This window comes from Halichoeres trimaculatus, unplaced genomic scaffold (assembly GCF_033239565.1).
Source record: "Halichoeres trimaculatus isolate MK-OKI-2021-1 unplaced genomic scaffold, fHalTri1.1 fHalTri1_scaffold_11, whole genome shotgun sequence".
Lineage (NCBI taxonomy): Eukaryota > Metazoa > Chordata > Actinopteri > Labriformes > Labridae > Halichoeres > Halichoeres trimaculatus.
The window spans coordinates 27,033,497-27,100,154 of NW_027437189.1; the positions used below are offsets into that span (position 1 = coordinate 27,033,497).

The 66,658-nt window shown below is 40.3% G+C and overlaps 1 long non-coding RNA gene across 2 annotated transcripts; it reads right to left on the reverse strand.

Annotated features, from left to right (window-relative positions):
• Positions 1-597: 597 nt before the first annotated feature.
• On the reverse strand, positions 598-21,181 carry LOC141799864 (uncharacterized). 2 transcript variants are annotated; one of them, XR_012599269.1, is made up of 5 exons: positions 21,024-21,181; positions 20,620-20,692; positions 6,060-6,186; positions 2,113-2,228; positions 598-709 (listed from the first exon to the last, which is right to left on the reverse strand). It is a non-coding gene; the product is annotated as an uncharacterized LOC141799864 (long non-coding RNA). The 2 variants fall into 2 exon arrangements; XR_012599268.1 differs by lacking the exon at positions 598-709 and adding an exon at positions 1,630-1,668.
• Positions 21,182-66,658: the final 45,477 nt, after the last annotated feature.

Here is a 66,658-nt window from a genome sequence, read left to right on the forward strand (position 1 = left end):
TATTTTCTATTGAGTTCTTTGAGGCTTATCACCCCTTGTGTGAGCGGGTTTTGTGTTGGAATATTAATTACTCAACGTGAAAGTTGTACATTCAATAAATTCATGTTTCTGCAGTTATGTCATGTGTGACCGTTATTATTGACCTCATTATTTCAGATGAGCTCGACTGTAATGCATAACATCTGCAACGTGAGGCTTCATCAGTAATAAATTTAGCCCAGTCCGTCTGATGAAAATCTGTATCTTTGGAACAGGATGTCATCACAAACAACAAAACAACTGCATTTATCCCTAAAAAGCCTTTCTCTCTGAAGCTGACAGGATCTCCTAAAAATGGACATACTGTTAACCAAGAGAGCTAGGGTTAGTCAGGAGGTGGTGCTTTTACACTAGTTGACCTTTTACCCAGAACTTAACCAGCAACGGAGCAGGTTAGCTGTTCTGGATAGGTTACCATGGTGATTAATCCCGGTAAGAAGTGAAGCAGAATGGAAAATCCAGGGTTAAGGCTGAAGTTACCTCGCTAAGAGAAAACCCAGCTTCTTACCACAGGCCTCAGGAGAGAACAAACTGATCAACTCTGCTAATTACCTCAGGAGAGGCAGTAGAGCAGCAGTCCGCAAAACGAATGCCTCCCCCTGGTGCAAGCAGCGTGGGCTTTTAAGGCCTGATGACCAGGTGAAACTCAAAATGCAATCAGTGGCCTCACCTGAGAACAAATGGCGGGGAAAAGACTGACACACAGAAATGCACAGCAGTAATAGTGCCACATTTGTAAGGAACATGAATTTGTTGGATGAGCAGAAGAGAAAAGTATGTGGGCTGTGCCCGTGAAAAAAATGTCAGTTCTTCTCTGCTAATGCCAAACATCTGCCTCTGCCAAAAACATGTTCTGCCTGTGTGTAAACAGACTTTATAACTGTACAAGATTTATTACCCAGGATTAGGGTGACGAGACAATTTGCAAAAAGCCACAACATGAATGCAAAAAGTGACAACACAAATGCAAATGCCACAAAACAACGGAAGTACAGCCACAACAGAAGTTAAAAAGGTTGGTTATCTCAATGGACACAGAAAAGTTGCAAAAGGAAGTAAATGATTTTCTTTTTCAACTCCATCTATGATAAATAAAGCTCCGTATGGGTCTTACCTTGTAATATCCTTCATGGTGCTTAATTTTTTTATTTTCTGAAAAATACATCATCTTATATTTAGCTTTATGAATCAATAACATTAGCATAGCTGAAGGTTAAAAAAAAAAAAAAAAAAAAAAAAAAAAAACAGAAAACAAAAATTGTGTCCATTAGGATAACTGTCCTCTTAACTTCTGTTGTGGCTGCACTATTGTTGTGTTGTGGCTTTTGCATTCCTGTTGCAGCTGTTGCATTTGTGTTGTTGTGTTTGCATTCACGTCATTGATTATGCAAACCCGCTGACCCCTACCAGGTTTGTTACAGCAAAGAAATAATCTACCAAACATTAATTTCTGGACTTTTTATTTTAAATTTCTATTGTAATTTTTAATGCCTAAAACACCGTCAGATCAAATAAAAGACAGCAGGCTGCAGAAACAGATTCTCTTTAGAGTTTAACAGCAGAAGTCAAGTTGACTCATAGAGTGGCTGACCGTCATCCTGCAGGGTGGAGGACATGCATGTGGTGTATCTGCAAATAGTGCAAAAACAGATGGGGTCTCCAGAAGGCAAAGTGAAGCACTGAAAATGTTCTAAATGTAGTGTTCATTTCCTCTAAAGTTCATGTTTTGGTCAGAGTATTTTTTTATATTTAGCTAAACAACGTGATAACGCTGACCTCTTCTGCAGAATTTGATAGTCTAGCTTCTGTTGATCATCCAGCCTGGTTTTAACACAGGTGCTGAGCTGACCAGGATCCTCTGTGAAGCACACTTACTGATGACAAGTACCTCATCCAATCCCTCTTCAAAAAAATCAACTATCCCTTCAACAAACACACGACAAAGAAACACAAGACCCTTTGTTCCCTCTGAATATGCAGTCACATCATGATATGCCTACTCTGCCATCACATCTGCTAGTTAACACTCGTTTACGGTACATGGTTGGCACAAGTGTATGTGTGTTTATGTACCTCGAGTGGGAGGAAGGTCAGAGGTTCAGGTCAACAACATGCAGAGGCTTTAATTCCGATGGTTTTCAGTCTTGCTCAAGGGGAAATCAACCGGAAGGAAGGCAGTGGTGTTCAGACTAAAGATAGAAAAAAAACTGAGTACATATTTTATCATTCAAACGTCCACTAGCTACCTTTACATATTCTCCTTTCCTGTTTTTCCCGTACATTAGCCGTCACATGAGCAGTGTTTTGATGGAACAGGTGGAGAATTTGTTACAGTTAATTTGCAACATTTTTCATAGCAGTTGGTGACACAAAAAGCAATTTGCAGACCCCCTAGAAGTATTAGCATTAGCATAAAGATACGCAGGCATACACAGATCTCCAATCCTTTCCAGCCAGCGCCTGTTCACATGCTTTGCTTACATGCTGGAGCGGAGCATATGGTGCCTCAAAGCATCTGCTCAGACGGACCTTTCTTCTGCTAAATATTGAAACAGTGGTTGAATGCTGCTTCTGCTGTCCATAATGTGCTTTATAAAGTGATGTTTTTGTTTTGCATGCCAGGAAATCTGAGTGAGGGTTTTCACACAGGGAGCAAACTCTCACTCTGTTTTTAAAAAAATAATGATAACTGAAAAGTTTTTGCACTCATTCCCTGAAGAGCAGAAACATCTAAACCCACTCCCACAGCACTTTTTTTTTTTTTTTTTTTTTTTTTGAACAAGGTCAAATTGCTATTTTCCACCAGAACATTATTCTTCTCTCAACCTGTGAGTGCTGAATGTGAATGTGTGACAAAATGTTCAGTTACTCTGCTTACACTTCATGCAAATTGCAATAATGTATTTCTATGTATTACATATTTCAACAAAAGTACAATTAATGTTCTGACAGTTTGAGAATGAAACTGTATTTAATTTTTTGGGATAACACTGGCTCTCTATTGAAATCTCATCTGGAGCCATGAAACAACACTTTAAGGGACAAGTGTCCTGACACCAGTATAAATAATACCTGAAGGTGCAGCCTGGCAGGAGGAAACCCCAACCCCTGCTTTAAAACATTTGACTGCTGGCTTTTCAGTGCTGGTTAAGTCTAAACAGGGATTGTACTGACTGTGTTTATGGAAGTCTGACAGTGGGTTGGAGCTCAGTTCATCCTCTGACTGAACCCTAGCTCCACAAAACCTCTAGTTCTCTCTGCTCTTTTCCTTTAGTCTCTTTCCTTTCAACTCTGGACTCTGGTTGTGTTTGGTTCAGCTGCACAAATGTACAAACATTTCAGATTTTGAGCTGATAGATCTTCCTAGAAGGTCACCTCTGGGTGAAGTCTGATCTTTCCTCTCTATTGATTTTTTTTTCCTTCTTGGCAGTTTCAAAGGTTTGCACATGTTAAAATTAGGCACATACTTAAAGCTGCATGAACCTGAACAAAATACTAAATTGATGCCAAAAAGAAAAAAAAAATCACACAAAAAGATTAGAGAATTTAGAGGCGTCAGGTGAAGAGAAGTATAAAACTACTAAGAACTGGTAACCACTCCTCTGCGGCTCATTTGAGCTTCCTTAAGGTATAGATCTTCAGCACTCTTAAAATTTCACCATTAATGCTCCCACATGTCCATTGGGGTTAAACTATAAACAATGCATCCACTAGGGGGCACCAGTGCAGAATTATAATTTACACCGGAGAAGAAGCGTGTCTTTCAGTAAGAGGGACATTGGGGAAGGAGATAATGATTATGTGTCCGTTAAGAAAGAGATTACAGGACACCACGCTCATTGTGTTTAACCCAATCATTCAATCTTCCTCAAACAACAGGCAGAAGACTGTGCTGTTATCAGTTTGCTTTTAAAGACCAAACAACAACCTCCAGTCTCGAGAAATGAAGAGGATGTGGAAGAGCTAAGAACTGCAGTTCCTTGAGAGTCCACTTGAGGCTGGCGGCTGAACTACTGTAAACCAAATACACACCCATTCAAAGAGAGCCATTTTTACTAGAAAAATAAAGCCATTTACAGCCTAGTTCAAAACACGATTTGAGTCTGAATAGCTTATTTCTCTAACAGCATTTACATAATTAAAGGCAGAGATGACCTGAATGACTGGTGCAAAGCTAAAGCTGTCAGCAATGTGGATCAAAGCCCTGTTTTCACCAAGCAGTCTGGTTTAGATTAGTACGGTTTGGTACAGGTTGGCTCGATTAAGCCTGTTCCTGTTTGCGTTTCTACAGCCAGCCTTCCCCCCTTGTGGTCAGTGGCATGTAAGCCGGATGCCGATAGCCATATTACTTAAATCATGGTGTGACGCCATAGCAGCACAACACAGTATGGGGCGCCGATTGTGAAGTTGCACACACTGCCAATAACATCAACATTTCTCCACATTTAGCTCTAAAACATCACTTTTTCTGCAGATTTAGAGAAATATTTGTGAAACATATTTGTTGGTTATTATATATCAATGATGAATATTTTATCTAAATAGAATAGAATAGAATAGAATAGAAAATACTTTATTTATCCCCGAGGGGAAATTCAGGAGTCACAGCAGCATTTAAGAAAACAAAAGTAAGAAAGAGTATAGAAAGTGCAAAAAAGTCCATAAGAAATTAGATGACGACATCCCGTCCGCCACTCGTCCATCACTCTCCAGCCCAGCCAGTCTCCACCTCCACAGGGTCCAGGACTGAGCCTCCCCAGCAGTCTGTTCAGTCTCTGTCTCCTGGATCCTGTCTGCTCACAGCAGGCGAAGCTCCTCCGATGTGTCGCCGGCGTCCGATGTCAGCTCCGTCGGCCACGTCCGTGAACAGCACGATGCCGCTGGGTTAGCACAGCTAGCTCGTCCATCCCCCGGAGCTGGATCCCACGTTCCCAACAACAATGGATGGAAGGACAGGTCCACGTCGTCACCTCCAAGCTCACATCCGAGAACCAGCACGTCGTCCTCACCTCCTTCTCCTCAGCTCGAGGGAAATCATCAAGCCCTACACTAGTTAGCATTGACATGCTACAGGCTGCTAACAGCTAATTTTGCATGTAAACAATGCAGCCATGGTTACATGTGGGATCTCCAGACAAACACAGGAGAAAAGTAGTCAAAAATATCGCCGAAGCCACAAAAATTTTGGTGTCCGTGACCGACAATGAACCATACAAAGTGATGATCCACTCCAAATACAAAGATTACGAAAAAGAGACAAAAAAATTACAAGAAACGGACAAAGACGAGAGAGCTGCTGCAACAGGCAGCTACTTGGGTAGCGCCTAGCAACGGAAAAAATGTTGAATGTTGCTTATAAATGCTTAAAATGAATGTCCTGATTCTAAATATTAAGTTACCTTTGTAAACATTTAGTTTTCTTCTTAAATTTAGTTAAGACTAAATATTTATCAACGGTTCAGTTCAGAAACGAGTGACTGACGTTACAGATTTACGCCTTTGTACCAAACACTACAGCTCTATGGTACAGACCTGTCTACAGACTGCATCATTATAAATATGTGCACACATTTTGCCAGTCTAAGGAGTGTTTTGCCGCATTTAGCAAGACAAGAGTACAAACTTTGAATGATGAATTAAAAGTGTTAACAGCAGCAAAATGTCTAGCTGTTGCTTATATTAAACTGCACCCTTGGACTCAAGTCCTACAGAGTTCTGACAGGATCAACAACTCAAAAGATGGGTCTGATCAGTGAAGTATGCTCATTGATTAAGTATTAATGAAACTGATGAAAAAGTAAAGGGTTTTAGAGAGATGCTTTGGATTAAAAATCAGCAGGGTCAGTGTTTCAGGTGAAGCACCAGCAGACAAAGAGAACTTAATATGACGAGGCAAGTGTGAAGTGAATGTTCAGATTCCCTTTAACTGAGACAGAATTCACGTACACATAAAACTGAACTGCTAAACAAATAATGAGGCTGGCTTGGTATCTTTTTCTCAACATTCAGGGCACCTTTACCTTTTCTGGTTTTATTTCACTCATCTGTAGACGATACGTGAAGAACTTCCATCTTAGTCACTCCTCCTCTTTCTGTTCCCTCTCAGACTCCTCTTGTGGTGTCTTTGCCTCTGCTTTTATGTCCATACTGAGAACACAGAGTTAAGACTGGTAAAGAGACGTGTCTGCCTGCAGGGCGTTCTACTAGAAAGCTGTGCTGTACTTTCCCCAGGATCTTCCCACTTGCTTAACAGAGATTACACAGTGCAGGAACATGTATTCAGAGTAAGGAGAGGGAATTTAAAAAGAACCATTCCCTCTTCTTCAAGTCAATAAACGGAAATGAGTCTGAACCTGCTACTTTAAGGTAAAGTAGTGTTGCTTTAGGTCAGTAGGACTAATACCAGTGTAATGGCTGTCTCCTTTTGAAGTGCTCATTCAGCAGCTCCAGCAGATAGATTCAGGGCTTCTATATTTCAAATGATAGAAATTTGCAAATCAGGTGAGCCTTTGGTGCCCTGGTGGTATTATACAAGCTTGACCTACTGCAGCAGTCAGCTCTGTCTTCTGAAATAACTCTCCCTGTTCCACATGGATTTCTGCTAGGATTTTACAAGCATAACTCCCTTCTTGCTCTTTTCGTGCGGACACTGTGAGCGGCATGCCAGTCAGACGGGACACGGACTGGACCCCTTTTTCTGCTCCGCTGGATAGAGAGTCATGTTGACAAGCTGCTGCAGAAAGGCAAAGCAACGTCTGTCCTTTTGAGGCGCAGCGGACCTTGAAAGAACAACACAAACAAATTCAAGTGCAACAGCGAGGTCCCTCACGTAATTACTGAAGATGCAACGTGCTCCTCATAATGATCCAGAGTAAAGAGTTTTCCTTCTTTACAGATTATTCCTATGGATCATCGCAGTGAAGCAGTGATCTCCTGCAGCTTTCACAGACAGTTCTGACTGCACACTCCAAATGAGATGATCACAAGGTTAATTAAAAAGGGTATTTTCCACACAAACATATTCTTTTTTTTCTGATCTGATATGCTGGTACATGTAGCATTGATTTAGCGTAGCAGTTTGTGAGGGCGTTTACATTTCCTGTTCCAATCACCCTAGGCCAATAATCCTTTCAGCACACCATAAAAGCCTAATAGGTCTCCAAAGATTTGCATATAACAACATTTGCATGCATTAACATATTTATTGTAGTAATGTGGGAATAGGAATAATACACTCATCAATTAAACATTCTCATGTGATAAATTAATCAGATAGGACGGTTAACAACAACATAAACTCATGTCACAGCTGTTCAGCAGCTTTGCATTTACATTTCTTCCACATGAACAAAAACAAGGCAATAATGTAACTGCTATGACATCAAATAACCCATCATTTAAACAGAAGTAGTTTCACTTTGCAGTTAAAGAGAGGTCTGTATCTTAGTTTTAAAGTCACTGAAGAAGGGAAACAGTTTGTTTTTTTAATCTTGAAAGAATGAGCCGATAAAATACAAAACTAGAAAAGCACTCAGAGAGCACAGATCTCCACTTTAGTCTTACTTTAATGTTATACTCCCTTTCAGCAGACTGTCTGCTACAATTTGCAGGTTTAGTTGCAGGTTTGTATGATAATTTGTTTCCTGACAGTGTTGAAAATAATGATGACCCAGTACATATTTCAGATTCTGGATCTTAGTATCCAGAATATTGCCAGGATCTGGATCCTACTTTTACATCTGTTAGAAATTATGGTGACCTTGTCTTGTATTGTTTTGCAAAGCAATCTGACCATTTATCTTGGAGTTATATACATATATGGTGGAAACGGCCCTATGTCGGTGATCCAGATCACCTCCAAAATTTAATCACTTCTTCCTTATCCCATTTTGAACATTTCCTGAAAATTTCATCAAGATCTGTTTGTTACTTTTTGAGTAATGTTGTTCACAGACAGACAAAAACATAACCTCCTTGGCTGAGGTAACAATGGTTGATGGATGTAATCAATGAACAACAGGAGAACACCTGTGAACAGTTGTGAAATGGGAACAGTCTCCGGTCAGTGCAAAGCCACGGGGTTTGATTTTGGGCAAGACTACCCTTTAGGATTAAGTCTACTTACAGAAGTACACAATTTGATACACAGTCAAGACGTTGAGCAAACATGTTGAATGTATTGTGACGCCAAACAATCTCCTTCTCTCAGATCAAACCAGAAAATGTGTTTGGACTGATGCACTATGCTCTTAAACAGAAAAGGCCAAAGCTTTAATGTACTTTTATAGATGTACTGCAAAATATATTTAAAAAAAATTAGAATATGCCACCTCTAATTTTCTTTTTCTTAAATTCAGAGCATTATTTATATTCTTTTACATAAGCCAAAATTGTTTACAAAACCCCCACCAAAGAATACCTATATCTTTCTTTTTGTTTTGCCAAAATTTGGAGGCATTTTTCTTATTTTTACTCAAGAAAGACAAATTTTCAATGAATTCTGGATCTTAGTATCCAGAATATTGCCAGGATCTGGATCGTACTTTAACATCTGTCAGAAATTATGGTGACCTTGTCTTGTATTATTTTGCAAAGCAATCCGACTGTTTATCGTGGAGTTATATACATATATGGTGGAAACAGCCCTTCCATTTGTAATAATTCCTGAAAATTTCATCAAGATCTATTAGCTATTTTTTGAGTTATTTTGTTCACAGACAGACAGGCAAACTCTCCTAAAAACATAACCTCCTTAGTGGAGGTAATAAAGAGCATGCCTTGGTTTGAACAATCCCTGACCAGTGTTGTTGAAGATTCTCAACTTCAACCTTTTTAACAAGATTAGAATTACCGAGGAATCTCGTTAAGATGTCAGTGTTTCAATCCCTTGTGAAGATACCATGATTGTAGTTTGTGAAGTAATAGTTCCAGGGCAAATCACCAACCCAACTCTGGGATGGAAACATTTTCACTGAGATCTTGATACGACTGGATTAATGTTATCGGTCATAAGGAGTAATTTTCAGAAGATTTCTGAAGCTTTTTCTGCGTCAGTCTCAGACCACAATAATAAAGTCTGTACTGGACATTGTACATACTGTTTGACAGCAGTTTGTGAACAAATTCTGAATTTGCGTTATTCTACATGAGGACTGCTTTGCAGACAGAGCAAACAGAAATGTATGCAATGATTCAGCTGTGAAGGGTGATTGGATGGATGACATGCTTTGCAGCATGCAGTAAGACCATTTCCTTTCCAACAGGTTAAATGCCTCTTGGCTGTCTTTTCATTCCTTTGCTAACATTTTGTGTGCATAAAGCAATGCTGTCGGAAAAATGTAAAGTGCTTGTCGTCGTTTTGTTAAGAACTTAAAAAGAGAGCAGTATTTATCGTTGCTTGGTAACCACTAAATCACCCACGCAGACACCTTCGAATGAATATATCTGACCATTGAAAACTGAGGAAGATAAGGCTCAATACAAACTGCTTCACTGCATGGACGCTTTAAATGTTATGTGATATTAAAGGGGACATATCATGCTGATCACTGATTTAATACTTACATATAATATAATACATTTGAAAACAAGACCTTTCACCCCCTGAATTTTCAAAAAAAGAGATATTGTATTTTTTCTGATATCCTAGAACGACATCTGATGCCTCTGAAAATAGGTCATTGACATTTGGCCGCGAGATTTCGACCTTCATGACGACACGAGGATCCTCTCTTTTTATTGGAGTAATCTGATAAAGCAGCTCCTCCTCTGTGATGTCAGTTAGTCACACAACCGCCACTAAGGGATACACCCACCAAGAGCCGACTGACTGAGTGCTGGATGCAGGGACTCTGCTCTGCTGGGCAGCTCAGCTTTACATGTTGAATTAGCAGTTAAAACACTGTAGTTTTAGCAGACGTCGTAATACTTGTGAGACTGTGATATTTGCATGCTTGTTCTGACATGCACTGTGCACGTGGACCACAATAGTGCTGCGGTAATAACATAGTGACGAACTGACGGTAGAGGCGATCTTTAGACTACACTTTCAGCATGATGGATAAAACAGACAGAGAAAAGTGAAGGAGCAGGATAGAGCCCTGTTATAGAAATAGTCTATTTGTGAAGTCTGCCTATATTTCCACGTATAAACTATACATGTTACAGTACCGGTTCGACTCACCACACTGAAGCGTCCTGAGATGATCTGTGTCCAGGTGGATTTTCTTCCTCCTGAGCTGCAGAACCGTCTGGGTCTGACTCGGGGTCCAATACAAAAGGACGTATCCTACACTCTACCATTTTATTAGTGCTATCAATGCCTTACGGTGAAGTTTTGGCAAACAGCAAACTCGCTCGATCTGCTCCATTCAATGTGGCGATTTTGTAAATACTGCCATGCTGCAAAAAACGCCCCCTGGCTCTACCCCCTCCGCCCCTCTGACAGAACTGACCAATCAGGGCACAAAGGGCTGTGACGTTGTGAGGTTACTGGAGGTCATTCTCCAAACGGAGCGTTTCAACAAGATCTTCAGAATGGCCTAAACTGAGGATGTTGAGAACGCTATTGTGGGGCATTGAAGGAACTAAATGACTTGTACTGAGGGCAGAAATGCTTTACAGGCATCCTAGTCCGGCATAGTGAAAAGGAAAAACAAGCATATGTCCACTTTAAGTTATAAACTTGTATAGTGTGCCCTTGAGTTTTCTAATGCACAATTCTTATGGAAGTTTTACCAAATGACTTATTTTTTCAATTTTCAGCCTGATCTTGATACGACCCCCAGCTGTCAACTCACAATGTATTGATTATGACGCTGAAATGAATCATGTTCTAAATTATGTATACGTTTATATTCTCAGTTAAAGACACAAACTTAACGCAAGTTTATTTCACAACATCTCTCTGAACTACATTTCATCTGTGCATGAGCTGCCTGTATGAAGCCAAAGCTCTGAACATTCTGCAGAAACTCAACAGCTCATGTCTTTGAATTAATGTATTCATGATGATGATGAAAAAAATCTGCCTCATGAACATCCAGAGCTCAAAAAAATTCATTAAAGAACACAAGACTAGATTAAAACTGTGAAATGGTGCAGATCAATCAATTCACACGTTTTGTTCAGAATGTAGAAAAGTGTTTTGGGTCTAAAAATAGTTTTAAACATCATGAAGAAGATTCATGATTAAATACTGATCCTGCCAAAAAAATATTATGACATATTTCCTCTATATCCCCCCCTAATGGAGCACATTTTCCTTGGTCAGAAGCAGAGTTCCCTGATGTTTATGCAGCACGTAACACTGCAGAAAACTGACCACTTATCATCTGGTATCACAAGACGATTGAGGGAGAGGTGAGGTTTGATTTTACAAGTCTGATGATGGTACAAAAATGTTTGACCAAACTTTGTGACCGATTTTAATATATATTGCCCTTGATCATTTATCATGGAGGGTGATATTGCCCTAAGAGACTAGGAATGTGCAGTTCAGCATCTCAGAAATGTCTGTAAAGTCAAGCGTTCTCATGACTTTGGAGGATAATCCACAAACCACCAAAAGTCCTCAGCTAATTCAAATTCAATGTGAACAGTCATTCACTTACTAATTGGAATTACTGCAACACCTCCACTGTATGTAATCATTAACAGTGTGTCTGCTGTAGGTACTCCTAACATTCAGTGAGGCTATCATACAAAGATTGGGGAAAGTATAAAGCCCTCTTTAAACACGCACAGTGATGATCATTTAGGGCTGAGCTTCCTGTCTTGGAAATACCAGCAGTACTTTTCCCTCCTCGAGGTAAAGGAGACTAGAGTCTGAATTGTAGTCTATGTGCCAACACCACCATCAGCCATTCAGTCTCATGAAGCACCTAATCAAATGACATGCTTCTACTTAGAGAGCCAAGAACACCAGTGACCCTGGAGGAGCTCGCATTAGCGCTGACGAATGAAGAGGAGCCTCCCCATCCAAACAGCAGAGGCTTGTTTTGAAACCATCGGCACCTCTGCAATCTGTAAGCCAGGGAGGACTAACAGAAGGATTGTTAGGCGTGATGATGAAGACATGGTTTTCCATATCAATTGTTGAGTCTGCTGCTTTCAGAGAGCTAATTAGCTGGTGAGATGAGAGACAGGGTGCATTAATGAGAGTACTGAACTGACAAGAAGTAAAGCTATAGCTACTTTTATGATGCAGGGACTCATTACCTTAGCCCTGTTTCCTACTGGTGTAGCCACTTCTAGTCAGTGTGGTGTTTGGACTATCAGGCAGAACCCAAAGGGAAAATAGCAAAGATGACAATGAAGTGAAAGCAAGAAACCATCTTGAAAAAGCAAATCCTGAAGGATTCAGAGTATTGAGACAATTCCCATTCGACCGATTTTGCGTATAGGTGCTACTTGAATCTGTATCAAAGTTACTTTTTATTTTATTTGAATCATTTCAGTTTGATATTCTCCAAAATATCAGGCTGAGAAGTTTTGAGAAGAATAGCTGGTTGAAACATCTTTCAGAGACGACTTTTTACTTTAAACTGCCAGCATTTTTCAGAGCCAGTACTTTTCACTTTTCCTCAGTAAAGAAGTTCAGTCAGAACTTTTACTTACACCAGAGTCTGCTCTTTACTTCAGAGCCTATACAGCTGCTCAGTGAAGAATTTATGAACTTTTGCTACCTGTCTATTGGACTGACACAGGAACATTCAGATATTAAAATCAGGAGAATTAAGACTGGAGCACGCACAGTTAATCCCACAGTTAACTGGACATAAACAGGGCTCTTTCAGGGGCCACGCAGGGCCGGGTTTGTCAAATAGTATTGACTCTCTGACTTCATGAGTTGTAGTGATGCAGAAATCAGATCAATCCTGGCAGGTCAATACAAGGGCAGTGATTCCCAACACCACTCTGTGCTCACCATTAGTGATTTACTGACCTGTTTGCATGTGGAATGGAGCCTCTGAGAACGTTTCAATTACACTGTTTTTCTTGTCCGTCCCCTCACAGCTGTTTGGATCAAAACACTAACTTGGGAAATTCAATATTGTGCCATGCCCCGAGAAATTCAGCCTATTTTCTGGCCTGTCAAATCCTGAACTGTTGGCACGGATAGCCCGATATGCCTGATAAAAAAACACAAACAGCAGCCCTGCAGACAAGAAGAGACACTGAGGTTTTTTTTTTTCTTTGGCTTCTGACAAACACGCTTCAGTTGTTGTTGCGTCTCATTGTTCTGCAGGAACCATGGCTTTGGAGTGTTTGTTTTTGATTAGGAATGTTTAATGGTCTCCACACATTCAATTATCAGCAGCCTGCTCCGCCAGTCGATAGTCATCCTCACATTAATGGCCCAGAACTGATTACCAAAGACAGAGAGAGAAATGGCTGAAATGTTATTCATTCAAAGCGCTAATTAAATCCTCCTAGGTGGGACTTTCAATCCCACTGCAAACTTTCCTAGCTTCAAAAAAGTATGACTTCTAATGATAGCGTGTCTAAAAATATCTCCATCTGAGACATCAGACTGAATGGCCTGGCAGTTTGGGTGTAAAACCTGTGTGCAGAGGTTATGGTCCTAGTGTTGGCAGCTGCTGGTGTTATTGGATTCAGTCTTCATCTAATAATTCCTGTAAGATGTTTTATATCACAGTCTCAAAGATACACTAGGTGTCGACTTACTCTGTACTTTCTTTATGACATTTTATTTCAATCTTTGTCTGAAATACGTTTGTCAAGTTGTGTGATCTTTCTCATGAGAAAAAAAAACATTGTCTAATACAAGAGGACGGTTAGATTTTTCAGTATCCCTCCACTCTCTGTTCCCTTCATCTCCAGTCTTTCTACAGCTGCCAATCAACTAAGGCAACATTTTCCAAATCATAGCTTAGCTTAAAAAAAACTGTATCAGGAAAAAAAAAAAACTCTCACACACTCTTTTTTTAGATACTCCCAGAATTAAATTAAGATATTGATTATCAGTATTATAACCACTGCACAGTGGTGTCACACTGTTCCCTTACAGCAGGAAGGTTCCCAGTTCAATCCCCCAGCTGGACAGGAGCCCCCCTCTGTGTGGAGTTTACATGTCCTTCATGTGCACGAGTGGGTGCTCTCCAGGTACTCCAGCTTCCTCCCACAGTCCAAAAATATGCTCCACAGGCTGATTATTCACTGTAAACAGCTGATTTGGAGAATAGTTCTCCGTCTCTAGATGTTAAAAAATAAATGTTAACCCTATGAAAGTGTGGGCATGCAGGACGTACCTGGTGTTGTGCTCAAAAAAACATTTGGGATAGGCTCCAGGTCCTCTCCATAACCCCAAAAGGGAAAAGTGGTAAAGATAACAGATGGATAGTAAATTTTAACCAAGAACTTTTACTTAGTTTGAGCGACCGATAGTGAACTAAGAATACAGGTGAAGATTTAACGACACCAGAAAAAACACAAGAGCATTATATTGGGGTGAGTGAATTTTACAGTGTGACAGTTTAGTCAGGAGTCTCTACCAGAAACCTTGGCTTAAACGCAGAGCCTGTAGGTATAATGCATACAATAAATGCCTAATTTTGACACACTTCCTCAATCTTATGAGAATATTCTATACATGCAGAACACGCCTGCAGTCAGAATCATTCATGTAATATTCCTTCACTTATCTGTTTGATAAGGATGAGGACGCACGTTTGTGAAGTTAAAAACCTATCACAACTTAACGAAACATCATGAAACCATCGTTTGAGTAACTTTAGAGGCTATAGTTGTCCAGCAGCCAGTTAATGACAGCACTATCAACAGTCAAAGTAACATTAGCATTGCAATCTACTCACTCCTCTAGGTATGTCTGTCAAAGGTACATGTTGTCCCCGTCTTCTTCTCAGTGCTTTTTTTTTTTCTTTTTACATAGCCAACATGTTGCTCCGCATTTGCCAGCATTAGCAGTAAAATCTTTGGCACCTTCTTCGAGATCTTGCCTCAAACTGTTGATGAATGATACAGCAAGTAAATACACAGGTAAACAAACACAGGTGCCAGCCTGAAATCTGGTCTGTTACTGGGAACTTAAACCAGAAGAAATAAAACTTTAGACTAACAAAGCATTCATGGATAAATAAGTCTGAGTTTTCTGAGTCCTAATGCACCCAGAGCTCAAGTCAGAGTCTAAGTCCTGGTCTAAGTCCTACATCCTTGTAAGGGAGTGAAAGAGTGGGCAATTTTCCATGCTGAACATGAACACAGCATTGCAAGGTTATATATTGAAGAATAAATTTATATATATATATATATATATATATATATATATATATATATATATATATATATATATATATATATATATATATATATATATATATATATATATATATATATATATATATATATATATATATATATATTAATAATAATGATAATAATAATAATAAATTTTATTTGTAGAGCACTTTTCATCAAAGCGATCTCAAAGTGCGAATTTATACACACACACACACATATATATATATATATACATAAGGTACCCATCCCTACCCTGGACTCAAGAACTACAACAATGCATGCAGGATATGAAAGCAGTCAGACAACCTGTGCACATTGTTTACACAGATCAAGCCTGGATTTGTATGGCCTGCAGCTCATCTGCACTGCAGTGGTACATGTAACCAAACAATAATGAAAAGCCCTCAAGCTCTTACATAACTATGACATAGACTGACAGGGATGTAAACAGTAGGAAAGGACAACTGGCTTGCTCTTGACTAGATCAGGAATTGAATCATGTCAATATTTCAGTTCAATGAGGCTCAAAACTAGTTTTAGGACAGTCAACAGAAACTAAACTAACAATGTACTAAACTGAGATTTAATTCTGTTATTTTTTTTTTTACTTTTGTATGAAGAAAAGGCTTTATAAAATCTGCTTTGCAGGTGGGTCACCAGTATTTTTTTGTTGAACTGTACACCTCTTTTCTTTCTCATAAACCAGACTTATTATTCAGTGTTCTCATTAAATTGTAGTAAAGTGAGTAAAACTCAGGGAGCAGTCTCTGATGGATATTGATGTCATGTCAAAACCTTTGTGAGTCTCTTTAAGCACAGCATGGAGTACAAAAACTGCCAGGAAGAAAAAAATAATGTTTTCTTCAATTTTTAGCAGTCAAGGGCGTATAACTCCTTCCTCTTTCTCTTCACACTAAGTGGAAATAATGAACTCACTTGTTAACAAACTGAAGGACTCCCTCTTGATGGAACTCTCCTCTCTATAGCCAGGATCAAATGATAGCCTTCACATACTCACAGAGGGTATTGTCAGTGCTGAGAGGAACTGTTCAGTTTAACATTTTGAAAGGCTGGGAACACTGCCAACCATCTATTGTTCCTGTACTGGGCCTCTCGGTTCCAGCTCTGCGTCCAGCACTGGGAGGAGAGCGTTCACACGAGTACATGTGCAAAGTTTTGTGTCAGAATTAATTCAACAGGAAATGTCAGCGACGAGCAGGGATTTTTCTTCTACGTCCAGTGGCTCCCACCTTCAATTTGCTTTGGTGCCATGACACTCCAGCAGCATCAACTATGGCAGGCAATAAAAGGATTTTTTTCCCCTGGTTCATTTCCCCTCCCCCTTGGACCGCCTTCTCATTTTCTGTGCTCATTCGTTTCAACTCCTTCATTTCCTGTAGTCAAAGCTCCTGTATCCATTAGGGTGGAGGAGTAAGGGATGCTTTGTGGGTTTAATTGAATTAACCAGACATAATTCTTCTCAGTAACCTGGTACGGTGCAGTCTTTTGTTAAATGGTCACTTGAATAATTAATCTTCAACCACACTAACTAGATGAGGAAAGCATTGACGAAAGGGAAAAGCAATAAATGGAAACCTTGAAACAGAGCCAGGGTGCATACAACTTTGCCAGAACTATATTCTGTAAATTGAAATGAAAAATTGAAAAAGACTCAACAACCTTCCAACAATGCTGATGGAAAAATAAATCACAAGTCTAATCAGGTTTAATAAAGAAGAGGAATTCAGGATGTAGGTATATAATGAAGGCACGCTCAGCTTCTATCAATACTGCAAGAGAAAAATAAAAACACTCTCAGTATAATGCCTACATCTGTTTTCTTGATTAAATATAAAATTACAATGGGCACATGTTCAAAATGAAATGTCCTGAACTGCACTTCTACACCAGCCCTTCACTCTGCCTGTGGTGACTGCTTGAGAGACATTTATTCAGTCAATTGTCATCATTATTGGTGATTTAAAGATGATTAAATGTACAAAACTTCTGATGAAATACACTCTAACAGACCTTTGTTGAAGTCTTATTCCTGTGATTTCATTTAGACAACATGTTTGAGTTAACATCAGCAGAAAAAAAGCAAATATTAAGCAAATGTAGGGATCAGATTGAAGTTTGGTTAAATTCTGACTCTGTCATTAAAACTCATAAATTCATCAGAAACAAAAGATAAGATGCATACAGGCGGTGAGAATTTTACCCCTGGGACACTTGTTGCAGAGAAGTGACAAAACTAACACGGCCTCACTCAACCAGCCACTGATTTGCAGCTTTTATATTTTGCCAGACAGATTGGATGCACAGCTGGAGAAATATCTAGAATTTAAAGAGCCAACAGCCCCGCCAACAATGTATTATACCTGTCATGTCGAGTTACCACAAACAAATGCATGTGTCAGAGATTTTATTATCTGTGATGCAATTTAAGCTCATCAGAGTCGTATATTCAAATATTAACAAAGAGGGAGACAAACACCTGGAATCACAACTTTCTACGGTGACCATATATCTTTTTTTTCCCTGGACATGTCCTCCTTTGTGGTCATAAACTTATGTCCAGAGGGATTTTCTAACATTTCCTAAAGTGTCTGGGTTTTGCTCATCTCAACCTTTTTTTCATTCTTTGATATTCTTTGGCTTTTAACCTTAGCGAGACTTAGTTTCTCTGCCAGATCTTATTCCCTTTTATTTTCTTTTATGTGTCTGTTTTTATCTTTTTATCTACCTGTACAGCATTTTGTTTACAACTGTGGTTGTTTTTAAAAGTGCTTTATAAATAAAGATGGAATGGGTATGGTGTGGTATTTTGCTCTACTGCACTAGATCACTGGCATTATTCTAATGTCCCTACCTGTCAAGGGCTGTGTCCCAAATCACATAATTCTGCACTTACACCTTCTATTTTGAGTGCATTAGTGCATTCACACTGGTAGCATTAAAAAACGCTGTGCACTCTGATTTCTCAGCTGGTGCACTGAAAACAGTCAAATTATGAGTGTTGAATGCCGGACACTTCTCACGTTCAATAATCACTGTATTAGCCACAAAGAGGTAGAAGCAGGAACAGATCAAACAATAGAGTCCTTGGCCTGAGCTGAGGACACCTTCTAGCTCTTGCTAGAGGGTGTCCTCAGCTCAGGCCTCGGACCCTAACTAGAAAAGCACAGAGAGCGCAGACCTCCACCAAGCATAGTGTGATTGTCACCAACACTTTAGTCCTACTTTAAAGTTATACTCCCTTTTAGCAGACTGTCTGCGACAATTTAGTGTTAGTTGCAGGTTTGTTTGATAATTTGATACCTGAAAGTGTTGAAAACTATGATGACCCAGTACATATTTCATATTCTGGATCTTAGTATCCAGAAAATTGCCAGGATCTGGATCGTACTTTAAATCTGTCAGAAATTATGGTGACCTTGTCATGTATTGTTTTGCAAAGCAATCTGACCATTTATCATAGAGTTATATACACATACAGTGAAAACAGCCCTATCTCACAATGATAAAGAATCCTATAAAAAAAATCCTGGACCCAGACGGTGATCCTGATCACCTCCAAAATTTAATCACTTCTTCCTTATCCCATTTTGAACATTTCCTGAAAATTTCATCAAGATCTGTTTATTACTTTTTGAGTTATGATGTTCACAGACAAACTCCCAAAAACATGACCTTCTTGGTGGAGGTAATCAATAGTTAATGGATGTAATCAATGAACAACAGGTGAAAACCTGGGAACGGTTGTGAAATGGGAACGCAGTTTCCGGTCAGTGCAAAGCCACGGGGTTTGATTTTGGGCAAGACTACCCTTTAAGATCAAGTGTACTTACAGAAGTACACAATTTGATACACAGTCAAGATGTTGAGCAAACATGCAGATTATATTGTGAGGCTAAAGACCCTCCTTCTCTCAGATCAAACCGGAAAATTTGCTCGGACTGCTGCACTACACTCTTAGACAGAAAAGACCAAAAAAGGCTTACTCTAATTTTCTTTTTCTTTAATTTAGAGCCATTATTTATATTTTTTACACAAGCCAAAATTGTTTACAAAAACCCTACCCAAGAACACCTCTACCTTCCTTTTTTTTAGTCAAAATTTGGAGGCATTTTTCTTATTTTGCACATGATAAACAAATTATGAAAAGAAGAGCTACCTCTCTTTTTCTTTTCACTTAAGCATTTGGTGGGGCATGCTGTTTATGCTATTGTTATAGAAAATTTCCACTTCAAACAGAAAAGGAATGGTTTAAACTGATTTATGACTTATAAAGCTACTGTCTCATTTTTGAGTACCTTTGAGTTTTCATGCAGCATCTCCAAGAGACGGGGTAGGGTGTCCTCATATCTCAGATACAGTCACCCTGTGTTTGCAACATTAACAGTCCTGCAGATGCGAAGACATTATGCATTAAGGGCTTGAAACAATTCACCACAGGACCCTAACTTTTCTCAGCATATAAGCATTGAAGGTATATTCTGATGTGCAGACTCATCACATTTGAGGTAATCACGAGAGGGAACTGTGCTGACCTGCTGAACCACACATCAAAGCCTGTGAGTTCATCAAGGGGACACTGGAACTGGACCTATACGTCTGGACTCACAGACTTAACAGGCATGTGTGAGGGAAATCCTAAAGCACTGAGAGACGTTTAAATCCATCATTCATAAAGTCAGCGAGGTCCCACCTCAGCTAAGATGGAAACCCTCACATGAACTGCCTGCTGACATTTTAGGAGACTTAAAGTCAACAAACCACGGTAATTTAACTTTCTACTGTTGAATAAAAAACATGCATCAATATCTGAATCAATGATAACGACTTTCTTTCTTCAACAAGTCAATTTGAAGTTCATGAACTTCTTCAGCATGAAAACGACAATACCCAAAAGAAACATCCAAGAAATACTTCAAGCTGGTGAAAACCTCTGCACAGAGCACTTGTTTGCCTTGAAGTGGATTTTGCAAATCGCGTCTTCTAACAGCTCAGCATCCAGACAGATCTGGATTCATCTGCAATAATTTAAAAGGTCTATGGAAATATTATGAATATCTCACTCATCTTTATCTGAGATCTCTCCTGACTATTACACACTAATAAGTTTGGCCTGTTTGAAAATTTTGTTAACTTTTGTATTAAATTAAAAGTAGAAATCTACCATTCACAAACGTATCAAGGAAGTCTGATACAGGAAAAAAAGAGCCCCATTTGTGACATTTAAAAAAAACATTTATAAAAGCTGTGCAGGTGCTAAAGCTTTCTTATTTAACTCACCTGTTTTGTCTTTGTAGCCTAAAATTTTACGGTGCAGAAATTTTGTAGCAACATAAGGATCCTTCATCTGTCTCTGAAACAACACATGAGATTAGTCTACATGTAATCTCTAAGATGTGTTTGCATGGATGTTTTAACACTAGGGTAGCAACAGGTATATCATATTCACCAAACTTGGCTCATTAGCTCATTTAGTGCCATAAATACAGTGATAAATTAGTTAGCCAGAGCTTTTCCCAGTATATATAAGAGCAGGAAGTGATTATCAATGTAAAGACAACATCCTGTTATCAGTTTCAGTGGAGTGAAAAGTGCCACCTTTAGATAAAGAATTTCTACTGATGGGAAACGATAGAATTTTAGCTCATTACTGGTTACTGAATACGCCTTGGTAGTTGACTTACATGCTTCAGGCAGAAATATCCAAAACATCAGGCAGAAATCTGAGCCAATTAAACCATCACTGGTCAGAATACACACTTTGAAAAACCTCACACAAAGGAGGCAGGAGCGCTGTCACAGGAATAAGACAAAGTGGCACAAAAGGGAGGAAAGACTGTGTTTGAATACACACAGGGAGTGGAGATAACAAGACACAGGTGAGACACATTAATCTGATCAGAAAGGCAGGAAGTCAGGGCACCTGAAGCAAGGGAAAAGAGTACATTTCAAAATAAAACAGGAAACATAAAACATAAAACATGAGTGAAAGTAAATAACAGCTTATCAAACCAGCAGAGACCAGAGTCTATGGTTGATACTGGCTGCGTTGAGATAATCAGACCCTGCTCAGATAAAACCTTATCTCTGTTTTCAAGATCAAAACGCTGCCAAACCAAACCTGCTGTCTGTGACTGAATCTGGATGATAGCAGTAAAGCATTGTGGTATTATGGAAGTGCAGGGTGCTAGAGTTTAAGACACAATACACAATAAGAAAAGGAGCGTAAATACAAGATAAAAACACTACATTTGATGAGAAAATATCTTAAAAGCAGCAAAATTATCCTCCCACAAAACAAGTTAATTTGACTTGGCAAGAAATCCAGAAATAGCAGAGCCTTGAGAAATATTCCTGAGTGTTAAAAGGTGAAGCAGATGCAAATTAATAAATCAAAAAACTGCCTGAAGAACAATATTAAGTGTAATACGCTGAATTTAAGCAAAAAAAAAAAAAATACAACATTCTTTTCATCTCCATCTTAATTCCAGATGATTAATACCCAGGGACAAGAAAACTGCCGGTAATTTAGATTTTAAAAAATCTGTAACAGAAAAGGAATAGTTAGGATGTTTGTCTCTGTTTGAGGTTGTGCTTTTGCCAAAAAAAAAAATCGTTTTTTTTAAATATTGCACACACAAATGTGCCTTAGGATGTGAAATCATTTCAGGAGTGGTAGTTTCAGTCATATGGTGTCTCACCCACATTTTTTAAACACTACTGAGCAATTCAATAGCTTAAGATCTCCTGTTACTTATTAATGTTTTACATGTTGTTCTTAAAATCAAGCAACTTGATGATGTTGCTGATTTTGAAACAGGGTTAAATTTAATGAAATGTTTGCGGAGAATACCAGTTTGATTTGTTTAAACAGTGTTTTTATTTAACTGAGTTTTGAGACCCCCGACTTATTAAAACAAATAAAGGAATGTTCATGCTTAATTCAAAATTTCACGTTAGTCTCATAATCAAGTGAAAAGAAGTAATACATGTTGAGAAATGAAAAATACCTTAAAGACAAGGTGAAATATCCAACATGTCTGAATGTAAAAATTTTAATCCAAGCAAGTGCTTAATAATTTGTAGGGTCTCCATTCGCTGGTGCCGACCAGCATTGATGATAAAGTTTAATCAGCTATACATGAACATCCTGACTGAACGCTTTTAATGTTAGGGGACACACTCAAATAGCCATATGCAATCAACATGTACATATTTTTAATTAGCATCAATAAACTTAACAACACCATCATGTTTGAAAGCTTCAGTTTACAGGCAGGACATGAGCAGCACTGTCTGGAAAGAAAGCATTTCTATGTTCAGTTTGAACTGTGTAGTTGAAACATTTTTCAGTGATATTTTACATTAAAAAAAATAAGTACATTAGTTTGACTTTTCTAAGGGGTGGTCTAGGTTGCGTTCCATGAGGTTCTTCCTTGAGTTGGTGTCCCAGGTTTGAATCCGCCCTGTGGCCTGTTTCCCATGTCATTCCCCACTCTACCGCTGTTTCTGACCCTATTCACTGTCCTCTCCTATTTAATCATGAAAAAGCCCCAAAAATTATTTTAAAAATTAAAACAAAATGAAATGAAATGAAATAAATAAAAAATGGGCACAACCGGTAGCGCTGCAGCCTCACAGCAAGAAGGTCACCAGTTCAGTTCCCAGCTTGGCTGGTGAGCCTTTCTGTGTGGAGTTTCTCACCGGGTCTGGCTTCCTCCCTTTGTCCAGAAACATGCTCATCAGGTTAACTGAATGGTTGTCTGTCTCTCTGTGTCAGCCCTGTGATTGACATGTATTTGACTGGCGACCAGTCCAGGGTGTACCCCGCCTCTCGCCCAATGACAGCTGGTTCAGGCTCCAGCCACCCGCGACCCTGAACAGGATAAGCGGTTCAGAAAATGAATGAATGAATGAATGAATGAAATATATGATATCTCTGTTTTTTGTTGTTGAATGTCCTCTAAGACAATGTGTTCAGTCATTTATGGTGCTATGATGGGATTACAAAACTTGTATCCAAAAAAAGTGTCTTCTGCTTATTGTATGGTTGCATAACTATCCCAGCAGCAAGAGAGGAAGAGTGGAAGAGGAAAATGAGATGAGTGGTTTAAGTATATGAGTTGTTGATAACACTTCTCTGTGTTATCACAGGTTAAAAGGTGAAATGTGGTGTGTATGAGTACAGTATAATTGTGAATGTTTGGTTTCTTGCAGAATGATTTATTGTTATCCCAATAAAGGAAAAGTTTCGTGTGTGTGTGTGTGTGTGTGTGTGTGTGTGTGTGTGTGTGTGTGTGTGTGTGTGTGTGTGTGTGTGTGTGTATGTGTGTATGTGTGTGTGTGTGTGTGTGTGTGTGTGTGTGTGTGTGTATGTTTGCAGTATTGGAAACACTTTGCTACATCAGTCTGCTGTATCATTTCTATTTCTCTGTTTACAGCGGATCATGTCCCTACACAACTTAACTTTAGAAATCGGTCAGGGTGAGTCATGGTATGACTATTAAAAATACTCAGATTGTTTATTCGGTACATGTTAAACGCTGTGTCAAAACAGCAGAAGTGAAGAGGAGTCACAACACCACAACATCAGGCAGGGAACTTACTCATTAGAGTTAGTTTCACATATGCAGCAACCCCGGGTGGTGAAAATGAAGCCAACATGGGAGTACCCAGAAACTACGGCTGGGCGATTATGGTAAAAATAAGAATCCCGATTATTTTAAGTGATATTGAAATCACAATTAATATATACAATTATTCATTTATTCAAAAACTTTAGTACTGATTTAAACACAACTTATAAGAACCAGCAAGTGGCACATACAGTATTATTGATACACACAAGTCACACACACTGGCTGTGGCTGCACATGGAACACAGAAGAGCTATGAAGCACAGGAACTTGCATACATCTACACTGTGTGGCATATTAATTGATTTCTTAGATTATATTGTTTTTATGATTGTCAGATGGCAAAATTGAAATCACGATTAAAATCCAATTAATTGTCCAGCCCTACCAGAAACCGCAGTTCATGGAACCACCATTGGAGGCAGACTCCGAAAGCCAAAATGTTCACAATAGACCACGCTTGAGAGTCATAAGACGTCATTATTAACAGTCTGTAGAACCGTATAGGAGAAAGAGACCACATTAGGAAGAGCACGGTGTTTTAGTCCGCTCAGTGGGTGCTGTTTTCTGGTCGCCTGAGCATTCTGGGAGATCTGTTGTGACAGCAAGCAGTAGCTGCTACTGTAAATGCCCCACGATCACTCACACTCAATCCTGGAACATTCACTGCCTCATGTCTACAAGGCGTCCGTGAATGCATCCTTTGCCCATCTCTACCCCAAAGAGACATGCCGCTTTGGATTTCCATCAAGGCAGCTTTTAATGGGTGCTGTTGTAATCACTGCCTGTAGGCCGCGGGGCGTCTCTGGTTTAATCTGGGTTCCAAACTCCCCCGGCTGCGGGCTCTCTAATGTGTCAGCCCTGTTTTCATCACACAAGGAAGACTAAACATGGAGGAATACCTTCAAACAATGAAATATGTATAGGTATACCCTGAAACTGACAGAAAATGTGCAGTTTGTGCTTGCTGAGTGGGTGACTTGGGTGCATGTATTTCAACACAACGCCACAGCAGCTACACACTGTTTTCTGCTTTGGTCCTCACCTCCAACAGACAGGAAAGAGACGTGTGACAGGGCTTACTGTCACCGCTGAGAAAAGCAACAGGGACAATCAAGGGTGCAACAGTAGAGTAACAAAGTATCTCAGGCTTGGTTTTTTTCTCCTTCTCTCACAGTTTCTGTCTATCTTTCAGCTCCTTTGATGCGTTTCCATGAGAACAGCGAGACAGAGCAGGTAGGTGTTGTTGCCCCTGGTGTAGGAACAACCAAACTGAGAAGAGACGCAGCAGTGCTGGAAGATTATTGTTATCTATGTTTCTCCAGCTCAAGCACTGCGAGGCAGTTCACGACATGGCTTGATTTGTGCACACATGTGGCCTCGAACATGAGCAAACAGATGAGTCCAGCACACACCCACCATCACACACATACACACTTTATGAAAACAGGCTATGGACAGAAACCATGCAGAAAATGTTCTCTTATTATCACACCCATTGCCAACTGATTTTTTAAAGTAATGAAAGTGAATTGAGCATGGCATGTACTGAACAAATCCGGCTTTAAACAGCCTGTATTCTAAGCAAGCAACAGTACCCACAGGAGGTTTTAAATCTCCTGGGAATGTTTGTATCAGACAACTTTAAAGATTCAGGCTGTTCCGTGCATACAAGGTTACCCACGGCTGCAGAGATCCCATTTGTAAGAGCCTGAGAGTCTCTCAATGCCATTTAGAGCCTTCTTGGACACCATGACAAAGTGGAGTGGTGCAGCACTATTCATCTTCCAGCTGTGGCCAGGAGCCTCTGACACCCCAGCAGACAGAGGGAAATGAAAAGAGGGTGCAGCAGCCAATAGCGCTGTACTTTATCTGCCGAGAGACTTGGCTTATCCTCCAGCTGTGTGGGCACTGCCTTTGAATGCAAACAATATGGCTGCAGAATGTAGGGCAGGAGAGAAAAGAGGCTTGCATGGTTAAGTTTCAGCAGAAAGAGCTATGGACCAACTTTCTCCATAGAGGATTTAAAAGTTGGGTTGTCTTTTTAAGGGAGGTATTTGCACAACTGTTAACTTATTCACTGTCAGGATAAATCAAATTTATTGCAACTTGGGTCTTACTTTTTCCCCTCACGGGTAATTAGACAAACCAAATTAAATGCTAAGATCCAGAAACAGGGTGACATACAACAAAGTTCAATAGTGCAAAGAACAAAAAGCTGGATAATTGAAGAGAGATGGTTAAAAAGGAGATTATCTAAATCACAGCGCTTTGGAATGAGTGCTTCCTATTGTGAGACAAAGGATTAGTGCAGCAGCGTGCCTTGTTAAGTTTTACAAGCTACAAACTTCAGTTTAGCCAAAGGACTGTAAGGATGGCTGCACACTCGTAGTAGTAATGAATGATGAAAATGTGTAAATGTGTGAAGCGTTTTTGGTGACAAGAATCACAGTAACAGTTGGGGATACTCTGAAACAACTTTTTTCTTGATTTGAAAATAAATAATTAATTGGGATAAAAAAAAAATAATAATGGAGGGGCAGGGGGTGTTTTGTAAACAGTTACAGCTGCTTGCCCATTTTGGCAACAGAGGTAAAGCGGAGTACAATGGTTTGTGACGCCACGTGAAGGAGTTCCCACCATAAACAGCAACTTTTGCCCAAAACTAACTCACTTTGATTCATGGTAAAAGACTCCCAGCTCCATGTGAAATCAGAGAGTGGGTGGATATTCAGTGGGCAGACATTTTTAGTGGAAAAATCCAGCATTAACACCAGAGAGGGGTTTCAACCATAGAGTAGATGTAGTTTCCATGAAGTCATCCGTCTGTTTCTGAAACAGTTCTGAAGCTAACTGTCGACCAGGGTCATATTGGGATTGGGATAGACACCTGCCTGTCAGTCAGCTGAAGAACTTAACAATTCAGATGGAAGATATTTTTTGTACCAAGCTGTAAACATGTTTAGTTCTGTGGTGAAAATTGTCTTTTTTTGTGTGTTTGTGGTTTCTGCTACACTTTCTCTGCACATTTACAGACCATCAAATATGGGGGCAGAAACTCAAGTCAAAAAGCAACAAACCTGCTCAAGCCAAAGACAAACACACAAACCGCTGAGAAGAGGCCTGGGTCACAATCATAGACTGTATAAAACATGGACGTAGTCTCCGCGACGTCACCTGTCTGTTCCTGATACCGTGAAATGAAGCCAATCCATGGGCATGGCGACATTGGAAATGACGCTGGCTGTGAGTTTCCTTTGGAACAGCTACAGGGCACCCGCAAGTCACATGACCTGAGCTGTGTCTCTGATTGGACAATCAAATGATCCTAATAACTAATAAACCGCTGAGTCAGAAAAAAAAAAACACTTACACACTGTGCAGTGTTTGACAATGGTGAAATCAGGTTTCAGACCCAAGCCGTTTTTGAACCAAGCAGTAAATACGCTTTTTAATGCTGTAAAAGTTTTTTGGGGGGGCTGGGTGTGTACATGACTTCCAGTCTTTCCGCAGCCAGCCTCAAGGGGATTCTAAATGAACAGCAACTTTTAGCACTTCAGCATAGGCTTCATTTTTCCAAATGTTGTCCCTTAGTCATAAAAAACAGACCAGAAAACTACACCAGCACAGCAAACTACTTAGTTAAAAGTTTGATAATACACCATAGTTCTGCTTTCAACACAAAATCTGCATCTGTTAATCAATTTAAATTTTTTATTCTTTTTTATTTTTTTTAAGTTACTCTCCATATTGAGTCATAAGTGTCATATTTTGTCAAAAACTCGTACTGAAACTGACTTTTTCATCTGCTACAACAGGTAAAATCTGGATTCAGAGTAGTTTAGTAGTTAATGTTACCGATTTGCTGTCAAACTTCAGTTAAGTTCAGTAGAACTTGAGTCTTCAGTAGAGTATTGTGTCTGACAAACGCCCACAGAACAATCAGACTCTTCTATGCTGCTTCCGAGTGACTGGAGCTAAACGCCACTTTCTGTTCAGGAAATGTATCTTTACGACGTCATAGTTTATAGAGTGGGCAAAAACATCTCCCACTGGACCACAGATCAGTATCAATTTAACCTCTGGGCTCAGGCACTCCGATGAATTCATTATCATTGTTAACCAATAATGTTGCATGAACTGTTGTTAAAAGTGTGAATAGGGCTCAAATTCAGCCCTGTTTCTGTTTTCAGATTAAGTTTGCACATGGTTCTTGATGGAAGCTCAAGTGAGGAAGATGTTACTGTGAAGCATGATTTTAACCTTGATTTGTTGAGTTTTTGAAAATGTATAGCCTTCCGGCTCAAGACGTATTTAATAATGCACAATTATCCTTTGATACAACCAAGCTGAACATCAAACTCACAATGGTTGCATCATCAACCTCACTCAATTCCTCCTGAACCACCTTTGTAACCCTCTGCAATTTACACAACCTTCAGTCAAAGACAGGACCCTACTCCTCCTCCTACCTAGCTGGAGCAGGCGACAGGCGAGCTCTGACTCCTTCAGACTCCCTGTAACAAGTGAAATTTATTGGCCCCAGTGTATCAATTCTCCAGTAAAAGTGTGAATTACACGGATCACTTTTGATGATCTCTTTGATTTTCTACAGCAATTTAAAAGCTATCTGTCTATGTAGGAGTGGTTCAAATGATGGGCGGTAATTTAATCTATGCTCCTGAGATTGCACTTCGAGAGAGGCAGAGCCTGTGAGAGAAAAAGTACAGAGCGAGAAGTCTCATGAGTCTTCTTTTTTTTTGTGCTGACATGAGATGAGTCATAGCTGCCAAAACCCACTACTCGAGTTTGTTGTAGTCAAATATTAATATCATGAAACAACGGAGGGGTGGGGGTGGTCTGTTCAACACTCTACAGCTCTGATGCTAATTCTTCTGCTCCAAATAAAGAACAAGTGACCTAATGACACATTAACTACAAGGAAATGCTCATTTTCCATGAAATGTATCCTAATTTATTAATAATTCTGAGTAACTCTTGCCTGAAAACTGAGTGCATGTCTGATTTTTATCCAACACTGTTAAGCTATTAAAAGGAGCCTGTTCTTGGAGATGAGCTGAAGTTGTCAGATGCAGTTGCACCCTTTCAGAAGGAAAGTACTCAACAGAATTACATATTGAATAATTCATTATGATGCATTTTGTTAGAACATTGGGAAGCTCACACTGGTCTGAAAAGTTTTAACAGCGGCCAGTTCTACAGATTCTAGCAAGGTAGGTAAGCGATAAATTTCCTCAAATACCAGGATGTGATTGATATTTTTAGAATAGCAACAATGCAATGTCATTTCTAAACAAACGATACATAGAAATGGGAATAGGTATCCATATCTGGCAGTTCCAGAGAGCAACAGCGGCCTTTGAGGACAAGAAGCTCCTGTGATGCAAAAATGTGATCCACTATTTGTCAAGTTTTTACCAGCATAACATCTCTCTGTCAAATCTCCTTAATGCAAGAAAACCACCACTCACTAAATACAACAACGTGTATGACAGTGACTTGTTTGCCGTACGAATGTTGAAACATGAGGCAACCTGCTCATAAGTAGAGAAAAATAAATAGTTTTAATATTCAGGTGGCTGTACACTAATTAAACAAACCTATATTTAATTTACACTCTGTTCTGACAAATACTGCTATAAATTGCGGACCACACCTTTAGTTCCACAAAAATGCTGTACCTAGCATCTTTTTCAGGACTGAGAGTGTTTGGTCAGCAACTCCAGCCCAGAAACAGCTCAGCCTGTCAGACGATCATCCCCGAGACAGAGGAGTGAATTTTAGGACACAGATCATTTGTATGTTGTCCCTGCGTGTTGTGATTTTAATTCAGAAAAACAAACAGAAAATACTCAAACTGAAAATTGTCAAGCATCAATTTTGGGAATGTTACTCATTACATTTTACAGTCCTTAATAGTGTTCGATTATAATTCCTCTGTTCAATTTGTTTTTCCTTTTCTTTGTTTTTCTTTTTTTTCCTCTTTATTTTGTCTAACTTTGAAAACCAAATACTGTGTAAGTGTCAGGATATGGGCGTTGCATTCAGGAAGATATCAGCTCATTGACTTGACATTAAACCCAACGCATAGCAATTTTGCGCTGGTTTAACTAAGATACATGGACTGGCATGTCAGAAGACTCCCAGCGAACAGGAGCTTAATGGATGCTTCCGCTCCCCACTTTAAAAACTACAACTATATAAGAAATCAGACACTTTAACAAGTGTGTCGGCATGTGTGTGTGAATTTAAAAAAGAAGATATCAGCTGTAGATTTCTGACGCAACTCTCCTGGACATAAGGCTCACAAAATTTTGAGGTTAAGCCTTCTAATATTTGATTTGAATGAATTAAAAATTACCTTGAGCCTTGTAGACATGTAATATAATTATTATTCATTACCTTGAATAGAATCAGAGAACAAAGCCCTGCAGAACGTCAGGCCTGGTATGAACAATAATATGGAAAATAAATATGAATCCTCTCTTCTATGAATCTCACACAAAGTAAAGTGCAGAAATGTAAATAAGTCCAACTCTCTGGCTCAACCACTGAAATATGTCAACATGTGGGATGCACTTCTTCATAAAATGAAAAAGAAACACTGGGTGAACATTGTTACGGCTGTGTGCGTGTGATCCCTTTCTCTCCTGCTTGGTTCCAGGTGAGGCCACCGATTGCCATCGAGGCTCACCTCGTCTCAGCCCTGAAAAGCTCACTGCAGCTTGCAGCAGGAGAGAGGCGTTTGAGCTGGGGACTGCTGCCTTGCTGCCTCTCATTTGGGATTTTGTCATTTTGTTTAGTGTTTGATAAATTCCCCCTCTGTACCTGTTAAAGGTGTTTTTGTATGTTTTGATACGGATCATTGATGGATTGTTATTAGCCCCATAGGGCCACTTTTAGTTGGGGTGTAACAACCATAAATGTTTAATATATAAAAATCAGACTGATCTCTCATCACTAACAAAACACAATCTAAGGTGCAGAAATATAAATAAAAAACAGTTTTGGCTCAACTACTGAAATATATAAATGCGGGGATTGCACTTTTTAATGCATTTTAATTTATTTTATTCATTTATTTAATTGCAGCCTTTGTGATTTGAAAATTGCTTTCTATTACATTGGGATGTTGGTTTCAATTCAATTAATTGTTCAGCCATGTTTGAAATCATCAAAAAACACTTCACAGACAAATGTGGTCGAGAGAAAGCCTTGAATGATCCATTCAGGTGGTCTCACACTCAAATGTTCTACTATTACTTCGTGAAGAGATCATATCTGAACCTTAGATATCACTCAGGATTAAGTGTTTTTTTAACATTAGGAAATAAGAACTGAAGTACAAATGTATTTGCCTGACTTCAAACTACAAGGCCGAATAATGAAAATGCAGGTAGTCAAACCTGTGTACTTGTGTTTACGTCAGTCACTTTTTCAGAGCTTTGGGTTTAAATTATTTAAAAATCAAAGGAGTGAGTGACAACACTAGATGTGAAGATGTAACCCAAAACAAGAAAATCCAATTCACTGCTGATGTTTGAAAACATTGATCAGTTTACTTTTCAGTTTACTTTATTATCACTAGATCTTAGCACTATTTTTTTTTTCTAAATCACATGTTAGGCAGTGCACCTAATGGGCTGAGAGAGTTGTTTTTTTCCTTCTTGGCAGATTACATCCATGCTCTCATTCGTAACGAGCATTAGCGGGGTTAATGTCTGCAGGAAGTTCTTACAGAAAGCACTTTCATTTCAGTAAAACGCAGGGATTTCTCCCTGAGTAAATGTATGTTCCTTAAGCAAAGATCTTTTTCAGTCAGCCCACTGTAATTATTTTGTTTATTTTCAGCTGGAGTTAAACTGTAATGTGGCAGCCAGCCAAGCACGCAGCCACAGCAGGAAGTTGGAGTGTGCTTGTCAAGCAGTCGGAGGCAAAGTGACTCCACGGTCCTGGAACAGCAGTCTTGTCTCTGCAGCTTCCCCTCATGTTGTCAGGCTCTCAGCAGCGCACATTAACATTTAATGAAGGAGCAGTCAATGTATCTACTGAAGAAAAATTTAATTGGAATTTGTGGTGGAAGATTTGGCCATCATGACATTGGCCATTCATGTTCGTTCCACCTCCCCGCAGTGCTCCTGCTCCATTGTTGCTGGAATCACGGCGCTGTCCACTTAAATGCCAAATGGCGGCTTCCTTTACTTTGCATAGAGATTATTATGACTCATCCTCTTAGAGAAGAGCTAATCTTAGCATCCATTTAGCAAAGAAGTGTTCCACCATTATGACAAGTGACCCCTATTTCTTTTCATGGGAACGACTGCTTCCTGCTTGAATCAGAGAATGGCCAGCAGGCACATAATTCAAATACTGTCCAGAAAAGTGCTGTGCCTGCAGATTACAAAGAAGGCCTTGAACTGCATGAAATATTAAAGCACTAAGACCACATAAGGAAGCAAGCCGCAAAATCTTGCCAGTGTCTAGACGCAGATGAGAGGATGAGAATTTTAAGTTGGTGACATTGTGAAAAATGTTTGGCCTCCTGCCCCAACGGAAGCAATGAATAAACTCCAAAAGAGCGGACAATACATTCAGAAATTGGGAGGTCAACTGAAGCAAGATGCTGGCAGAATTGTTGGCAGGGATGGTCGTGTAAATGCATTATGTGCTGTGCTGCTTCACAAACAGGAGGTGCACTGTATGTGTCTTATACTTATCTACCTCTTAACAAGAAAAATGGACACAAATACACAAATAAATGTTGACAGAAATCTACTCGAGATAGAACAACTGGAAACAAATGCTGGATAAGCAAGAACAACCACAAGAGAAAGAGAGATATAAAGCAAAACAGACTAAATGAAAGGCAGCACAAGGAGCGGCAATGAAAAAGAAAAAGCGAAAACTTGGATCAGGGATAATCAAGCGTGAGGCAGTTGTTCAAAATTTACGGCTGTAATTTGGAATCCCACGGCTCTGGCATCTGGATAAAGAGGGAGGCACAACAGATTCTCATTTGCCAGAAACAGTCCATGCTTGGTGGGCGTTTCTGTCACTGCTTCCCTCTCCCTCCCTCCTCCTCCTCCTCCTTTTCTCCTTCTCCCTCTCTTTCTGTCTCTGGAGTGCTTCTCCATTCTGCTCAGTGCACAAATGAAACCTGCGTCACAAGACAGGCAGCCTATCTATACTATACCTGGGCAGCCAGCCTTGAAGACACAACACCGTGAGGGATCATTTCAATTGTGGAGGGCAAAAAGGAAAATGTGAATTGATAGACTCAGCAGACAAAGAGAAGGACATTTTTCTTTTAAGGCATGTTAAGCTGCTTCCAAACTGCTGTGCTTTTTCCTCCTGGAGTAACAGTTTTTGACATCTTTATACCCATGCAAATGTTCTCCAGGGAATATTTTACCCCTTTCCAGGGCCCCTTCTTTTGCATGTGGTTGCCAGGGATTATAGATATGCACTATTTCACGGCCCCAGGAGAGCAGTTTCCATGGGGCCCAGAGTTAGTTGCAGCTTCACAGTAGGAAGAGACCACAATCCAGACAAAGGCGTAGACCACAGCAGATATTTATTGTTCTGTTTATTTCCCAGGTGGGCCCTGCAGAAACCTAAGAGATAAAGTCCGACCGCTCTGCAGAAATTTACGAATTTAATTGGCTAATGAACTCTCTTAGCCGGTGACATTTGCCTGAACTCTCAGAATGATCCATTCATGTATTCTCAGCCATTTGCACAGACCTGGGTTGGTTCTCCAGAGGCGTACTAAAGGGTTTCTAGGTCAGTTGGGAAATAAAGATTTCTCCAGTGAGTTCAGCTTACACCTTGGCTCCCCTTCCAGCTGAACATTCCCAGAATATCTGCAAAGTACGGTGTCCCAAGACGCCCTTTTAGCTGACTAAAGAACTCCTCAAGCTCCTTTCAATATGAGGTGACAGAAATTCGGAGATCCCACCTGCTTTCCAGGGTCTTAAAGTCTCTAACACCTTTTCCTTGCGGGTATCTTTTTTTTTCCAGATGGACTTTGGCTCTGAAAGCTCTAAGTACAGCTGAAAGAGGCTACACCTGGAGCACAGTGAGGATGCTGACACAGAGGAATCTGGTGAGAGACCCCAGGGTCCGTTGTCAAAAGCCTGAACTAGGCTCCTGTGCTGACCAGCTAAGAATGTGAAGCTGTCAAGAAATCCCTGCAAATTCTGCTGTTTGAATAAAAAAGATTTAGTTTTCTCCTTGATTTAATCAAAATTATTGCAGAGTTCCTTAAAGTGGCATTTAAGGAACCAACCAATGCAAGAAATTGTTGTGCCTCCCACTTCCAGCTCTGCTTAGTGGCAGCCTCTACCCCATCAACCTCTACCAGATCACCTGACTGTGACTTTAGCTTAGATCTGGATCATTGACTACAGATAGAGGCCATGTCCACACATAGCCGGGTGTTTTTAAAAACGATAACCCCCCCCCCCTTTGTTTTTAAAAATTCTTTTCACACCAAGCCTATATTTGGCAGTGTTTCCCAGACGCAAAACCAATGCCGTGATGTTTGAGAACCGAAAACTGTTTCCTGGCATCTACTCGAAACCATGAAACCAGATTTTTCCAAAATCTTCACTTTGGCCGGAGTTTTCAGAAAACATTGTTTTAGTGATGTAAAGCTGTTGTTTTGTGTGGATGACAGGTGTAAACTTATAAATTTCCCAAATACCCGGCTACGTTGCTAGGCGCTGCCCAAGTTGCTGCCTGTTGCAGTAGCTCTCTCTTCTTTGTACGTTTCTTGTAATTTTTTTAGTCTCTTTTTCGTCATCTTTGTATTTGGAGTGGATCATTTCTTTGTATGGCTTATTTGTTGGTCATGGACACCAAACTTTTTGTGGCTTCAGCACGATTTTTACTACTACTTTTCTCCTGTGTTTGTCTGGAGATCCTACATGTAACCATGGCTGCATTGTTTACATGTGAACTCAGCTGTTAGCAGCCTGTAGCATGTCAATGCTAACTAGTGTAAGGCTTAATGATTTCTCTCAAGGTGAGGATAAGGTGAGGATGACGTGCTGGTTCTCGGGTGTGAGCTGGGAGGTGACAACATGGACCTGTCCTTCCATCCATCGTTGTTGGGGATGTGGGATCTAGCTCCGGTGGGATGGACGAGCTAGCCGTGCTAACCCAGCGGCTTCTGGAGGGACGAGTGGCGTCGTGCTGTTCACGGACGTGGCTGACGGAGCTGACATCGGACGCTGGCCCCACATTGGAGGAGCTTCGCCTGCTGTTGGCAGACAGGATCCAGGAGACAGAGACTGAACAGACTGCTGAAGAAGCTCAGTCCTGGACCCTGTGGAGGTGGAGACTGGCTGGGCTGGAGAGTGGTGGACGGGCTGTCGTCATCTATTTTCTTATGGACCCTTTTGCACTTTCTATACTCTTTCTTACTTTTGTTTTCTTGTTTGCTGCTGTGACTCCTGAATTTCCCCTCGGGGAGAAATAAAGTATTTTCTATTCTATTCTATTCTATTCTATTCTATTCTATTCTACGTGTGGACATGGCCTAAGTCAGTATGACTAGTAACCTGATCAGCTTTGTTTCTTTGGTCCAACTCTGGCTGCTAATCCTTGGTTCTTTTGGCCACAGCTTCCTGTCTGCTCTGTCTGCTTCCCCACCTTTTTTTGTGAACCAACTGGTGTGCTGTGTCTATCTGTCTGTACCTAACTCTTTAAATGGCCTTGTGACAGAATTTAGTCGAATTTGTGTTTAATTTAGAGGTGGCAATTTTGGATTTTGAAAAAGAGTTGAGTCTTTCAGCTCAAGTTTGGTTTCCAAGTGGCTCCGCAGATTATTTAATTGCCTAAATTTGTTTTCTTCACACACACAAACACACACATGCACACACACACACATGCACATGCACACACACACACACACACACACACACACACACACACACACACATACATTTATGTATATACATGTAAAAATGTGTAATCTTTAATGTATAATAATGTGTACAATAATCAGTAATATAATATAAATGTCTTTCTCCCTATCTCTCAGTTTTTACATCTGCTGTCCTGTTCTCTGAATAAAGGCATAAAAGCCTTGTCTGAATGTGTTGTTGGTGTTGTGATTTGTCTTTGTCCGCCATGTCTCTGAACTCTCAGTCACTCAATATCTCTCACCTTTTCCTCACCTCGCCACAGAGAGAAGAGAAAGCGATGCTTTAGTACTGAAAGAAGACCAAGATTACTCTTAACAGGCTTTCAGGGAATGCGTTGTGATTTGATCGATACTACTCAATGGTATCCTGTTGGTCTGAATAGCTTACAACATTTTTGTTTTTTATTTGATGGAATTTTTTTTTCGTGTGTGTGTGGGTCTTGCATGAAGGCATATTGTTCATACTGTACTGTATTTACAGTAAACATTTGTGATTATATCTGGCCAGAGATGCCTCAGGGACAGAGTTAGGAAACAGTCCTGATAGGGAGAGATGTGTTTGTGTGAACTTGTTTAGCCTGCTGCTGCCGGGACCTGATCTGTGATAAGTGCAAGAAAATGGATGGATGGATTGTGTGAGCAACACCGGTTGCTCAAGACAAGAAATCCTTAGCTGAGCCCAACTTGCCCCTGTCTTTGTTGAAGGAGCTTATTCACATAAACCCAGAGGAAATCTAAATTATATCTCTCAACCAGAGAGGACTCAGGGTTAGTTCACCCGATAACTAGAAAAAAAGACCTTTTGACTCCACTTTGCACCAGTTGACAGTTACTCTCTCTACACAAAGGACCTTCATGTTGTATTGAATTCTTCACCTCAGGAAACAATCTGCACATTGAAAAAAAAAAGATGGGTATCTTATAAACAAAGTAGCATGCAGCAAAGTTTGGGCTGCAAACCAAGTCACAGTTGAGGCGGGCAAGGACCCCTGTTTTCAGCAAAAACAAGTTTCCATCTATTGAACTGCAATGCAAAACCATCAGATATGAAAAGTACCTTTTAATGTTCCAGAAAACAGAAATGTGGGACTGTAAATATCTGTCACTAAAAAATATCTCCTCTTTAAGTGTAAGGAGGTACTTAAATTATAAATAAATTGCATTTCAGAATAGTAAAAATAAAAATTGACCATATTTTTCAAGGCTGTTAGTTATACATGAAATTAAAAGAAGCGAAACTGTACATGAAGACAGTTTGCGCAGCACCCTTTCTTACTGCACAAGTTCCTACAGTGGACAATACCACAATCATCCACTACTTTCAGCTCTAATCTGTGTAAGCATTTGACCATGGCCCATTACCTTGCAGACATTTTTCTCTTGTACTTCATGAATATAACAGCGAGGTAATTTGTACTGTACAACAACAATCTACACAGGGACAAAGTCCACTGTCGATAACGTTTAAAAAAAAGCTAAACTAGGGGCATGTTTCAGCACCACTCAGTGATATTCATTTAAATTAATGGCCAAGTGGTGCATATTCACTTCACAGCTTTCAAACTCTGGTTACCCAGAAGAACAGCCTGCAGTTTAATTAGAAAGCTCTTGGCTCCTTTGTGAGGTGGGGGGGTGGGGGGGTGAAGGAGGAGGAGGTGGCGGTAGTCACTGATAGAGTACTCTGTCTTCAAACACATTTAGCAGAATAGAGCCGAGGAAGAAACCTTAAGAAGAAGCAGGAAGAAAGCCAGAGGAGGATGAGATAGTGTGATTGTTTCAGGATCCTAACAAGGGGGAAGATGAGATTACTTCCTGTAAAGTATGAGGGTACACTGACACTGCAGGCACAAGCAGCCAAAAATCACATTTTGGGTTGGTGTATAATCTCGATAACCAGATATCTGCATAGAAATGTAAAATACACAGTGCAAGATTTGATGTCAGGAGCCTCCTGTATTCAATTTGCTGTCCAAGTGGTATTGATTAATCACATTTGAGCAAGCTTTAAGTGAACAGCCTGTGGAGAGCAAAAGGGGTGGAGGGTATTTGCAAAATAAAATCCTATAACCAATTAGTTATCATTGAATTACGGATTAGCTTTTATTAATCTCTTTAAACACATTCAGTATTTGCAAATGAGCACAGGCTTCAATCCTGCCATGGACAATATCTCTCAACTTCAACTCAGTTCTTTTGTCTGAAGACCAAAGGATTTTATCTTGCACTGCGTCTCTCAAGTAAAAAATGCTCTGGCAGTTGGCTAAAAGCTGGCATTCCCTCTATCAGACAGTGGAGTGATTTGAAGTCATGAGTCTAATAGATCTAACTTCATTTTGTTTATATTTTCAATAATAGAGTGTATTTGGACATTATGCTGGAGTAATACCCCCATTCTCTCTCCCTCTTTCTCTTTTCATGTGTAAGGAGTGTGACAGGTTCAATACTTCGGGTTGAAGCAATCGAGCCTCGACCACACATTGATTTTAGCCCCTCTGTGTTTGAAAAAGCCTCACTGTAGTTCAAGCAGAAACAATACTCCACCACCACCACCACCACTGGTCACACATTACATACAGCTTGACTACATTTCATGTCATTTTGATGTGTAATACAGTCAGATCTATGGGATTCTTGTGGAATATAACAACAGATATTTTATACCAGATTTCTTAACATCCCTAAAGAAAGGTCTTCTCCTGTGTTGCACACAAGAAGTATCATCTATTAGTTTACAGATCAACCGAAAAAAAAAAAAAAAAGAAGTCATGTCATGATAGCTACAGGCTTCATATGCAGTAAAAACGGTTGGGTTAAAACAACCCAATTTGGGCAGTTTTATAACCCAACCACTAGGTCAATATAGCACCAGCCTAGCAGTAGTTGCTTTGACCAAGCAGGATGGAGGAGGGTCCATTTTAACCCAACAGATAAGTTAAATATTCTGCCCAAAATCTGGGTTTAAATAATAATGACTCCAAGTTACATTAATTACAACTACATATTCTCTCCAGAATTCAATCCAAATGCTTGGTAAAATTAGCCAATACATGCATAAAAAAAGGTTGGTCCGATGTAACTTCAATTTATTCATATCTTATAAACCCTCGGAGTACTGTCAGCCAGTCTGTGCTGCAGAACACAGACAGTCTGTCTGTGCTGTGGACAACAGGGTCTCATATCCATTGCATTTCTTCCTCACTCACTACAAAATGTCGTCACAACAAAAACTACTTTGCTAAAACCATTGTTTAAAAATGTAAAGAAGCAATTATTTTGTTTGGTTTAGAGAATTTAGTTACAGAGAATATTTAATTGAAAAGGTGTTGATATGCATGTAGCTTGGCGCGAGTCAACCATGTATGTTGCTGACAGATGTTAACTCAGCACTTCATTTTCACAAAAATAACCCAAACTTACCATAAGTAACCCATAATGGGATAAAACATTTCATAACCCAGCAGTTAGAATCAATGAAATAACCCAGCTGTTTTGAGTGTGAAGAGCTGCTCATTAATGACTCACATCCTTTGTTTCCATAACTCTGTACACTGAACCAGAAAACACAGGATCCCCTGTTTGACCAGTTTAGGTGCTGAGAAAGGCATTTTTTAGGCAGGTGACTGTCCGCTGGATCTATGAGTCTGGTTCTATTTAAGTAGTATCAAATGCGAGCTCATTGGTGCATTAATTCAAACAAGACTGCTTTCTAGACCAGTATGCAAAGAGCTAGGATATAACTTTAATTAGGAGTTGTTTTCTTGTCACACTGTGTCATCAGTCGTAACTCGGTCCAAGCTGGAGTTGCTGAGTGAACAGACATCAAAGACTGAACATCATAGAAACTGGACACACTCGTCTCTGAGGCCTTTTTATCTACTCCTTTACATGTGCATCTTTGTATAACACCTTTCGTATTGTTCTCTCTCAAGGCTCGTGAGTTCAGCGAGTTGTTTTTCTACCTTGACGCTTGTTGGTTTCCTCCCCAGCTCTTGCCGCCCACGCATCAAAAGAAGATGAACCTCAAATTGCACGCCTTCTGCAGGAGTGAGTAAGTTTGTAATTGCACTCCACACTGAACAAATACATGAGTGAAAGGTGAATGCTGGCATACTGTGTAAATCACTTTGAGTGGTAGGGCGAGAAAAGCGCAGCATTTAGTGCTCTCCATTAACCGACCAACAGGCAATCGGAGCTGGTGTAGATCTGCAACAAGTTTGAACAACTCTGTGAGCATTTTATGGTGAGAAAACTTTCCACAGATTCCTGAGGTCTCTGTTAAAAAGTAGTTTACAGATGAGTCATAATAAATGTCTTATCAAAGGTATCAATTGAATGTCTGCTGCTTGGATCAGATTCTAACTGCAGAATGTTCTTTTCTCACAACCACTTTCAGGTTGCATCTTGTATATACTGCGGGTTGTATGTTTGTATCGCGGCACATTAAAGTCACCACCATAGGAAGAAAACGGGCAACAGAATGTGACATTGAGACTCCTTCCACAACAGTCTCTAAGTCAATGCCATCAGTTAATTAGCTGTTACAAACTCAATTGTGCATCAATTATTAACCATCTACGTCAGCATCCAGGAGTCGCCCAACCTTTGTGGTCAGACAAGCACCATTGAAGGAGCAGTCTGTGCACAGTATTCCTTTTAGTATTTCCATGAGAAAATGTTTGAAAGCGCTCTCCTCTCAGCTCAGCAGTCTGAAATGAACCTCATTCCTGATTTTGTTTGACAAATAAGACATGCTGAAATTCTGTCCTTGCCCAGACATGCTTCGAACTACTGCCGGAAAATAACTTATAGCCACAATGAACACGTTCCCATCCCCTTTCTACAGCAGCCAAAAGGTGTCAGACAACTGGCACAACACAACACAACACAAGTAGAGCCACAGGAGAAGTCAAAAGAGGTCAGCTGTAGTGGTTTTGTAAAAGATGGTTTTGTGGGTGCATACCTATGTTCCCACATTTCTGTGTCCCCACACCCCTATGTTCCCACAGCCTTATGTCCCTAAAGCCATATGTTCCCACAGCTCTATGTTCCCACAGCTCTACGTTCCCACAGCCATATGTTCCCACAGCCCTGTGTTCCCACAGCCCTATGTTCCCACAGCTCCATGTTCCCACAGCTCTATGTTCCCACAGCTCTATGTGCCCACAGCTCTTTGTTCTTAAAACTAAATGTTTCCACAGGCCTACGTTCCCAAACCCCAATGTTCCCACAGCTCTTTGTTCCAACAGCCATATGTTCCCACAGCCCTATGTTCCCAAAGTCCTTTTTTCCCACTGCTCTATGTTCCCACAGCTCTTTGTTCTTAAAACCAAATGTTTCCACAGGCCTATGTTCCCAAAGCCCTATGTTCCCACAGCTCTGTTCCCACAGCCATATGCTCCCAGAGCCCTAAATCCCACAGCTCTATGTTCCCACAGCTCTTTATTCCCACAGCTCTTTTGTTCTTAAAACTAAATGTTTCCAAAACCCTACGTTCCCAAACCCCAATATTCCCACAGCCCTATGTTCCCAAAGTCCTTTTTTCCCACTGCTCTATGTTCACACAGCCATATGTTCCCACAGCCCTATGTTCCCACAGCCCTAAGTTCCCACAGCCCTATGTTCCCACAGCTCTATGTTCCCAAAGTCCTTTTTTCCCACTGCTCTATGTTCCCACAGCCCTATGTTCCCACAGCTCTATGTTCCCACAGCCATAATTTCCCACAGCCCTATGTTCCCACAGCTTTATGTTCCCACAGCGTTACGTTCCGATGTTATTTTTTCTTGTGATGATTGTGACGAGTTTTGCTGCTGCTGATAGAAACAAAATGACTCATTCTTTCATTCAACCATAAATTCATTTACAATAAAATGCTTCCAATATATCTTGTGGGAGGATAGGGCTTAAACCGAAGGGAAATGTAGGAACACAAGACTTAATTCCGAAAATGTCCTACAAATGTGGGTCCATTGGACTGCAGGAACACAAGGCTGAATTTTAGTGGAAAAAAAATATTAGATATTAGAAATATGGGAAAATGGTGCTGTGGGATTATTGGGCTGTGGGAATGTGAGGCTGACCCCTAACAGTCAGTTATCCAACACATAAAAGTTGTGAAAGAAAGTAAAACATTGTTGTATTTCTTAACTTCAGCGATGATAAATGTAGCTTAGTGGTCTCACCTTGTGATCTCATTTGCGGTACTTATAATCTATAACACTTTCAGGTAATGTGTCATCTTGTATTTAGCTTTAAGAATCAGCACACCATGATGTTAGCATTATAGCTATATTTATAATAACTAAATTTAAAAAAGAAAACAATGTTATACTTACTTCCACAGCATTTCTGCGTCAGTTGGATTAATCATCCATTAGAAAAACACTAAAGTTGACCTTCTTTAGCTTCCGTTGTGGCTGTACTTCTGTTGTGTTCGCGTTTTGCAAATTATCTGACAACTACTGGCCATAGTATCTTTCAGAATTGGAATCATAAAAGCCTTTATTTTTCAAGTATCCTCAAAAAGAATACAAGGAAACTGACTCTGGTTTTGAATTACTCTTTGTACAAACATGTATGCAGAAACACTAAATATCACAAATAGGAAAACAGAGTTTTAGTAGTAAACATCAGATAATTGGACTCGAGTCATAGAGACTCGACTCGAGTCGCAAATTTGATGACTCGCAACTTGACTCGACTTGGGGGTAAAAAACTTGAGACTCGACTCGACTTGAGACAAGCTGACTCGGACGACTTGTAGCATGTAGCTGATTTATTGCGACAAACACTGTTCATATATTCCAAAATTAAAATAATCTAACATGCGCTTAATTACTGTTTACCCCTGAACTCAGATATTCCTTCAGGGAACTCAAACATCCGAGTACAAATTAAAAGCACCATAAAATGGCGACTACCCGAGATGCATTTAAAAAATTCCACTCAAATGGAAAAAGATGGAGCGCGCAATGCAAGATATGCAAAGCTTAAATTAATGAAAAAGAGGGAACAACGTCCAATTTGATAGGCCATTTGAAGACTGCACATGAAGCCAAGTAAGTGAGACCAAGCTAACACTATTGGAAGTGTGTGCACGTGTGCATATATGTGTGTTGGTGATATGATTGTCAACCATGTTTTGAACATTTTTGTTAATAAGACAAACAATTTCACTCACCACTGTTACGAACGTTGATATGGGCTACTGTAGCCTGTGTGACTGCATCAATAATATCCATAAATGTAACAAGCCCCCGTCTTCCAACACTTCATCACTCTTCATAACAAACATCCAGTTGTGACTCGTCAGCAGAGGAAATAACTACCACGCCAAACCCTTATTCTTTCTCATTTAACCTCCAATTTGTTTTTCCTCTACCTTAAGTTTCATTTAGTCAACTCTGTTATTCTTTTGGAACGAGGACAAAGGACCCTAATCCAGCAAAACAAATGCACGTGGCCAGGCACTATAGGCAGCTAAATTTGTGCCTGATGATAAATGACACATTAAAATATAAAATGTAAAAACATGCACATCAAGATTATTTTGTGTTTTTTTTTTCTTTTTAAAAGCAATAGGCTTGTAGTAGGCACTAGACATTACATTAATGGTGTCACTACTAGCCACTACTTTGACATCCCTTAAATGGATGGCCCTTTATTTTAAGTTATATCTATTTTAAGCTTCTGTTCTGTGCTGTTTGCACTTTGTTTGCCCTGGTAAATTTTTTGCCTTTGTAAAAGTAGCTACCTTATAAAAAAAAAAAAAAAGATTGCACTTTAAATGTGGCAAAAGTTCAAAACAAACAGTTTTATGTGTCAAACATGCAATTTCTTTAATGTAATGTAGCCTAGCCATTGCCATCTATCTAGGTCTAAATGATCAAACATGTAATGGATAAATATATATATTTTAAGATCTATGCTGGTTTAATCCATGCAGAGTTGAAGAATAATGTGCATATTTTTTTTGACATCTACTTTAGGAAGATAAGGTTTCTCTCTTCAAGATATAAACCTGAGATAAAACCTGTGACTCAACTCGACAACCTCTGTGACTTGAGTTGACTGGAATTAAAAACCTTGTGACTCGACTTGACTTGACCAAAACAGAAAAACTTGAGACTTGCTCAAGACTTGGACCAAATAACTTGAGACTTGCTTGGGACTTGGATCGGAGGGACTTATACAATTGCCTGGTAAACATCAGAAGGAAGCTTTTGTACTTTTGCTTTTCACCTCTGAAATAAATAACACGTCCAAATTAGATGAGGATTTTTTGCCATGTTGATGGATGTTGCTGTATTTTTGCAGTTTGAAAACAGGTTCAAAAGATGTTCAGACCTCAGTTGACCTGATTCCATCCAGTTTTTTACTAAAGTGCAGCACTTACTGGATTGCTCACAGATGATACAGATGTTAAAAAGACTTGTCTTTTCAGGCAGAACACAAGTACTGAGCTCTAAGGCTCGCAATGAGACTGTAGCCTCAGAGAACACGCTTTTGTTCCCTCCTGTGATTTTGTTTGAGTATACCAGCTACAGCAGGGACAGTAGCTTGTCGGTGACATTGGTTGGCACACTCTTCAGGTGAAATGAAAATCTGCAGCAGTCCCATGTGGTCCCTTATGCAGCCGGACCTGCCAACACATTGTCAAAGCCTGGCTGGCAGCGATCTAAACAGGCTAAATATGCTGGCTGTACAGCACAGGGCTGTGTTGATAACAAGCCCACCAATGGCACCAAAGCCACCACTGGCCTTACTGGACCCACAGCAGTATCGAGTAAATGCCATAATGCTCCCATGATGTCTTCCTATGGAGGGAGTGGGCCACCGCTGCCGGCCTGCCTGTGGTTTCGCTGTGTAATGAAATATGTCTCCCTTGATGTATGGCTGCAGGAGAAGCCCAAATCGAAAATTGAATCACACTAACTTAATTTGTGGTCGGGGCAATCAAATTACTTGTTTTGGCTGCAGTGCTGACGATGAATTCATCTTTGTGACAAAGCTGTCACGGCGGTGTAAAGGGGGCGGGGGAGACAGAGTGTATATATATGTGTGTGTGTGTGAGTGTGCGTGTACTGTATTGAATAATGGTGAAAAGGAGCCATCAGAGGAATTTGCCGTCATGAATGCTGTATGTTGTAATACACTTGTATAGTGGTCGCCTCAGGCTGTAAATTGTCTGTCAGGAAAAAAGCAGGAAGTTCTCGAAAGTTTCAAAATAACTACAATGAATGTGTGTCTTTACAGCAGCCAATGAGGAGCTACAAATGTAAGCAGCTTACCCTTGCCCTGTGGAGTAGTTTGTAGGAAATGTGTCAGAAAGTGTCGGCGTCTTCAGTACGAGTTTGCTTCTGCTGCAGCTGAACAGCTTGACGTCAGAGCCTCAAGAGCCAAAGCTGATACAGCTGAGGCTGAGCTGAGTCTCATTAAAGGGTCAGCTCAAACAAACCACAAATAAAACATATTTCACACTGAGCTCAAGCCGCGTGCAGCCACACTGATTACCTAGACTTTGAGACGTCTGTCTCTGAAGTTGGTGCCTTCATCCCGACACGGTGGAGGCCAAAGATGATTTCTTTGTGGTTTTCACACGCTACAAATTATGTTCCAAACAAGACCTCTGATATTCAGCCAGGCTCAACTAAAGCAGCTGAAGTCATCTGGAAGTGAGCTGTACATTAAATACATGAGTGCTCATGCTTCTTCATGTACATTTTCTGCAACAATCCAGCTGTCAGCCTCAAAAAAAAAGAAAGAACAAAGAAAAAGAAAATAACTGAGTCTGAGGCATTGAGTCTTTATATGGTTGTAAAGTCCTTTCTGTTTGTTAATGCATCTTTCTGCTTAACGGTTATCCAACTTCATGGGTCAGTTTTCAGTGTCTTACATATATTTTTCACTGCATAGCCCCCTGTGCAATTTTTAAAAGTTATTATCACATTTTCAGCTTTTTCCTTCTATTACAGTTTGTATTAAAACACCTGCAACTGATAGTAATGTTCTCTGAGTCAGTGGAGCATAGACTGCACGAAACAATGTATGCAACAACAGCTACTATGTGTGAAGCCAAACCTTTTAGAGCTCCCCCTGGTTACTGAGAGCAGTATAAGTCTTAGAGCGTGGTCACACTGGCCATCCAAACTGCCCCTGCAGCGCTGCTCCCCAGCTGTAGAGTACAGCCAGCGGTCACACTACCCCTATATGAACCAGACTTTAGCAGGTATCACACACGCGCACAGCCCGCCTACGTCATCGTGAAGCGCCTGTTTACATGAAGCGCAATCTCATCAGAGTCAGCACAATGAGACACAGAGAGCACTGCTACAACTTTAGAGACTTTTGGACTTATGGTGAGTCGTTTTGGCCCGACACAGCCCTCTAACACCCCCGCTTTGTTTAAAATGATAGTCGAGAGATCGAGCACGGTGATCATGCGTAATGGATCGCACGCGCTGTCCACGTGCTTGTGCTCGTGCATGAAGTAATCCGTGCCGAAGCCCACCTCTTCTAAGCCTGCCGAAGCACGGAAGCGAATCGTGCTTGAGCACAGCACAGTTGCAGTCACACTGGCCTTTCCAACCGTGCTTTAGGGCTGAAGCGTACTTCAGGCACAGCATGATTGGCCAGTGCGACCGCGTCTTTAGAGTCCACCTTCACCATTGAAACAGGTGAAAAATGAGTCAAACTTTAAATTTTAGAAGTTGTCAAATAAAAATTTCTCCATCATACTTTGTCATAGCTTTCAGTTACGAACCCACTCATCTAAGTTTGGAGAAAGTTTGCTTTTAATAAGTTATTTTATTTTGAAAGATAACTAATTGACAAATGCAGCTCCTGCCAATCATCCTGTAAACTGGATTAGCAAAGGAGAAAAGGCACAGGTTGATAAAATGAAACAAATACCAGAGACACTGCTTGAACTCAACAGAAGAATCTGTTCTGCTGTGTACTGGACCAGCTTGAGGAATCTTGGTTGTTTTATCAGCTAACATGTGTTTGGATAAGAGGTAAAGATATGATGTAAGTCCCACCGTGCAAGGTTGCCCTGACTCCATCAAGGTGATATGTTGGTGCTCACTGAGGTATTTTTTTGGCTCCACATCTTCTGACAGTCAGTGGTGATGAAGTTTATTCTACATGGTTTTGTGCTGCAGTCTCTACCTGTGTGCTAGCCTGTGTTGTGAAATTACAAAAAATAAAACAGGAGGAATGTAAAAACAGGCAGGGATCATAGTTTTTTTATGTCTGGCTGTACAGTAGAAGCCTGCACACAGAGGAAAAGCCAGTACCCCAGGCTCCAGCTGCATTACCATGATGCATTCTCCAACTTGTAGGCACTGCTGGCGTGGCTTCTCAAGCGAGCTAATTCAGCTTTCCCTGTCAGTATAGCATGAACTGAGGAAGTTTTGGGTTTGAAATGACTACATTTGCTGTCAGCAGAGGTTTACTTCTCAGATAAATCCTGTGCAGAACTCTTTCTGTGCATTGCAGCAGGACTTTGAATTAAATGCACACACAAGAAACCCGACATGGTTAATTAACCTGGAGGTGTTTAGAGGGATGGCTGTGGTCACCTCTGTTAAGTGTAGACATGCAGATTAGCTTTAGAAAAGTGCTGCTCATGCTTGAATCTTATTAGTTCTGCAGGTATTTATATCATTAGCCCAAGTATTGGAGATAATGGAGCTTGATGGTGACACTGCTGAAAGTCAAGTGATCACCAAGTTAAATTAGTATTTTGCTAAATGAACTGTTCTGTTTAAAATTTCCAAGCTATTAAAACACAACTAAATGATTAAGGTCGATCTGGAGATGGAAATAAATTTTCAATAAGTTCGATTATATTTTCCTGCTTTAGACTGTTTGACTGGAAACTAAGATGTTTTTCATCTTAGAGCCCTTTAACTGAATGTACATCATTATTATTACTGTCAACACTGGAGGTTATCTTAACCTTGATTTTCAATTCTCAGAAGTAAGGCTTCCCTTGACCTTGGTATGTGACTTAAGCAACATTAAAAAAAACAAAACATAAATATATACTCTAAAAAGAGTTAACTGAAAAACTGACGTACTGTACCTCCAGCAGGTGCCTGAGCCTCTCACAGGGATGAAGGGTTACAGGGTCACATTCATCTTTGGACACCAGAAAGTGAGTCTGATTGAATGAGACAGAGAGGGTGGGAGCAGTGTTTGTGCGTCACTCTTTCTTCCTCTCTTTCACTCCTCACATGGTAAAGACCGACGCCGCAGGCACAGAATAGTTATGTGCCGAATAAATCCCATAAAAGCAGAAATAATAGTTTTTATACACCGAGATGAACACGCCAGGCAGAATTAACAAGTTGTGAGATTTGTTCCCTGTTCAACCAATTTCCCCAATTGAGAACAAGTGTGTGATGGGCCATCGCAAATAAAGCCTGTCCATGCATACACACGCATACTTCAAATCCGGAGACGTCTCCCCCCTGATTGATGAAGCACACAAAAGCACATTCAAGTTGAAAACACCTCTTTTTTTCAAACTTTGGGGCGAAACAAAGCCAAGAAGAAGAAATGAGGAAGCAAACTCAGTGGATGATAGACTCACGTCATCACATTAAACAGTTTAAGATGCTCAAACACAATTCAGTGAGCAAAAATAATGACTGAAGATTCAAAAACAACACTTTGAATCTTAGTCTTGGTGTTCTTATATAAGTTTTTGGCTTTTAAACTGAAATCTTTTTGGGCAAACTACTTTCACTCAGTCTACCCTGATTGCTTTTCCTCCCTGGTGACATTCTAAATGTAATGACGGTTCACTTACAAAGGAGGGGGTGCTCTGAGAAGGTGTTTAAAGAACATTTCCACTTTGTTTACAAGATGCAAAATGTTTGCATGTTCAGTGAGATTATATGTGGTTGAATGAACCATTACCAAGTCCTGTAGAATAACATGGAGCTGCTCCCATGGCTGACGTGATCTGATGCAACACAGTTTTACCCTTTGTGTCATATTTTTCTCATAGATCCAGGGAGACCATTTAACAGACTCATTAATCTCACTAATCAGACTCTACATCACAGTAAACATCATGTCTGCTCCATGTTTCTGTCTGTGCAGCATCAAATACTGAGTGATGCAGTGTTAGCATAAATTGCTCTGCTGCATCTCTTCATAGAACCATAATATTCTAAAAAAGGAGTCTGGTGGATGAAGGCTGAGGCTGGCATTTTTAAACCTGAGCCCTACTGTATCCATTTTAGAGTCTAAATGACTTAAAGGTACAAAAAGTTTTGGAATTGCTTCAGTAAATTGCTTCAGTTGGCAGCTGTGAAACGGCTGTAATAGCTCCCTTGGGTCAAATGCCCCCGATTTTAGTATGTCCACTAACAGCGCTTGTTTGTGCCACTGACAGGCTCACATTGTTAGTGCCTGACAGCATTACAGAGAGGATCTGTACAGATGGACACTTTTGTTATGGTAAGTTAGATGGCCTTTTACAAAACTAGCAGACTTCAACAACATGAGCAAGGATTTTACTTTTAGGGACACTGGAAGTTCTGGTGTGCTGCTGTTTTTCATCAGCTAGTTTGTTGCAGACAAGCTGTGTGAAAAATTAAAGAAGAAGGTGGAAGGCAGAAAGAAAATGTAGAATGCAGATTCATTCCTGCAGAGCATTTATTCCCTTTCATTGAGTATTTTAAATGTCTACTTCCTGCTGCATAACATGGGATACCAAGTAATTTGAGCCAAACTGGCAGCTCCCTCAGTATTTAATTATTATCCACACAAAGCAAACAGACTTTTTTTGTATTAAAAACACCTTTTGGGGAGCCAGATTCATTGAAAAAAATCCTTTATTGAACATGCAAATGAAGCAGCAACAGAGGGCAAGCACAAATGCTTGCAGCAACAACCTTCAGTTTTGATATGAAAAAAAAACCTGGACGTGCTTGAAGGTAGAGCCTGCAGTATTTTCCTAAAAATAAAGTGTGAACTCTTACAGGAATAATCCTGCTCACTCGTCACTTCTGGGCCTCTATACATGCGTGTGAGTGTCTGTGTCTGCCTCAAACCCTCTCCTCAGCCTGCATGTTGATATTTTGTTTGTGTTGGGGCATTTCTGGGTGGAGAGTAAGTACGGTCACTGCAGCACCCAGTGCACAAGTGACTTTGCGTGTTGATTAGCAAGTGCAAGAAGCTATCCCAAGCAGCTACGATAGTGGACGTAGCGTGGAGCAAGAAAAACACAACCAAAAGGAAAAGACACAGAGCTTTCTACTAAATGAGGGTGAAGCTTGATTCGACTTTCACTTGATTTGGGCACTAGAAGAGCAGCTGGGGACAGAGAGCAACCCCGAGTTTGCTAACTGAGTGATTAGCTTGTGCTAACCTGTTGAGTCGGGTGCACAGCCCCCCCCCCCCCCCCCCCCCCCCCCCCGTAGAAATGCGATGTTGCAGGTGGTTGCAAGGCTAACAAGGCACTGTCTGTGTTCAAGTAATCGCAGTCAGAAGCTGTTGGTGTGTGCTGCAGCTGGCACTGAGCCAAGGAGGAGGAGCCAACTTTGAATGTTGTGTTTACTAACAAGTTACCAACAAAAATTCCTGCAGACCCTTCCTTTAAAGCTGCAGTTCCTCAAATGTCCACTTGAAGCCAAAAGCACCAAAAACCAGACACACGCACGCATCAAGGAAAGCCCATACTTCTAGCAAAAATACAAAATTTCAGACTATTAAAAAACAATGATTTGTTCTGAATAGCCCAGGTCTATATAAACATTCTGTATGTGTTAGATTTTTTTTTAAAGAGTTTCAAAAGTTTTAGATAATCAGGACTGAAACTGTTAGCAATGGTGCTAACCTCCCACCTCATCTCCAACTCTTTGCCTCACATTGACTGAAAGTCAATCTGAGTCAGTTTTGCCAATATGGTGATCTCCATCACAACCAAAGATTACCTACTCAAGAGCCTCCTGATTCAGGTCAGACCTGGAGGGTCTATGGACCCTGGAACTCTCTGTGATTGCGTGACTGCAGTGTTGCTGTCCACACTCAGTATGTGACTACCTGAACATGGTGTGACACACAAAGAATGAGTAATTTATTTTAATTTCCAAGTTACCATCCAAACAGCAAATAACAGTCATTTGCAATAAATGTAGTAAATAAGCAGAAACCTCTGGTGTGGTCTCTCATTTAAATGAATCCAGGCAGTGACTGGAGGCCTCAGCTGTCCTGCTTAAACTGGAATTATGCATCCATGTTGTTACACGCAAACTTATGCAAAGGAGGCTATTATGGGTAACCTTAAGTCACAGAGGCTTGCAGGGGGATGACAAGCTCACCTCCGAAGAGTCAACAAAACTTGAGCATGGACCTGCACACGAAGCACGCTGAGCTTGTTGAGAAGTTTTCTCCATTTCTTTTGTCAGAGTTTCTGTGGTGCACATTTCAGCACAGCATGGGATGTTTGTGCAGAGCATAGGAAACTAGATTTCTCGGCAAGGCTCTGGGTATACAGAGCATCTTCACGTTATTGCATCTGTGTGTGCAGATAAATCAATGCTCTTTAAAGTACGTTTCATAGATGTAACGGCTTATTCATGCTTGCTCTCCAGGGTCGAATTGATTTCTGTTTTAGGATTTTTCAAAATATTTTGTCTGCATCGTGCTCCCTTGAATACAGCTCTGCTTTTTAAAGGATATGTGAGCTATACCTTCCACTGGAGCAAGTGTAAAAGTAACAGCACTATATGTTTGCTTAAGTGCAGCCAGGAGAGACATAATTCCGCCTTTATGAGTGTCTCAGTGCCGGCTGTAACACCTGATATATACATGATGGATAATTGGCTTCCTGCAGCGCACACTTTCATCCAACACGTCCCGTGACTCATTAACAGGTCCGGCATCGTGAATCTGCTCCGCTGATATTTTGATTTTACAGTCGTACGCAGAGACCACACTGCTTCTCGCTTCTTAAGGACAGTCGACAGCATCCTAAAAATAGTCCCTGTTTACCCTCCTGTGTTTTGTTGGGTCTGCGTCCCGCTGTGACTCCCCGTGCCAGCTTACTGCTTTTTTTTGCATTTCCAGTGTCACCTTCTATTTCCTTGAGAAGAGAGTGAGCAGATGAGTTGGTGCATGGGAGGAAAAGGTAGACGAGATACCAAGACATTAGATGGATGATATGCGAAGACAGGAAGATGCAGAAAAGAAGGGGGAAGACGAGAGGAAGGGATATGAGGCTGTAGCAGAGTGGAAGATGAAAGAAGGGGAATTCGGAAGGGTGAGGGGAGGACTTTGGAGCTTTAGAAAGAGACAGCTTTTAAGAAAGTGAGGGGGATGGAGGGAGAGATTGAAAGAGGAGGAAAAAAGCTCCGGGGAGAGGACAGAGATGGAGTTTTAAAAAGGGAGAGAACAGGATGACTGAATGAAAACTGCTGGAGAAATAGTAGGAAGTACAGATGCAAAAGGGGGGAGGGGATTGTGTCAAAGAAAGCGGCTGCTCTTTTGAGAGCTCTCTTCATGTCCTAGCGGGGCACCACTCTGCTGTCAGGTCCACCTTCCCCCGGACAAGAACGGCTTGTCACGTTAATGGCCTGGAAGGAAGACCGTGTCACTTTATCACCTCGCTGCGACGCCAACATGGCCGTGGCTTTTGTCTTTTCAGCTCCCTCTCCGCTCGACAACTCCCTGGAAGTGACTAATTGATCCTGGGAGACGGGGCTTTTTTGTGTCTCGGGGGCTGATGAACAATGTGAGAAAAAGCCGCTGATAAAGGCGGAAAAAAAAGGAAAGAAAGAAAGAGAGCAGGATGTGCGCCCGGCTCGGGATAATGTAGCCTACTGTCTGCTGCAGTGCTATCTCATTTCCCCACACAAAAGTAACATCGCCACTTTGTAAATGAAAGTCAGTCAGGCGAAAGATGCCCCTCACGCTCCGCCGGCCCCTTCTTGAGATAATGGGCGCATGCACATTATTTCTGTAGACACAAGATCGACTCAAAAAAGCAGTGTGTGGGAAGTAAATGAAATTCATTCAAGTGTGTGTGTGTGTGTGTGTGTGTGTGTGTGTGTGTGTGTGTGTGTGTGTGTGTGTGTGTGTGTGTGTGTGTGTGTGTGTGTGTGTGAGTGTGTGGTCTTAAAGCCATCCCTCCAAGCATTCCTAAGTACTCACACAGGAACGCAGGATTTGATTGGTGGGCTTACATCCTATATCATGCATCCAAACGCTCCACAGTCTGAGTCCATATCTCCACTCATCTCTGCTGGATTCAGTCCCTTCTTGTCGGGAGTTCCTGGAGGAGTTATTGTTTACTCATCTGCCTGTTGATGCTAAATGCCCCGGCATGCAAATAACAGGGGTGGGGGTGGGGGTGGGGGGAACGCCTGAGCACACAATATGCAAAAATAATTCTGCAATATTTCAAGAAGCAGACGATGAAAGAGGAGGAGGTTTAGGCCACAAAGTGCCACTGGAAATAAGCCAAGAGAACAGAAGGCTGGAAAGCTATCTAACAGAGGCGAGAATCTTCCCCCCTTCAATAGCTCTGGCCTTGTCAGATATAGTTATGCTTATTGGAGACACAGGCGAGGGGGGTCACTGCACCAGCATGCCTCAGAACATCACCGCGCCTGGGTTATGATAAGAATAGTGCACTGAATCATAGCTTACAGTGCAGTTATGTGTATGGATGATGCATGGTGAATGAATTGAAGATTAGGCCAGGGAACTGGATGTGCTGGACACAGCTACACTTCTCCTCATCGCAGGGGGTGTGCATGCAAGCATGTGTGTGTATCAGTGGATGTGTGTGTGCGGATCTATTTTGGCTCTGGAACCACAATTCTCAAGGCTCAGGGATTCTTGGAAGGCTGAATTACACGAAGGAGGGGTTTAAGTTTTCTTTATATACCCCCTCGTTTCTCCTCTTCCAGGATTTATTTCTACTGGGTAAAAATGGAGGCCAATCAAAAATGTTTCCAAAGCTCTCGGGTTAAAAGTGACTGGAAATAGCCAAAGGAGGCTAACATATGCTAATGATCTAAATGCTGGTGGTGTTTGGTCCATTTCACCCAAGAAAATAGATAAAAAGTGTCTGATCTGATGTCACACAAACTGTTTTCTCTTTGTCTAACTAAAAGCACCAATTCCCCACATGAAAAGCCAAAGCTGGCAAATGTCAGAATTCAAGGTTAATAAGGATTTAAAGAACAGACAGGTGATTTACACCCTAAAACATGCTGGGTTAAATACAACCCAATCAACCTCCAGTCCTGAAGTATAAAACTGATGTGAAAGAACTAAAAATTGTACTTCATCAAGCATCCTCTTGAGACTGGCTGCAGAAGTACCAAAAACCACTTTAAAAAAAGCCATCAAATTTTACAGACAAAATAAACATGTGAAAGGCCTTTTAGCTCATTCTGCGATCAGCACACTGGACATTTTCCGTAAGGTCTTTATATTTGAAATCAATTAATTTAGGAGTTTTGGCATTTAAGGGCTGACTTAACTAACGGGAACCCCGCAGTTCTCAAAAGTTTGCCTCAACTCATCCCTTTGCTTCACCGAAACCTCAGTAAGGATAAGTTGGGTTTAGCATTGTCAATTTGACACCTGCTACTGTTGATGGGCTTCAACGTGACTCAGAAACACATTAATGACATCACCAAGACTACGTCTATGTATAATACAGTCTGTGATCAAAACTAACTGAGACTTGCCTCTAAAGATCAGGAATGCTCAGACTACAGAGTGCTTTAGATCTTGAAGCATTTTATACCTGTTGAGCAAGACATCCACATTTTGATTGTTGCTTTTTCTTCTGCTCTTGATTGCGTTTTTTAATATATACTCTTTTGAATTATTTTTTTATTAACCATACATTTTTATTGATTGTGTTTTTAAGCTTTGACAGTAATTTTGTCAACTGTGGTTGTTTTAAAATGTGCTATATAATGAAGTTTGGCTTGGCTGGAGAGATGCTGTCTCTACCAAATCTCAGAACCTACTGATCACAGGTACCAGAATAAAGTGGAAAGAAATAACAAATACTTATATTATTAAGTACTTTAAAAGCATTACATCATCAGGCCCCTTGTTATGGAACAGTTTTTTGTTTTGTTTTGTTTGTTTATTTTTTTTTTTACATTACTTTGTGTTTAGAAATTTCCAGTATATAAAACACAAAGAACATACTTAACTTTGAAAGACAACAATCAACATCAAGCCCACCCATTATACCCCGTTTACCCCCATTAAGACCAAGAACACAACCTAAACCAAGAGGAATAAAGAAAGGTTAAGGAGTGGACTGATATATAAATAATATATTATTGAACTTACCCCAGACAAGCCTGCATACCCTCAGATCAGCTGATCTGGGTTTGCTGGGTGCTGTTTGAAAACTAGAAGCTATTAGGCCTTTGCTGTCTGGGCCCCCAAACTCTGAAATGACCTACCTATTGAAATCAACCTCTCACTGTTAGTTATTTTCTCTGTTATTCTGCTCTTAATTATTTTGTTGCGAATTTTAGCATTCATAAGTCATCTTTACTTTATTTATTATTCTTTCTTCCTTTTTTTGTTTCTGTTATTTTGAACCACTTTGTAACCATCTCAATATATATATATATATATATATATATATATATATATATATATATATATATATATATATATATATATATATATAGATATATATATATATAGATATATATATATAGATAGATATATATATAGATATAGATAAATGAAGGTTAATATAATAGTGTTGCTGATAATTTGATATTAGTATATTATGAGTTGGTCATAAAGAGGCATCAGTGTGAGTGAGACGATTTTAAAACCAGGAAACTTCCTACAGAAAGTGAAACCAATTTTCATAATCAATAAACATTAACTGGTAATTTATGACAAACTAATTCTGATTTTTGTACCTCATACATGAATATTCATGGAAAATAATGAACACATAGAGTGGACCAAGTAGCAACTCTGACATTTTTTTGTGTGTTCACATTTGTGGAAATGCAGTGTAAACCGCATGGGATTCCCTCTGTTCCCCTAAAGCCTCCTTTCTAACAATCTCAAAAAGTCCTCTGAACTCTACTTGTATGTTTCTTCATTTCTGCTCCTCTGCCAACGTGTAGGACGGAGTTTATTATATCAAATGGTTTTTATTCTCAGAGGAGCAGGTTTTGACTAAATTAACCATGAAGTTCTCACTTACCCTGTGTGCAGAAAATTCTGAAGCACATAACTCACAACTGTGGAAGTTAACCCAAAAATATAGTGTGTATTAAAATATGAGACATATGCATCAAGGACTCAGAGAAGTAAATGGTGCCTATTGGTAAGGAACAACTCTGAGCAGCTGAGAGTCTGTATTTTACAGTCGGATTTTACTTTAACAAATGATCTGCTCATGGTTGAGTCTTTTTGCTCCCAATGTTTCCTTTTTCTCTTCAGCTGCCCTGTTGAACAAAGTTAATACTTTTTCCTAAAAGTTTTTAAATTAAGATGAAGTTTTGTTGTTTTTTTTTGTGATACCAGGGTGTAAAAATTGAACCAGGGTTTGGATTTAACACTCTGCGCAGAGGCTGAAAGCAGAATTTAATCTGCTGTAATGACATCCCTGAACCTCCCTGCACTCATCCTACAATGTCTTAGCTTTAATTATCATGATTTCTCTCCTTAAACAGACAGCTGCAAACAAGCGCAGCCAACAGTCTGCTTACAGACATTGACAGCAACAGCTCCACTTCCTGATCTGAAGTTTCTCATTGTAAAGTTTACAGTGGCACAGCACAGGACAGAAGGTCAGGGCCTCGATCACTTAGCCTACTCATCCCTACACTGGAAGCAGAAGAGTTCCCAGAGGCTAAAATTTGTCAGTCAAATGTCCATGAGACCTGAGAATGAATATGTAGCTGCAACATGACATTGTATGTGAGGAGTAAAAAGTAGTGTCAGAGCTCAGCAAAGTGGTGCTCTGCGGTAAAGAAGAATTAAACATTTTATGGTTTTGGAACAAATTTGGTAATACTGATGGTACGATGCTACTGAAAAATATCTGCTGTGTAAGGTAAGATGCTTTTATAATGTAAAGATCTATAAGCCACTAATAAAACCACTAAATCAAGTTTACTATACAGTGGCTACCTCTCAGAGAAATGTAAGCTAAGCTCCAACAAAATGACAAAAGTAGTTTTCTTCATCAAACCAATCTATTTTAAATGGAAATCAGAGTTTGTTTATGAGTTATTTGGACAGCTCTGTATTCAAAATTAATATCTTTTTACATTTAAAGCCAATAATAAATGAAAAACTGAAAACTAACTCCAGAGATTTGTGGTTGCACAAGTTGAACAACAGGTTTCACTCACTGAGATAAACTTGGTCTGACTTTTAATACAGTGGAAAGTTTTTGAGACAGCTTATAGGAGTAAATAACGTGAAGAACTTCTGCTGTGTGTCTCTCTCCTCCACAGCTGGAGAGAAATGGTGTGTGCTTCCTCAAAGCGTGGTCAATCCACAGAAAAAAAAACCCGGCAGTTGCCTGGAAACAGGAGGTGGGTTGACTCAACACAGCTCAACTGGTCCAACTCTCCCTTGGTTTCCACTTCTCAAATATAACCTTGTGTATTGTGCTCTTCATGCTCTCATACTGTAAATGGGGTTAACAGGTTGCTCAATGTACTGAATGGCCTGGTTGTGGCTGGTTATTACTGGATATACTGATCTTAAGCAGTTGACAAGTTGTTGTTAGTGGGGCCCATTTGTGCTCAACATATAAACACAGCCTTCTGTCCATGCCCTGCATTCATTTTGTCCGTATTTCTGCACAGTTTCCATAAAACTTACAGATACAGGCTTAAGATGTGTCCTAAGACACGTTTGTTGAGATGTCTTAAGACATCTTGGTGAAGTCAAGACATGTCTATAAGACGTGTCTATAGACATGGTCTTAAGATGTATTAAGACCAGACCTGGGCAAACTACGGCCCGCGGGCCACATCCGGCCCTTTGTACGTCCCTGTCCGGCCCGCGTGAGGCCAATCATGAACATAAACATAAAACTTGTGCGGGTGCATATGTCTTAAAACTCCATCTATCACAGGCACTGAACAAGACATTTTGGATTGAATTCTCCCTCTCTTTCACTGGCTCAGTCAGTCTCCTCCACCCTCCTCTGTGTGCTATTACAAACCCGCAAGAGAGTGCCGTTGGTACACGCGCAGCGCATGTACGCGACGGCACTGTCTTCAGTACAACGATCTGCGTTTCACTATTTTAGAGTCAGCCTTCTCACTATAAAATTCACGCTGCTCTTTCCTGATTGGAGAGGATGCTGCGTTAGAGCAGAGCTACGTTAGTTTAACTCACGACATGTCATGTCAAAGTTCTCCAAAAAAGAAAGGAAACAGCTAAGGCTCTGATAAAGTCTTCATCAACAAGTGCTGCACCGTTATCTGTCTCTGTCTCTGAGGTCTACTGCAGCGTCTCTGGATCAAACCAACTAAGAGAGGGGGGTGGATGGTTTCTGAGTTTTCGATATAACGCCCAAGTACGGGACTTGATTTGACTTAGTAAAATATTAGAGCTCACAGAAGCATACTTAAATTTTGGGGACTATCAGGAGAAATCACAAGCCAGGAGAACAGCTGGAGAAAGGGTTTAAAAAATGGGAGCTTCCCTCCATATTCAGGAGTGTTGGCAGTCTGCCAGCACTCTCGATCGGTAAAAGTGAGTTCATGTATGACAGATATTGACAAAGACGAAAACTTAAGACATTTTCTCTTTCATTTTAGGATTCAATAATTGTTTTGTTTTTTTCTACTTGACCTATACACCACAATTTTACATCACCTAATATAAACATTTACATAGTGCTTTATTCTTCTGATAATCAGTTCCGACTATTCAAAATATTTAATTTAGAGCATTTTACGATGGAAGAAAGTTGGTGGCCCTCTGACACAATTCAGGTTCCTTATGTGGCCCCTGGTAAAAATTAATTGCCCACCCCTGATTAAGACGCTCAATGTCTTCAAGACACAAAAACCTGTCTGGGTGAATCCCATATAATGTCTTAAGACACATCTTAAAATTTTTGTCTTATGATGTCTTAAGACCTCTTGATGTACAAAATTGTCTTGATTTTTGTTATTAAGACATCTTGATACACTTTGATGGCTGGGTATGTAGCTCTATTGAGACACAAACAAGAAACAACAGTGGCAGAACTTAAAAAACAAAAAAACAACAAACCGAGTCCCGCCTTGTGGATCTATTGGTTAACGGTAATGTCCATGTAAATGATGCAGAGAAGCATGTGAGCAGTTGTGGTAACATGGTTTAAAAGGGACGTATAGATTTTACATATGTAAAGAGATCATAAATGGGCCTTATTGCTGAGTTTCTCAACTTGAGGAAGAATGATACTCTGCCCAAAGAAGACTGGACTCCTCCTCCCTTTCCCTAATCCAGGTTTGTCTGACGAAACAGGTCACACTTGCCATCCAAACTGTGCATGCCCCCCCGCAGCGCTGTTCCCCTGCTGGAGAGTACGTACGGCGGTCACACGTCTCCAATATGAACCAGACTTTAGCGGGTATCATGGCCCGCCTAGCCTGATCTCATCAGAGTAAGCACAATGACACACAGAGAGCACTGCTGCAACTTTAAAGACTTTTTGACTTAGGTTTAGTCATTTTAGCCAGACACAACCCTCTGACACCTCCACCTTGTTTAAAATGATTATCAAGAGGTGCACTCGAGGCAATCATAGGTCGTGGATCACACGCCCCGTGCTCGTGCATGAAGTAAACCGTGCTGAAGCCCACCTCTCTGAAGCGTGCCAAAGCAGAGAAGTGAATTGTGCTCAATCACAGCACGGTTGTTGTCACACTGGCCATTCGAAACATGCTGAAGAGTGCTTAAGCACAGTACGGTTTGCCAGTGTGACCACGTCCTAAAGGAACAGGTCACATCCCTCCAGCTGGAATTCATGAGGAAATGTAGGTTTTATTGTGAATCTATTGGTCTATTTACTGGATTATTTATCTGCCTATTTACCCGTTTATTCATGCTTAAATTTAATCTCTATCTTTTAACTTACTGTGGAAGCAATTTTAGATACTTTTGAAGTTTAAAAAAATATACTTTAATGTATGCATTTAACATGTAGTTAAGATAGTTTCTTGAAAAATTCAAATAGATAAAATATATTGATTTTAAATGAGTAAAGTTGATTGTTCATGTTGATTTATAGATTTTTCTGTAAATCCTACCTAGTGAAGTTTTGGTTATGGGTGGCATCAGCCATAGTCGTTTTTGTGCGGGTCTGATATATACATCAAAATATTTCTTGACCATGAACTAGTTGCAGATTTCTTATGTAGCTGCTGTTGTTTGTTTTTTGGTACGATACATTCGTAAAAGGACATGGAACAAAGTAGTCAGCACAATTATTTTTTTTTGTCCGTGTAGCTTTATTGACTAAAAAAAAAAGATCATCAAACCAAAGAAACTGTTGATCTATAGTGATTATTTTATTTTCAACAACTTAGCTTTATTAAATTTTAAGCCTATTTTATTTCCTCTTTCTCCATGACACCCTGCAGTTTGACAGCAGTTTTATTATGTTTTACGGTTGTACTCTACACTGAGCTTCATCTTTGTTTTGCAGCTTGATTAGACGCTACTGCACCATGAGATCAATGAAACAGCTAGGCTACCAAAAAGCTATTTGAGTCAACTCGTACACCATCAAACTGCTGAGGATTGTAGTTTTCCTGCAGTGCAGTTTGTGCTGCTCAACACTGGGATTAAGCACAGAAAAAGACTTTGAATGAAATCACTCTCAACAATCTTTCAGCCAAGTGTTTCCTGTAGGTTGCTGCTCTTAAGGCTGAGCCCGTTCTTATTACCAAGTCTTCAAATACTGACATTTTGTTACGCCCCTCTGTGTCTTTCTGCTACAAGGTACCCTTAAGTGTCAGCAAGAGACACACCTTACCTCTAAGTAACTCCACTTTAAACCCATCTGCAGCAATAATAGATGCTGAGAGGAGACTCGGCAGAAAACCATCGAGGTATCTGGAGACTTTCTTGGAACATTTCAGCACTTTCTGGGAGATCAGGGTTTGGGTCACACGGAAGACCAAGGTTTCTAAGAGTTATTATTTAAAACCACACCCTGGTGTTTTTCCCTCGCTGGTTGCTGTAATGTTCGTTTTAAGTGCATACGCCTATCCAGGGGGAGCTTCCCATTAACCCCTTGGTTGAAGGGATGAAAACAGGAAAAGCATAAATGTACCACAGTGCTCCAGCTGGTAATATCAGTGATGCAGAGTATGCGTCGTAAATGTGAAAGCTGACTGAAAATGAGCCACTTCGAAGGTAATTCGTCACATCATGCTTTTCCAGCAAAGACGTAAAAACATCTGCTGTGAAAACAGTCGATGCATTGACTCAGACCTTGGACTCTGAATGTTTAGTTCACATTTCAAACAGAGCAGAGAGTCCTGTTTTTGCGAAACGCTGATTGCAACAGCTTGCAGAAAACCCCCTGGAGCAAGTCCACCATGATTTAAGAGTTAGAGAAAAAAAAAAAGAGCAGGGGGCAGTGCAACAGTTTTGAACCTCTCATGCAAACATTAGCTTTAGCTCCATTTTCTCACAAACCCCTCCTTTCCATCTCATCCCACTCCCCCTCCCATCCCCATCCCCCCTCACTCCCCCTTTCACACCCTAATCGTTGAGACTTACAGAAAAATCAATTTCCACTAGCTGGTGGAGAGGCCCAATGTTTCACCACTGTGTCTGATTGATGACGTGCAGACGCCATCTCACACCCCGCTGCTTTTTATAGCACCGCAGAGTTGGTCGCCATTCAGTGCATTTTTATGGCAAATAATAACAGGAGATGTAATAGCTATTCCCCGCGGTGAGTAAATCTGAGCCGGGAGACAGGAGGATGGCCCGCCCAGACAGCTGGAGGACAGTCCCGTGTCAACAAGTTACTTAGGCTGAATGATTGGGTGCATGGCTCCGAGGGGCTCGGGTCAATCCAACAATCAGACCTGAAGGCTGTTTCTGAGGTAACCTGTGTCTAATCTGAGCCTTCAGTCCTTAAGACAACAAAAATACACACTCTTCCAGAGTTGAGACACTTGCAAGAAGTCTTATCTCTCCAATCAGAGCAGCAGCACAGAGAAAACATCTACAGTGCACATGCTCACTAAGACCTGTCACCTACCAGACCAGCAGGTAGATTTAACAGACTGCACACTTAAAGACAAGGAACCACAACACATGCTTAATGAAAACATAGATCAAATTAGGTGAGTTCAGTTTGAAGAAACTGTGTTAATGTTTCTCTGAATAGATAAAGAAAGTACAAAAAGACTATAATACTGAGAGTAAAAAATTCAAGAAAAGAAAACAAAAACATTGAGTCAAGAATCCTCTCAAAAAGCAAAGGATGAGTACAGAAACTTTGTGCAGATTTACACTTTACAACTAGGGATTCACAATATTAGAAGGAGGGGGAAAACAAGAGCAGGGACGACAAGCCAACAAGGAAATGAAACTAGTGTTAAAATATCAAATATTTTGAAGGAGCAGCCTGTAGGAGTTAGCAGCATTAAGCACAGTAAACAGACTCTGTAAAGTGCTCAAGCATGTTCAAACGAGAAGGAAATTATCTGAATATAAACCATCTGAATATTCTTTTTCATTTAGAAAGACTCTGTAATATCTAAAAAGAAGCATGTCCCCTTCTATGGAGGTCGCCATCATGCACCACCATGTTTCTACAGTAGCACGAAGAGGAAAAACCAGTAAAACAAGTTACTGGTTGGAGCTCTCTACCAGATGATCTGAGGCAGAGGCGGCTGCTGGTCAGTCAAGGAGGGGAAGCTTGTTTTTTCTGGCCTACATCATAAATTTGTTTATTTATTTAAATGTAATTTCTACCAACAGTGTCACCTTGCTAGCAGCTGGAGCTGCTACGTGAGACTACGACAGGCTGTAAGAGTGAGTGACAGGGGGAGAAGCTCCGCAGCTGTAGCTTTAGCTGCTTATTGGTGAAAAGAGAGAAATCTTTAAACACAACACTCGTTGTTTTCAAGTAAAATAAACTCGCTGGGGATCGATAAAGCCTCCGGATCAGTCCAGAACAAGTAAATGTAGAACTCAGAAGATGCCCCGGTGGAGGGTTATACTTCAAGATCGCTGACTGGCTCATTTCACTGTCAATCAAAAAGGGATTCGGCCTCAGACAGATCATCCAATCATCATGCAGAAGCCCAGCGTCCAGGCCAGCCCACTGCCTCATAGACCCCCAGAGACACTCAGCGTCCGATGGGTGGGACAAAGCCCAGCGTTTATCCAATGACAGTCCAGTTTCCACAGTGGACTGTGTTAAAGTGCTGAGACGCTGCGGGGATGAATGAGAAGGAGGTGGAGCCAGTTACCTGTGATAGGAGCTGATTCTGAACAAAAGATGAAGAAATTCTAGCGCATATTTTGTCAATAAAATGTACACACAGCAGAACATATCACCACTTTTTGGGGGGAGATTTTAGGGGAAGCCAAGCTTCCCTTGCAGTCTTAAAGCAATCCCCACTGATCTGAGGTCAGCAAATTCTGTCATTATTTAAAGGGGTTGTGAGGAGCTTCTAAGTGATCCTGAAAAAGTCCTACTTCTATATATGCCTGGTTGTAATCTACCCTACAAATGATTATCAGCCCGAGAGTTGGTTATTTCTAAATTCTATTCCTCAGCTTCCTGATCCATTGATTGACTGATTTACAGCACGTTGTCCCTATGTCAACACCACACTGTCTGACAAAATTTAGCAGTGAGAAAAGGATTTCTTGGATTAATTTCCAGAGCAGAAAGAAACAGGAGGGTGATAGAGCATGGGCTAAAGGCTAAAACGTGGATAAAACTCTGCTTGACAATGATTTATTTAATTGATTTTGTAGTGATGGTGGACACCGGAGCCTAACTGTCAGACAGAAAAAGGACAGAAGAGCAGAAGAAAGCCAAACAGGAGAGAGATACAGCCCGAGCAAAAGGCTGAAAAGGCTGAACTGTTTGTGATAATGTCCATTTCAACCCACATGCAGCAGTTATTCAGTCTTTCAATAAAATGAAGAGTGAGGTTACGTTAGCCCTGCTTGGTGAGGTTGTAGGCACTGGTAGAACATAAAAGTCAAGTCCTCACGACAGTTGATGCTCATGGGAAACAAAGTCTTTGACCTGGAGATAGCTTTTCGTGATAGTCTTCACCGCTCCTTCAAACCCTCCTTGAGGGCATTTTTTTGGACTTTTCCAAACCTGTGCACTATTGGTATCTTTCATATTTCACTATGGTTGTTTTAACTTCTTAGTATCCCTGTATTTACCTGCTTGTTTTATCCCTATTTTAAAATGTATGTCTGTAACTTTAGTTTTGAAAAGTGTATTAAAAATATTTTTTTTCCTTTTTTTTATTGTGTGGCTGTGTGAAACATGTTGGTTAGTTGTTATTGTTTTCAGAAAATAAATTAATGGACATTTTTGATAGATAAAACTTAGAAGATTATACTTATCATGAGTCAGATTCTTGAAGCCACGGTTACTTCACTGATGGAAGGGGTGAGTTAGGGTGCACTTGAAGCGAGAACCAAGAAACTTTTGAAAATTGCCTCCAGACTGGAATCTTTCTGATAGGCTGTGACCACCATTGCTGGTGGAGTTTTCAGTGCAAACTGTAACACTGATGTCATGCTCCGCTTTGCACACACTTGGCACCTTGGCAACTTAAAATGACAAGTGCAAACTGGACTACACTTACTGTAACAATGACAGAATACTGCGTTGTGTTTGTCCTGCTGAATCTGCTGACTGTCTTTTCAACAAAGTGAGCATCTGTTGTATGGGGCGCCGATTGTAAAGTCGCACACACTACAAATAACAAAATCTCTCCACATTCAGCTCTAAACATCACTTTTTCTGCAGATTAAGAAAAGTATTTGTGAAATATATTTGTTAAGTATTATATATAAATGTTGAATGTTATTTATAAATGTTATAAATTAATGTCCTGATTCTAAATATTTAGCTACGTTTCAAAACAATTGGTTTTAATTGTATTTAACTAGGACTAAATATTTATCAAAGACTTATAAATCTTAAGCAAAGATTTCAAAATATTTACCAAGGTTTCTAAATATTTAGTCAAAATATACACATCTTCTACAAACATTTCTAAGTCTTGAGCAAAGATTTGTAAATATTAGCAAAAGTTTATGATTTTTTTGCAGAGATTTCAAGATATTTGCCAAGATTTCTAACTATGAGGTCAAGATTTCTAAATCTTGAGGTACAATATCTAAATATTAAGCTAATATGCAAATTCCCACTACTACCCCCTGGGTAGTACCAATACAAAAGTTTGAGATATAGATATTGTAGATATTTAGAAATCTTTGCTTAAGATGTAGAAATCTTGAATAAATATTTAGAATCAGGACATTCATTTATAACATTAAGAAATAACCTTTTACATTTAGATAAAACATTTAAAAATTAGATAAAATATTCAACATTTATTTATAACATTCGATAAATATATTTCACAATTATTTCTGTAAATCTGCAGAAAAAGTGTTGTTTTAGAGCTTAATGTGGAGTAATGTTGTTAATTGCAGTGTGTGAAACTTTACAATCAGTGCCCCATACTGTTGAGCCACTTCTGCAATCAACAAAGACGCATTCAGCCCATCACTACTTCAGTGAAGGGCTACCAGACTCAAAAGCTATATCGCTAACTACAGACCTGGCAAGTATACCACAGTGTTTTCAATCCCTTAACGGTGAGCACAGTTTTTTTTTCATATCTTGGGGTTAAATGTCATGTCAACAGGTCAGTGGCATATTTTTTCAAATATGTTCGGGATTCAGATGTGAATGAAGTCAGTATGCTTAGTGTGAGTCTTAAAAGAAGACTCAAACATGATAAAAACACAATCCAACTATTTCTTCCTTATGTTTAAGTCTTTAATACTGTGAATGATAAATTCTAACCAATCATCTCTGCATGTAATGGCTACTATAAATAAAGGTGTGTTTAAAGGATGAATTTGGTGAATACAATTTGTGTTGTGTCGGCAACTGTCTCCCCTTCAGCAAACAGCCACCACCTGTTTAAGCTAGAACGTCAATTTATCGACTGGACCTCAGCGACATGCACGCAGCCAATCGCTGCAGCTCGATCCATAAAGCAGAGCGTGCAGAGGAACATAGCAGCCATATGACCACACATGGACCAGACACGTGTTGGAGGAGTGTGCGTGTAGCCTGGTTTTGTTGGTGCCTGTCAGAGACACCCTCCTGAGATTTTCACACGTCTTCAGAGAATGGTGTGAACAAACAAGCATACACACACTAGCAGCTCTGTGGGAGGAAACACCTCGTCTGTGAAACGGGTCAGAGGATGACCAGAGACTTGTTCAAAGCAACAGGAAGGCGAGGCCGACAGCTCAAAGCGGCGCTGGCACACAGAGGGAAATCTGTAAATAATAGACCCATCACACCTTCGCTAAATATGTGAGCAGCCACCACAGAAGAAGAACAGGAGGATTAGGTGATTTCATAAGGTGGGGCTGAACTGAGGGTTAGGGGTTGTTAGAATAGTCTTAAACTAATCCATGTAAGTTTACAAAAAAGAAAGGTGCCTCCAA